Consider the following 72,089-nt stretch of genomic DNA (forward strand, 5'->3'; position numbering starts at 1 on the left):
ATAATCTTCTCACTTGGTATGATGGATTGATTTTCCAAAGGCGTTTTCTGATTCTCTGTGCCAATTCTGGATAAGGCATCCGCCTTTCCGTTTTGTGCTCCTGGTCGGAATGTAATTATAAAATCGTAGTCAGCAAAATACAGCGACCACCTCAACTGTCGAGGAGTCACGGTCCGAGCTGTCTTCAGAAATTTTAAATTGCGATGATCAGTGAAGACTGTCACTTGGTGTTGAGCCCCCATGAGGTGATGTCTCCACTCTTTAAAGGCATCCTTAATCGCCAACAACTCCTTTTCTGTGATGGTATAATTACACTCAGCTGGAGATAATTTCCTTGACCTGTATGCCACCGGGTGCAATTGTCCAGTCACCTTATTCCGCTGAGATAGGACTCGTCCTACTGCTTGGTCAGAAGCATCAGTCTCTACATAAAAAGGTTCATTGGGATCAGCATGCTGAAGAATTGGAGCCGTAGTGAAGTCCTGCTTCAAGGCATTAAAAGCTTTCTCAGCTTCTAGGGTCCAATTGAATTGAATGCCTTTTCTTAGCAACTTGGTAAGAGGCAAGATCTTGTGAGAAAATTCATTGATGAATCTGCGATAAAAGTTGGCGAATCCAATAAAACTTTGGACCTCTTTTACACTTTCTGGAGACTTCCACTTGACGACCGCTTCGATTTTTCGTTGGTCCATAAGTATTCCTGTTGGTGAAATAACAAAACCCAAAAATTCCACTTGAGTCACATTAAATGCGCATTTTTCTAGTTTTACAAACAATCTGTTTTCTTTTAATCTTCTCAAAACACCCTTGACCTGCTCTTTGTGTTTCTCTTGGTCTGCTGAATAGATCAAAATGTCGTCTATGTACACGATGGCGCATTGGTCTATGAATTCCTTCAGCACATCGTTAATGAAATGTTGAAATGCCGCCGGGGCATTACAAAGCCCATAGGGCATGACTTGATATTCAAACAGCCCGAAACGGGTCCGGAACGCTGTCTTCCACTCGTCGCCCTCTTTCATCCTGACCAGGTGGTAGGCTCCCCTCAGGTCGAGCTTCGTATATACTTGGGCTCCTTTCACTTGATCTAATAACTCCGATATTAGGGGTAGTGGATACCGGTTTTTCTTGGTGATCCTATTGATGGCCCTATAGTCAATACAGGTCCTCAAGTCCCCCTCCTTCTTCGGAACGAAGAATAAGGGCGAGGATACCGGAGATTGGGAAGGCCGAATGAATCCGTTAGCTAGATATTTGTCTAGATAATCCTTGAGGTGACGGTGTTCCTTCTCAGTCAAGGCATACACCCGACTACAGGGCAAGTTGGATCCGGGTTCAATTTCTATCTTGCAATCATATTCTCTTTGTGGAGGCAACTGTTCTGCTTCCACTTCGTTGAAAGCTTCCTGGAACTCTCTGTATTCTTCTGGTACTTCCGGAGTGCTGATTACACATATTGTTCCTTCCAATTGACATAGAGAGTGACTTGGGCTAACTTCGATTTCTAATCCTCCTTCTTTGTGTTCAAAACAGTTTTCCAAACAGTACTTCAAATTCATTTTGATCGTTCGGTTACTCCAATCAATTGTTGGATTGTGCTCCGTGAGCCAGGGAAGACCTAGGATCAATTCGAACTAGGGAGCATATATCAAATTGAACTGGATTCTTTCTTCATGACCACTATTGGAAACAAGATGGATGACTTCAGTGTGACTAATTATTGGACTGGATGATAAATTAGTTCTATCCACTGCTCTTACTGGTTCACTTTTATTCTTCATAATCGCCTGTATTCCCACCTTTCGTGCAAATCTCAAATCGCAAAAGTTCCCCGTGGCGCCTGAGTCGATCATTACCGACACTCCAGACAGGGTTATCTGTCTAAATGTTACCTCTACTAGCAGATTCAAATGAGGGGCTGCCGACTGTAGAGTATTGGCCACCTGGTGTTCCTCTGGAGTCTTCTCCTGAATCGCACCTACCTGTTCGACTCCTCTAACAGGTAGTGCATCTAGTTTTCCTTCGGCTTATAGTTTGTCTTGGGTTTCTTAGGGCAATTCCTGACAAAGTGGCCCCCTGCCCCGCAGTACATACACAAATTACCCGTCCTTCTTTTCTCCTTCTCTTCTTTAGACAGAGGTCCACGAATCGTTCCGATTTGCATTGGTTCGACCCCTGTGGAACTTTCGTTACTTCGACTGGTTTCTGATCGAGCCCGATCAAATCTGGGAACCGTTGGTCGAAACTCTCTTCTTCTTTCACCCTTTCGTTCTCCTTGCCGGAAGTCTATCTCTAGTACTAAATCCACCAATGCCGATATCTCGGTGGGTCTATTTGGGATTCCAGCCAAGGCGTCTTTGAGTTCGTCCCTCAAGCCACGGTAGAATACTGCTGCTCTTTTACTCTCCGGCCAGTTGGTCTCTACCACTAGCTTGTTGAATTGAGCCAAATAGCCCACCAGATCTCGGTTCCCTTGTTTCAAGTCGAGCAGCTCATTGTCGACGACTTGAGATATTCTTCTCCTGTCGAATATTCGCAAAAACTCATCCTTAAATTCCTCATAGTTTCTTAAAATTGGATCATTTCTGGTGATAAGTGGCATGGACCAGGCCGCTGCATCCCCGCTCAGATATGATAATGCAAAAGCGACTTTGGATTGTGCATCAGGGAAAATTGAAGGGCGGCACATGTAATGGAGAGAACATTGTGTTATAAATATTTGCGCCTTTTGTGGGTTTCCACTAAATCGCTCTGGGGCTGCCAAGGGTATTACTGGGGACAAGGAATGGATCACTTGGGTAGTCATTTTATTTGTACTGTCTGACAAGGGGTTCTGTGTCTCCGGTCCTGTACTAAGGGGGTGCCTAAGTCTATGTGCTAATTCTGCTGTTTCCTTTCTGTTATTTACTAAATCTAGTCTTAGGTTTTGGTTCTCCTCCCTAACTGCACTCAACTCCTTTTGGATTGTGTCTAGTATAACTCCTAAACCTTGCAGGTTTATTCCTTCTGCCATCTCTGTTCAGGTGCGGGGTGCAACTTGGGCACTTCACTCTGTCAGATCTTATAAAAGGATACTCTTGTAACAGCACGGGAACAGAGATGCTAGCTTCCGAATCCACCAAAGGCAACAACCCAGAGCTCAATATATAAATATACGAGACTCCAAACTCTTACCTCTGAGGGAAGGGGAAATTGGATAAAATAATAAACAAACAAGAAGAGATCCTCTTGGATGGCTCCGCTCGTCAGTCCGACCTGCAGACCTTCACTGGCTTGGAAAACCTGTAGGGAAATATTACAGTAAACTTAACTAAAAAATCTACACCTCTCTCTCTGCCTTTTTTCCCTATCTCTCTTTTCTAATTCACACCTACCATTTCAGCCAAGAGTTCTGCCCTCTCTTCTATCAGGTAAGGCTCCGGGTTTAGTTGACCTTTTCTCTTTTAATTTTCGTCCTGCAATTTACAATTACACTATATGTTAACCTGCTCTCATCTCCCTTCAGCCTTATCTATCTCTTTTTCCCACTACTCACTTATATCTGTACTCCTTCTTGCTTTCCCAGTGCCTGTTCCTGTCTTCTAATGATTTTTTGTAAAACTGTAACACGAAAATGTAAATGTTCTTTACTGTATTGTCACCCTTCAAATACTGCTCTATTTGTATTTTAAATGTGTATTTCCTGACTTACTTTTGTTTTCTCTTATTCTTTCCTTGTACCTTCTCCTGTCCTTTATAACTAATCCTGCTTAAATGTATTTCTCTTAGGGATTGCATCGAGGCTCCAATCTGTCTTACAAGCTGCTGTGCTTATTCTCGTTATCCACTGAAGTAAGGTAAGACTTGCTGCTTAATTTATCGTTTTTTAAACTACAGTTCAGAAACGCTATGGCACCTATCTCTGTCTTCTTTTCCTTCCATCAGGAACTCAGACGAGATGCTGCTCTCACGGGTGCCCGTCACTGATCTCCTCTTCAGAGTGCCGGGATGTGCTTTAACCTTTGACTTTTCCGTCATAAATTACTTTAACATTTTTATGACTCTTTTCGAGCATCCGCATTAACTTGAATCGAATCTACAGGGAAACGGACCTGAAAGATTTAAATTACTTCCGTTTCTATCAAAGAAAATACTGTCTCTTAAACTAAATTCCCTCAAGACCTTGAGCACGCTTCCTCTTTAGATTTTGCCGTTGGTGAAGTGCGCAGTTCGTAATCATCTCGCGCTTCACCTGGACTCGGCTACTAGAGGCGTCAAACACTGGAATGCTGACCGCGGCGAAAGCCAGCGGCCATCTTAAGGTTCCAAATCTTCCACCTTTCAGACCAGGAACTAGTCTCTGGCTCCAGCCTTGCCGAGTGATCCTTTGCGCAGCTCGTTGCCGCAGCTTGTAAATTAGATGTCCTGACACCTTACCTCAAGGCTTTCCCTTATGGCAGGAGCCATTTTAAAAATAATGACATTATACCATCCACTCTAAATAGGAAGAATATTGTAAAGCCTTTTCTCTGATGATCCCTAGTCCAGCAGAGGAAGCTTTATGTGGGTTGAGTCAATGGTTTCTCTATCAGTTGATCAATGGATAAACTTAAAATCTGCCCATCTCTAAGTAAGGCAGGTGAACCAAGGGTTTGGCAAACAGGCACCCTACCATGTGTTCGACGGAGAACCCTGTCGATCTAACTCTATATCAGACACTTCATTTTATTGGATTCTAAATCCAGTGACTTGTAATATTAGCTGGATGAGTAACAACTGAATTAGAGATATAATTATCATAATCACCATTACCCATGGACCTGCCAACGGACTCTTTGGCAGAATGTACTGTACGCATGCAAGCTGCTGACAAGGGATTTGTCCAGCTCCAGGCAACATTGATTTACACCGATCCAGCCCTCAGATGTCGATGCAAACGCTGCCATGGACAGAGCTGTGGAGCAGCAGAACAGGTTGTGGAGCAGGCAGTTGGAATTACCTGAGCCATTTGGTCAGCCATAGGGCATACGTTGGTAGGTAGAGCATATAGATGGTGTTAGGACCAAATATTTAAAAAATAACATCTTGATGCAAAAATAGCATGTCAAGAATATAGTGACATCAAAAATATTGTGTTCAAAGAAAGGATCGGAGCGACCCCAAGAGAAGGGGTACCACAGGTAAATAAAGAACAAATTTCTCCTGGGAAAAGTTACACCACACTAGAATCAGTGATATCAATTAGACTTGACCATGCAGCCTAATTATTTTATCCACGAACATCCACAACATCTATAGAATCACCAATCACGACCCGCCGGAATCCCAACAGTCAATTATGTGAAACAATACTCATAAGAAACTGATATGCAAAAAGAGAAAGATTATTTTTAATAAAATTACATTTGACTTACAAAAATAGTTAAAAACTCATGTGAGTAAATTCATAATGTGTACAAAGAATAAAAACCGCCAAATATGCTAGACAATAAATAAAAATAAAAATAAAAATAAAAACGAGAGAACCACAAAAAACAGTGTATAATCAAAAAAACATCCTAAATTTGTTACTCCACATAGAATTCATTATAGTATATTCAGGGTGTCCATCAATCATGTCGTCTATTCAACACCCAGTCAGATCTTTGGATGTAACACCATATAATACGTTAACACGTTTCGATGGCCCTTGTATTATTGTAAGCCACCTTCTTCAGGACAAACCTTCTGAACTACCCCAGTGATATCAAGAGGATACATTCGTGGTTTTTATTGTGGGAGAACGGTTTATATACGTTGTCCTGAAGAATGTGGAGTAACAAATTTAGGATGTTTTTATGATTATACACTGTTTATTGTGGTTCTCTCGTTTTTATTTTTATTTTTATTTTTCTTTATTGTCTAGCATATTTGTTTTTTTATTCTTTGTACACATTATGAATTCGCTCACATGAGTTTTTAACTATTTTTTTAAGTTAAAAGTAATTTTATTAAAAATAATCTGTCTATTTTTGCATATCAGTTTCTCATGAGTATTGTTTCACATAATTGACTGTTGGGATCCTGGCGGGTCGTGATTGGTGATTCTATAGATGTTGTGAATGTTCGTGGATGAAATAATTAGGCTGCATGGTCAAGTCTAATTGATATCACTGATTCTAGTGTGGTGTAACTTTTCACAGGAGAAATTTGTTCTTTAGTTATCAAAAATATTGTGGACAGGAATATCCAAGGTAAAAAGTATTGTTTTTAGTATTGTTTTTAATATTGTAAAAAATATAAATGTAGAATATATTGTTGTAAGTAATATCACTTGTAAGTGTTAATCAGTATGTAAAATATTCTATTTATTGGGATTTATAATGCACAGCTACTTACCCAAAAGGGTTTCTAGGTGCTCGCTGGAGGCTTTTTGGAACAGCCAGGTCTTGAGGGTCATTTGGAATTCCAGAAGTGAGGTAATGATCCAGAGGTGAGTGGGGGGCTATTCCAGGTCATTTCTGGGATGTGGGAGAAGGATCATCCTCCACTTCTGTTTCAGTAGATACGGGGAGTAAGGGCAAGTGAAAGGGAGGTGGAGCATTGTGGTCTTGATGGTTGATGGAAGTTCAGGAGGTGGATAATGTAGGTGGGTCTTTGTGTACAGCTTGGTTCGTGTGGGTCAGCAGCTTGAATTGACATCTGTTCTGTATGGAGAGCCAGTGGATTTTCCTGAGGTGGGCTGCTGCATTCTGTATGGTCTGAAGTCTCTGTAGAAGGTGTTTGGCAATTCCAGCATAGAGGGCATAGTCCAGTCAGCTGGTGATGAGGGCTTGTGTCAATGTGCATCTCGTGTGTAGGGGAAGCCACCTGAAGATCGTATGTAGCATGCGCAGGTGGAGGAGACATTGATATGTGATTTCATGGTGAGCTTGTTGTCAATGATGATTCCAAGGTTTCTGGCATGGTTGGAGGGAGTGGGTGCGGGTCCTAGGTCTGATGACCACCAGTAGTTGTTCCATGTGTAGCTGCTGTTGCCAAAGATCAGTACTTCTGTCTTGTCTGTGTTCAACTACAGGCAGTTGTTCTTCATTCAGTCGGAAACATTTGTCATGCATCTGTGGAAGTTGGTTCTGGTGGTAGTGGGGTTGTCGGCGAGTGAGAAGATGAGACGTGGTGGGATCTGACAAATTTGGCCAGCTAGGTTATATATTTGTTGAAGAGCATGAGGCTGAGGGATGAGCCCTGGGGGACACCGCAGGATATCTCCTTGGGTTCAGGGGTGAAAGGGGGAGGTGGATCCCCTCATTTCTTCCAGTTAGGAAAGAGGTGATCCATCTGAGTTTGGCCCTTGGATGCTGATGTGGTGGAGTCTTTTCCTTAGTGTGTGGTGGGATATGGTGTTGAAGGCTGCTGAGAGGTTGAAGAGGATAAAAGCTGCTGTAAAGAGAGCCAACACCACAGCTGCTGACTTTTGGATCCTAAGTGTGTTGGTTCAAAACCTAGCACTTAAAAAAAAAACATGTGAGCTTGTGCAAATCACGTAATATTCTTTTGTCTAAAAATATAAATATGTGAAATGTGATTACAACATGCAAAATCTAAATGTACTTGTGTAATTCAAAGGTGCAAATACCTTTTGATGCTGAGCTTTTAAATCTTCCAAAACCCACATAATGCATAGAGCTCTGTTGCTCATCACCTAGGTTCATTCTGTATAAATATTAATTTATATATAGATGAAATACAAAGATGCATGGAAAATAATTTCTACAAGAACTATGTACACAGAGCTGTGCACGTTTTGTAACCTGGCTTCCAGGGCATTTGGTACCACCACTCTTGTCTGAAAGATTTTTGTGATGAATGATTCAAGGTGAAGGTTCCCAGGACCCAATGGTGGGTAGATCTTGTTCAGACTTGGCTTGACTAAGACCAGCTAAGGACTTACTTTTTAATAAAACTTTTATTGAACAATCTCTCACTTCTATAGAATTCAGAGAACTATTATCCCTTAAATATTATTGGTGAACTTAAGCCAATTTCAATTTTGAATGGGCTGCTGTTTCTTTGTGCCCTTTTAGTATTGTAGATATAACTAAGTATATATAACTAAGTAACACTTTAATCCAAATTTTATACAATTTTGAAGTGTACATTCATCAGCACAGATCACATAAAGAAATCTGGTAAAGTGCTATTTTTAGTATGAGTGTGTGCCATGTTTTTGTGCTGGTTCAGCTCATTTCGTTTTGTAAAGCTTCAGGACCAGTGTTTTACTGTCTTGGGTAGCGGTAAATGTTTGTTTTCGCTGCAGCTCACAAGAATCGCTTTGCAAAGACTTTTGATGCCAGCACACAACATGAATATTTAATGAGAAATATAAGACAAGGTTGAGGGCCCTATTCACATGGGTAAATCCACCTGCCTAGATCTCTGGACGCATAGATCTCCTTCCAGTTGGTATTTGCCATTTCCAGGTGGAAATATCCATCTAGTAGTAGGCCTTAGATGAGTGAAATTACAACTGTCAAGTTAGTACTCGAAGGTTTGCTGCTAGAGTTCAGGTGTATGTCTTTAGGTGGAGTTGTCCGCAACTGAGGTGAAGATCTCCGCCAACGCAATCATAGAGAACACAGAAATAGTATTCACTTACTTGACCTAAATCACACAGACACCTAACAAACATTGGCCCTAAATATACAGAAATATAGAACACATTTACATCTCTGCTATCTACCTATTGGACTGTGTGACCATTCTGACAGCACTCTATAGCACTCACCACCAGGATGCAGCTCCTGCCTCTCAAGAGGAAGATGAATGTCACTGAGGAAGAGAAATACATTGTAGCAATCTTTGTTACACCTCACCACAGTGAACTACATTGTCTTCCTCCATATACTATCAGTGGAGCAAAGGAGGTTGGCCATGTGGCATGATCTGACATACTCTGTCATTGCACTGGGAGTGGAGCATACACCATTGGGAACCTAAAAATGTGTCAGAACGAGTCGAACAAGATAGAAGAGATTTCTTTCCAGCTACAGGTGGCAAAGGCTCATCCTGGATCAGTTTCATGTCCCTCTCACACCCCTTCCATCTCTACCATGTACCCTGATCTACTATATAGCAGTGGGTTCCAGGAAATCCAACTGTCAGGCCAGCTAAGAACCTAAACCCCTCTATCTTTCTACTGCATTACAGCACCCTGCTTATGTTACATATTTCAATATACATATCCCACGTCACTCACTCATTTTTACCCCCCACATGTAAATTGATTATACTACTCGTCATGCCCTCTAACTTTCTTTTCAACAATTCCCATATGACATGCATTGTTAGCAACAGCTGGAGCAAGCATAGCCAATTCAGTGGCAGGGTGACAACCAGGCCCAGTGTCTAAATGTAAACCTGCCACCCATAGAAGTGTGCTAGGTATGCAGAATTGTTATCAATATCACAAGACTCTTGAAAACTGTGCATCTTTGTCAAATTCCAACATAGCTATTAATGTATCTTCTTTATGTTTGTTGAGACAAAGTAATGGAATTTAGCAGCCTCAGTTATGCCCAGCTATATTATGTCATCTTTTAATTTGAATGTCCATTGTTTTCAGCCCCTATTCCACTCTGCCAGCACCTCTATTTCTGCTTAAAATCAGTGTACCAACAGTAGACTGCCACAGACATGAGACAGGTGGAGAAGTGTGGCTCACCGATTAGAGTGGCAGACCCTGAGGCAGAGGTCTGGCCCGGGACCAGGGTTCAATTCCCGACGTGGCAGGGTCTTGGGCTCAATGTCCACAGACTCGATAATTCTCACCTAGGTGCCTACTCTAATCATGGGTCCCACTCTGCAACTCTGTGCAATAGCTTGCTTAATCTCCACAACGGCCCGGAAAGTGCTAGAATGCCTGGCCTCACCTTGGAGGTTGCCAGTAAGGGGCATCTCACAGGGAAAGCCAGGAAGGGTTCCAAAGCGGTATACAGCGCCAAGATGGCTGTCAGGTGATAGTGCGCTTTACAAGTATACACATTACATTTTTTTTTTTACGGGTGACAGAGCCTGGTAAGTCTGTAGGCTTCTAAACTGATGTTTGTCTAACCATTTCTCTCTATGCATAAGCATCAGGATATTTCAATTATAATTCAATACCGTAATCAGGACTCTATGATCAAACTCTCTCCTGTTGGTTAAACGTATATGTCTGATAATTGTGTTTCTGTGTCTCACAACATTCACCCTTCCATTTTTCTACTTCATTGGAAAGTGTTGGTGTGTGTCTATTGTCACCCTCTCAATCCACCCATGTCCTCTTCACAGCCAATCATTTTGATATATATCCTTTTTCACAGTACCTAACACTCTCTCATGTCACATCCATGTCTCCCTAAAAATTTAATTTTTATCTCAGCAGATATCACCCAAGAGAGATCTCAGTAAACGTTTCTAGATTGCGTAAAATTAAGGAGTTACCAATCTATAAAGAAAAACCAAGCGGATGCAGTCTGTTGCTACACTCTTGGAATTATTAGTATGTACTGAGACCCCACCATACACACTGTTGCCAACAATGATGTATTTTCAGATGTTGCAGTGATGTTATCAATAATGTCATAGAAGATATCATGAGCGATGTAATATGGGAGTTGTAGGAAGTTGGGTTTTTGATTCAGGGGTTAAGGCAATTATCAAACAACCACAATCCCTGTTAGTATGAACCACAAAAATCACTAAATTAATATGTGTTTAATCCTCTAGTAACTTGGCACCAAATCAGTCAAGCTTAACTTAGAGTCACTATGTTAAACATGTATGCAGCACACCAACAGTAGCAAAGTGAGAACACAACAGAAGAAAACTCCCAAATCAATTAGAAAAGTTAAGTACATTTTAATTAATATTATGATACCACAACAAATTACATGTAATCAGTACAACTGGAGTTATGAATTTCTTAATTTTAAGTGAAAAATAGACCTAAAATGTCAAACTGCCAACCGTGGATATCTGGTTGCACGAGACAGTGGCAAAGTAAAAAAGGTTGATTGGGCCTGATCCTGGCTTACTTTCACACAGAAGAATTTTCAAGAAAAAATCTCTGAGAAGCTAAAGTTCAAGTTGAGGATGAGACATTGCCATTGGAGAACCACTGGACCAAGTCTCTGTGGAGATTTCTACATTCAAAGTTCATCCTTTTTTTGTTACTTTTTTGAAGTAAAAAATATCCAGCAGGACAAACCTGGCTTTAGTCAACAAGAACGCCTTCTACAAGGAGCTGCTGAACGGGATTTACTGCTGCGGAGAAAAAAGTAGTAAGAGCTAATGCGAATTCAGGCCGACGAGTCCTTAGATGGATGAGTGAGAAAGAAGGTCCCTCTCAGTTCTCCTGGTCTCCTCTTGGTTCTCAAAGCAGTTTGTGGTAGAAAATGCACAGGGTTTGAATTTAAGCTGTTTGGGTGCCTTTAACACCACTTCCAAGGGCTCAGGAATGGATCACTTGCAGGGTCAGGACTGAGGCGGGGTTCAGGTGCAGGTTCCTGATGGTTAGAATCTTTTTATTCCGATGAGGCTCTGACAAGAAGGCGAGCCAACTGGCTCGTGGAGTTACTTTGGAATTCTGGGTTCAAGCAGAAATCAGGTCTCAAGCAGCAGGGCTGTCCTCTGAGGGCACAAGGGTGGCTTCAAGTAGCTGGGCTGTCCTCTTGGTGCAGCCGGGCAGTCCTCTGAGACACAGAGCAGAACTCAAGCAGCAAGGCAATCCTCTGGGGTACAACAAAGTCCTTTTGAGCATGCTCTGCAGGTCCAGGAGTGAACTGAAGAGTTGGTCTGAGGGTCAAATATGTATACCTGGTACAAGCCTTTGAAGTGGGATGAGCTTCTAGTTCACCCGCCAAATCTGGTTCTGGCAACTTCCTTCCTTCCCCAGCCCAGGATCCAACCGGTCTAGGGTGACAAAAGCCTGGTGCCAAGTTCCTTTGTGAGTGTGCTGGAGGCAACCCTTTGAAATGTAAGTGGGGCAGGGAACAACTCTACCCCACCCATCTTGGCCGGATTGCATATCCTGCCAACACCTAGTCTCAATTTGTCTCACTGTCTGTGATAAATACACAAAGGCTAACTGCCAGCTAATCACAGTCGTGTGACCCAGGATACATGCTGCAGGCTCCAAATGGTTAGGACACAAAAATGCCAACTTTCTAAAAGTGACATTGATAGAATTCTGACTTCAAATTCGACTTTACAACTAAAGAGGAATTTGAATTACAATTCTAGTGAGACCAAACATGATATTTCTACCTGTTCCCAATCAAGTGTTAGCACTTAATAAATGTAATAAGGTAACACAATGTAATCCTATAGGGGCCGTAGGGTTCACAGCAGTGAAAGATGAATGTGGGACTTTTTCAGTACAGGACATATAAAACTTAAAAGTACATATCCAACCTTTTAAGTTCAGTGCACACTGCTCTATGGGATACCCAGGGCATAAAAAGGTCTCTATACTTTTAATAGTGGTCCTGAGAGATGGTGTCTACAGGGCCTACCAAGGCCTGTGGAAAGGGGCCAGGCAGTCCTCCTCCCTGTTCATAAAAAGGACCTGGGAGATGTGGCCCACACAGCCTGATTGGGCTTGGCAAGGGGGGTCACATGGTCTCCCTCCCCTTCAATAAAAATAATCACAGGGGGATGGGGTGCCCAGGGCATAATACGGCTCTGTGAGACAGGTCCTCACCTTTCATTAAATAAAGGCCTTGAAAGATGGGTTCTCCAGGGCCTAAAAAGTCTTGGGTAGGGGAGCCACTTGGTTCACTCCCATTTCAAAAAACATTAGGCCTGAGGCCAACCCTCAGCTGCACACAGCCGTTTGTGGGGGGTTGGCTTTATGTATGGTAATAAAATATGTTATGTAAAAAAAAACTAAAAATCACTGAAAAATACAAAGGTTAAAGTAAAGTTATAGTTAGGTGTGATAAAAAGATCTATTTTTTTAAATTTAATAATTAACAAAAAAAGTTAAAGAACTTTATATTAAGGTGCCTTTGTCAGTGACAACATTAACATTTTGACCTAAAATAACACAGACCAGTAGCTCCCATTCACTATGTAAACTGTGAAACAAACTAACACACAGTCATTGGATGAGATCATCAGTGATGTTATAAATGATGCCATAGAATATATCATGAGTGATGTAATATGTGAGGTCGCGTAAGCTGTACATGGGACATTGTGGCCACCCTCCCAACAAATTCTGGGGTCTGGGGGACCCCATCCCAGAGGCTGTAAATATTTTTAAAAGGGGAGAGAGAAAGAGAGATGAAACATGGGAGATACCCTGCTGGTGGAGGGCAGGCTTGTCTCAAGCCACAAATAAAAGTTTTGGGCTTTGGTGTTGATATGAAATGATCTGGCTTTTGTGGTGTGTTGTGCTCCAGTCCGACTTTTGGGAAGATGTATTAAATGACTGTTAAATGCTTACTCACCTGCCCTCAGCTGTTGGGGGGATCTGTATATTGTTTGTTTTTTGCCTGCAAAAATAGAATAAAGAGCTATTTTTGATAATGTGGGAGGGGCCGTGCAGCTTTTCTCCCCAAACCTTCTCAGGCCCTGAGGACACCATGTCCCGGGGCTGTCCATTTTTTAAAAGAGGAGGGGAACCACATGACCCTACTCCAGAGGCTTGTAATGCACCTAGAAACCCCCCTCCTCTTGAGCCAAGTAATTAATAAATGGTTGGGGCACACAGCTCCCTCCCTGAGCCTAATTAGGCACTGCAACTCAATCTCTGGGGCTGGAAATTGAATAAAAGGGAAGAGGTGCCTCAAAACACCCCTCCTGAATCCTCATTAGGCCCTGGGAGCCCATTCCCCAGGGCTGTTTTTATTTTAAAGGGGAGTGGTACCACAACGCCATCTTCTCTAAGCCTCATTATACCCCGGGAACCTGATCTACACAGGGCTGTATTTATTTTAAAAGGGAGGGGGCTGTCCTGCCCCTTCCTGAGCTTAATATGGCCCCAGGGACCCAATACCCCGGAGCCTGATTTTAATATAGGTGGGTGCCCCAGTGTCCAACAGGAAGACCCACAAACAACACATTGAGGGCCCAAAAAAATGCCTCAGGGCTCCTACAGCCCCAGACAGCTCCCCACATGGTATGGGAGCCGGTTCACTAATAGAATATCAATGATAAACGCATCAATGGTAAAAACATCGAACAAATTATATAGATTTTTAAAAATATCGACTCCCTATACTTAAACAGGTAAGTTAAAAATATAGATGTAAAAAATATTGATTTAAAAATATAAATAAAATGAAATATTATATATTAAATATATAAAAGATTCATATTACCTTTAACAAAATAAATTACATTTAATACACATTTTAACTAAATATAAAAATTAAAGTTAATTTTAAAAAATATAAACACGCAAAAATAATTTATACATATACATATATTTACTTTAAAATATGTATTAACTATTATCTTTATTTCATTTTTAAACTTTTAAATTATATAAAAATTAAATATATACATATATCAATATTCTAAAAGGAAAAAAAACATTCTATAAATAATTAGAACATTAAACTATTAAAACACAATTAAAAGGCACATTTCGCAATACAATAAATACAGTAGTAGGGAAAATGTTGGATAGAGAAAGAATAAAATTTACTATTCCAAATGAGTGCAACAGTAGGAAAAATTTTGGATATGGGAGGAGTAAAAATTACTATTCCCACTCCAGTGAGTGCAGCAGTAGGGAAAGTGTTAGATAGCGAAAGGGTAAAAATTACTATTCCCACTCCAGTGAGTACAACACTAGGGAAAGTGCTGGATAGTGGAGGGGTAAAACTTACTATTCCCACTTCAGTGAGTGCAACAGTAGGGTAAGTGCTGTATAGCGGAAGGGTAAAAATTACTATTCCCACTCCAGTGAGTGCCACAGTAGGAGAAGTATTGGACATCTAAGGGGTAACAATTACTACTCCTACTCCAATGAGTGCAACAGTGGGGAAAGTTTTGGATAGCGGAGGGGTAAAAATTACTATTCCCACTTCAGTGAGTGCAACAGTAGGGAGAGCAGTGGATAGCGGAGGAGTAAAAATTACTGTTCCCACTCCTGTGAGTGCAACAGTACAGAAAGTGTTGTATAGCAGAGAAACAAAAATTACTAATAATATTTAAACAATTAAAAAAAGATTATCTTGAAAATAAATAAATAATATTTAACAAATATACAATTAAATATATTAAACATATAAAGAGAACACAATTTATAATGTTAATTACAAATAACAAAAAGGTACAAATAAATTATAAAACAAATAAATAAACAATATTTATTTAAAAGGAGCAAATATTAACAAACAAATGATTTAAAACATAAACGTAATTATTTAATTTCCTACCCTATAACACCACACAAATAAAAAAAGACATCCATATTTGTATTTAAATATATTTTCATAATTAACATAATTAATAATACATTTAAAATATATGATTAATAAAAAAAGATACTAAACATTCATTGAGTACACATTCTTTCACACTATAATATCCACAACCCACACTTAAAATAACTTACATAATTAAATACAAATTAATTATTTAAAATAATTACCACTTAACTAATAATTCATCTTAAGCATGTTAAAGAAAAATGATTTCCCACCATTTGTAAAATATAAATACCACAACACACACCTAAAATGAATTACACAATTACCGCAATTAATGACTAATTAATCAATATAATATATACTAAAATACATAACTTTTATAAAAATAGATATTTTAAACAACTATGGGGGTCATTACGATGGTGGACTTAAGTCCGCTGACCATTGTTGCGGTGACTGGGACTACCCGCTGTAAGGCGTCGGTCCCGCATGTAGAATTACGATGCGCCCGCCACCATGGCGGTCGCATACAGGCCATTTAACATTGTAGCTGGTGCTGCTGGTTGCAGCACCCGCCACAATAATAAAAAGCCATGTCGAGCATTTCCCTGCACTATGTGGCAGGCACTACGCGGTGCCTGCCACTTAGTGCAGAGAAATGTAGGTGGGTACCCACCACCCCCAAAGACAAGGGGGGCCCTCAACTGGCCCCTGAATCCTATCCCCACCAGTCTTTCCATGACGGTTTTCCCCGACATGGAACGGCTGGCTGCAGCCAGCATTGTAATTTGGTGGTCGGTGCCTGCTAGGCACCGCCTCCATTCTACCCATGCTGACCACTCTGCCAGGCAATCACCTGTGGCAGAACCGTGGCGGGCGGTCTTTGCGACTGCCACGGAACTAGGACGATTTCCACAGCCATTGTCATTTGGTGGGGGTAAATTGCTGTCCGAGGGTGGAGGGCTAGCCAATGCATGGCTAGTCGTGGTGGACCCTCCATCATCATAATCGCCTCCTACATTTTTACAAACAATATTAAACACTTCGATATTTTTAAAATCGATATTACTTACCTAAAATCGATATTCTTGACCACTAGAATTTTCTGTCGATATTCCTGACCCTGATATTTTTACCACGATATTTATGCAATTCGATATTCTTTCTCTGCACCAGAGGAGACAGCATTGCTCCCACGCTGTTTAGAGCAGCTATTTATGCTGCTCCCTCTGGGCATGAGCAATATATTGTTTTGTTTTCCTGCCTGCTTTAGTGTGGGCAGGGAAACAATATAAGTCTGCTCCCAGCTGGTGGGATCATTTTAAAGCTTCTTCCTGCTGAGTTTTATAAATGCTCAGAGAGGGGGGCCCCCTCCATTTAATCAATACATTGGGCACCAAGGAATGGGATCCAAGGGCTGAATATAGCTCCGGGAGGGGGGCTTAACACCTCCCTCTCCATAATAGTTCAATTAGGCCATGTGGGGTTGGGTCTCAAGGTCCGAAATTGGCTCAGCTCAGAGAGTTTTTTCCCCAGGTGAGCTGGAGTCAGATCACCAATATTACAGACAGCATCCTCCCCATCAAGAGCAACACCCAGAGAAAATCCTCTAAAAAGGCATCTGGTACACCCAAGAATTGAGAACAGTGAAACGAGACAGTAAACAGTTGGAGAGGAGCTGGCACACCAGCAAGGACACCTCCAATAGACATATTTCAAAACCTCCCTCAAACTCTTCCTCTGCCTCCTGACAGCAACAAAGAATGCAGTCATTGGCGCATGCATTGAAACCATCATCAACAACACCAAGGAACTTTTCAACATCGTTAAAGAATTCTCTAGCCCTGCTGCCAGCAAAAACAACACTCCTTGACAGGAGCTGTGCTACAAACTCACCCACTTCTTCCATGACAAGATCGCAACCAAATAAAGAAACGCTGAACCCCAACCCATACCTATGGACTTCCTTGACAGATACACCGCCACTGTAACCAAGATGAACCACACACTGACCACCTGGATCATACTCTGCACCCAGGACGCTACTTCCACCATGAAATTCAGCAATTCGAGAGCTCCCACAGACCAATGCCCTAACCATATCTTCAACATCGGAATCTAAAGGATCGGCCAGGAACTCACCACCATACTCAACGCCACTTCCACCACCGCAACATTTCCAGACACCTGGAAGCACACCAAAGTCAGGCCAATATTCAAAAAATCCTCTGTCAACCCCTGCAAACTAAAAAACTACCAGCCAATCTCCCTGCTCCCATTCCCAGTGAAGGTACAGAAAAAATTATCAACAGTCAACTCATGACACACCTGGAGCTGAAGTAAAAAAGGGGGGTGGGACCGGGAGCCGTTACCTAGATAGGTCCTGCATACAGGGCTCCTAGTAAACTGTGCTACAAGGGGTATGCAGTTCCTCAAGGGGACAGGGAAGACAGGTCTTTCTTCGTGATGCCCTCACACACCCCAAAGGATGTCATGCTTTATCATAGGGCTTTGCTCCTCGTTCGGCTGGCGCTGCAATGCCCGACGGGCTCACCGTAAACGGGGCTCTTTTACGGATGTCTTTTTGAAGAAGCTGTTGGGTGCTTGTGGTTGGGAGGGCAAGGATAGTGTAGTGCACTGGTAGTAGGTATTAAAATAAGTCTGGAGCATTCCTATTCAAAAACAGTTTTAATGGTACAGGTAGTTCCAGCTTAGTTAAAAGGTGGATGCCCTATGTGGATGCAATGTTCCTAAAGGGCAATCGCTGTGTAATGGGTCTACATGTTTGACGCCCTTATCGCGACTAAAGATGCGCCTGGCACTTCATCAGGACCTAAGTGAATGAGTGGTCTACGGCCTGACGGGGGAAAAACAGAGCATCGGGGCCCAGAGCGAGGGTAGGATTACAGCTAGTTGTTGTCCACCCAGCACATCCGAGCAACTACGTGCTCTGTTTTTCCCCCATCAGGCTTTACACCACTATACTTGGGGTCTTCCACTGCCCAGTATAGGTCTACTAGGGCGTCACTCTATGGTGTCTGGTTACCACCTAACAATTGAAGGAACCAGACCTCTAGTAGTGCACCACTAATCAAGAGATTACCTGAGGACGTCGCTAGTGATGGGGGATCAGAATTTTGTATACTATCTACTAGCATTTCCCAGGCCCTAACCATACCTAATGAGCTACGTCCTCATCTGACTTCCAGGAGCAGCACTTCACTCTCATAACACGCCCATCCCTCATGCTCTCTATACCATGCTTCTACTCTGCCCCTCCCGGCAGCCTTCTAATTCCTGCAAATTTCCCTCTTTGCTATGATAAAGTCCAAGTCTTGAGACCTAATTGTGGCTTTGGTTTTAGGAAGTATGTGAGAAACAGCGCAGTAGCCAGTGCCCCAGCATACAGGGTACCTCTTTTGAAATAATGTTTGCAACCACGTCTATGACCCTCACCCAGTACTCCATGAGCAGCGGGCTATTCCACATGATATGTAGGAACTCCACTCCCTCTCACCACTGACATCTTTGGACATGTTGCTACCATTGTGTGAAAGTGTCTATTGATTCTACCGGGGATAAGGTATGCCCAATTACGGTGCTATAGGAAACCGTTCTTACGGAGTCGTAATTGGCTGTTCAGATTCCGTTCCTACCCACCCATTTTGATGCAGTGATGGAGCTCCCAATGACTTGGCCGACATAAATGGGATTCCCGAATGGCCCCTGACAGGCTCATAGAGCCCGTCAGCCATTTGGAAAGCCTTCAGTAATCCCACAGTTGGCTCTTTCCACCCGAGGGATTACGATGGCAGATTTCCACAGGCTTTCTGTGATGACGTTTTAACTACTCCAACTCGGTGATGCAGCGAGCGCAAGTTAAATAGTTTTATTTATTTAATTATTCACTTTACTTCTGTCCGTGGTATGTCCAAAGCCACTACCCGCCTACCCTGCCCCACCGCCCTACTGCACATTCTCTGCGTCCCTCAAGGTGCCTGCCAGAGGGTGCTGGTATGAACTGCACCTCGGCTCTTTACAATGAGAGCATGCATTCTGGTCAGAATGTATGCTCCCATTGTAAAGAATAGGAATATGACTGAACAGTGTTCAGTCGCATCCTAATTGCTGGGTTGGGACCGCCGACAAGAGGTGGTTCGGTCCTAGTTCCCAAACGATGTCGGACGGACTCAAGTCTGTCCGGCATTGTAATCGGGGCCTTAGTAGTTAATTACCTGAATCAGGCATTTCTTGACACTTTGGGGATCCCCTCCAGTTTAGCCACCCAGTCACCAGCAGGTATAGGGATCCCCAAGTCTTCTTCCGAGCAAGCCCCATAGATGTTAAGGGACATCAGGTGACCACCTTGCAGATGCACGTTGCCATTACTATGTATTGACAACCCTTATGTTGGGGTGGTTCAGTGAGACCGGCATTCCAGCACCTGCACATCATGGCTGTCACCACCCCATATAGTAAGAAGTGGCAAGGAGGCAGATCAAATGTCAATTCAAACTCCTCAAATAGAAGAGCACCTCCTCTCGGAACACATCACCCAACCTTGAGACCCCGCTGTCATCTAGTCCTAAGTGCCATGCCTGTCTCCCCATCTGGAACTGCCTCAAGCAAAGTCAAAGGAATGTCAGGTGAGTATGGTCTTTCATCTTAGTTTTCTGCAAACATCTAATTCGACTGCACTGAAGCACTAGAAATTCAGTGGTATCATTCTCGTGGGAACATCTCAAAATCAGCAGCACTCTGGTCAGTTGGGGGAGATCAGTTATAGAGTTTATCATTGCTCGCCCGGTGTTTGTCTGTTGGTTACACCTTGCATCAGCCACTGAAGCTGCAAAGAAATAAGATTCAAAATCAGGGATGGCTAATCCGTCCTCATCTGTAGGTCTCTGTAACATGGTGAGGGCTACATGTCTTCTACTTGACCCCCAGAGAAAAGCAATTAGGAGTAAGTTGAGTTCTTTCGAAGTGCTTGGGGGATACACAGAAAAGTATGTAGGTGGGGAAGTGCTATCATTTTTAGCAATGCCACCTGCCCTACCATTGAGAGGGGGGATATTTTCCAGAAGTCAACACTTGCTCTCTGAGCACGCTAATTGCCTCCCCCACATTCCCGCCTAATAAGTCAGCCAGTGTGTGGTAGATGGGTTTTTCCCAGGTAATGTAGACATCTAGGTTCCCATTGAAGTAGTCCTAGTACACCTGGGGGACCTTGGAATGCCTCTGCTGGGAACAGTCTCTATGTATGTCTTTGACCTGTAGCCCAGAGACAGAGACACATTATTTGAGTAACACCAAGCCCCTCTCAGATCCACATTGGTATCTCTTAAGAATATTAAAAGGTCCTCTGTGTACAAGACAATATAATGGATTTGTCTCAAGGCCTCTATTCCTCAATATCAGTCTCCGTCCTGGCCCAAGCAGCCAGTGGCTCCATTGGCAGGGCAAATAGCAAAAGGGAGGAGGGGGAATACCTGTCGAGTCCCATGACCCACCTTATAGTTCTCTGACATATATCTTCATGTTCTGACTCTGGTCATGGGGTCTTTGTACAGTAATCATGTACATGCTATAAAGCCATGTCCCAAGTGGAAGAGCTCCATTACACAATAGAGAAGAGAAAGCTCCACTCCAAACTGTCAAAACACTTCTCTATGTCTATGGCAATGATCGCTGCTTCAGAACAATCATAAGTACCTGCCTCCATGAGCATTAGGAGCCATTCAATATTGAGAGCAGTGTTGTGCTGGACCGGAGCTCCTGGAGTGAGTTCCGGGTTGGGGATAACCAAAACGGTCGATATCCCTGTCTAATCCCGCCACTCTTCACCCAGCTCATCACCCAGCTCATCGCCCTGCTGCCCACTAATCACCCAAAAACAACACCCGGGAACCCGCAGTCCTCACTCACCGTATCTCGGACCTTCGGACTGCAGAGTGCCGGACACAGGTGGTAAGGGATGCCTGGTGAGAACATCGGGTGCCAAGATACCTGCTGACCAACTGCACAGAGCCACCAAAAGCCACTGATCTACATGGGAATTTGTCCGGAGCAAAGGTAATGAAGATGAAGTTGATGGCCGTGCCCTGCTGACAATTAACTGAAGAGAGCCCCCACTAGCCACGGAGTGTGCGGTATCAGCTCCGGCGGGAAAAGCTGATGCATGGCAGTCAAATCCACAGGATCCAAGAGCCAGGTAAGTCATTGCCTAATAAATACCTTGCCCTGTGTTAGCGCACCCATCACGGTGGGCGCCAGCTGTATCTAATGAGAAGAGCCCTCCCCTCCCCCATCCCGGGAGCACCAACACGCCGCCGCGCACTTCTCCACCTGGGTCTGCCTTGAAGCGTCCTGGGGCCTCTTGCCGGGGTTATGGAGGAAAAGTCCTCATTAAGGTCTCGGATTAGCTGAGATAACCCATTTCTCCTGACTGCAGGGGTGAGGGGGGTCATCGGTGTCCGGGGATCCAGTCCTCCATTTTGGGTTCCCTTTCGCATCGAGGACACTCAGCTCCACAAGGGGGGATCCCTCTGTAATGGGCATGAAAAGAGGACTGAAGATAGATAGAAAGAAAAAGAGGACTGAACAAGTAAAGGAAAAAATCGGTGGCCATCTTGGAACAGTGTTGATCAAAAATCAACAATAAAAAAATGAAAATAAAAAAGGCATTGCCCAGACTAGAGATGCCACGTAAGACGCAGCGTAGATTAAACATAAACTAGGCATAAAGAGAAGGTAAAGTGTATCCCTAAGGCATATGGGCCTATTGAAGAAGGTCCAACACACAGGACCCAACCTCATTGAGAAGGCTGCGGCCTTCTCGGAATCGCCTTAACTTCCATCAATGCCTCCACCAGACAGAGAACAGACTTAAGCCCCCAACTAAAAGTTGAAAGCAGGGAGGAGTGAAGGTGACTCCAAGAACTAAGGTAAAAAATAAATATGGACAAAAGTGGTAGGGTAAAGAAAAAAAGAGAGAGAGAAAGAAGGAAAAAAGTGAGAAGAAGAAGAGAGGAAAAGAGAATAAAAAAAAGGAAATAAGCTTACAGCCATCAGGTATCCATGCCTTCACCATCTCCTACCCCCTCCATCTATCTAAACATGCAGCCAAGAAGCATAAACACAGAATACTGAAAACTCACCAGGAGACATTGATATCAGACCCTTATTTTTGCACCAACAAGGGCATTATATCGAATGACCTCATCTTCCACAACAAAAACGTGCACAGTGGAGGAACATCCTCTACTCCTTGCTTCGAATCTCCAATACCAAAAAAAACCCTCATGCCCTCAAACTGGCGGTTACAGCTTCAGACTTCTGAAAGGCGTATGCCACCATATCCATATACAATAATGATAATATCCTCATAAAAGCTTCTGATAGCAATCTAGCACTCATAGACAAGATCTTTCCTACTCTTAAAAGAGCAGCGAACAGCAAGAAATATTCTCTCTCTGACACGACTACTCCAGTTTTTCCGGAAGACACACAACCTCAGCGACTTCATCCATTAACGATTCCAAGGGACCCCATATCTCACCAAACCCCCAACGACCCCTACACTTCCCTCTCAACTGAATCAACCACACCAGGGTCCACGGGTCCAGCTCGGACAGCCATAAGCACAGATAAATAGCACCACACCCCCAATGATCCCTACACATCCCTCACAACTGGCTCAATCACACTAGGGCCCCTGGGTCCAGATTGGACAGTCACAAGCATAGATAACGTGCACCACACCCCCAATGATCCCTACACGTCCCTCACAACTGACTCAACCACACCAGGGCCCACGGGTCCAACTCGGACGGTCATAAGCTTTGATAACGACCATCCCAATGCAGGCACACACCTGATACACTGGCTGACCAACGGAGATTGCAACAACCGAAACTACACCCCTGACATTCCAATCGCCCAACTAGAAGGTGAGCTTTCTGACAAATCTCTTCTTGATCCGACACTTACATTGATCCCTGGTCAACCCCTAACGCCTTTGATGCCTTACCCACTCATCCAAACTCTACACGCAGTGACCATTCCTACTTCACATGCAGCACCCCCTCTCATGTTAGCACCTCTTAAGACCATCCCTCACATCTACTCTGTCCCACCTACTACCCTCCTCACTCAACTAACCCCATCAAAAACGAATAATGATATCCCCACTCAATTTGATATCGAGATCTCAACACAATCAGGCCTTAATGGAGGAACTACCACTATAAGGGAATACACTCCCACACACCTAACTAAGTATCCTAACCTTGACTGGACCACTCGATTCAACGAGTTAACCATAGGTCTAGCCCATCTCAATGATGAAATGCAAAATCTACCATCAATCACCAATGAACTCCTAAACTTTAACAAAGCCACTAGCGCCACCATGAACCGAATTAGTCAGCAAATCAGCAGGTACCTCACCACGAATCCACACCCAGACTACACAACACAGAGTAAAATACCCTCCCCCAACGACCTGGATCGTCCTACGAGGGCAACGGATGGTCTATCTGACAATCACTTACAAGACCTTCTCATTTCATACACAAGCCATAATGACAGGAGCTAGTCTATAGATAGCACTATCCAATCCATTCGACCCAACCCCTACAGGGAACCCACTCACAACTACAGATGCATAATTAGGGAAAACCTCACAAAGGTAAACATAATGCAATCTACACTCACTCACTCAACTTCCAAATTAAAGTGTGTGCTAATTAATTGCAGATCACCTAACAAACATGCTACAATCATTTATGATCTCATTCTCTCAAATGATCAGGACATCATCATCCTCACCGAAACATGGCTAAAGAGTTTCTCTGCTCCCATCCTTGACCAACTGGTCCCCCCTAGTCATGATATATTTTGCATGTATATAACTGAGAAACCCGGAGGGGGGTTAGCCTGCATCTATCGAAACACTATCACAGTTCATCAAGCAGACTCCATCTCCTTATCCTCCTGTGAATATCTCTGCACCAACATCTCGGATGACAAGTGCATCAACTGCCAACTTCACATAATATACCACCCCCCAGGTGACAGTCTGAAGTTCATTGATGAGCTAATGGAAGTCATTACAGCCAACGCCAACTCACAAGTGCCGCAGATCTTTCCGGGAGACTTCAATCTCCATTGGAACAATACTGGCGATCAAGATGTAAGCAGTCTCAAATCCTTTCTGGCAGACCAGGATCTGTCCCAATTCTGTGACGGTCCAACCCACAACAAGGAGGAGACATTAGACCTCATCATTGCAAAAACATACACTATATCACTAGAATCCATCTCCCCATGTGACTGGACTGATCATTACAGCTTCTTCTTCTTTATCAACAGTGAGATAACTCCAAAAGGAAGCCAACCTACAAAAACAAAACAATGGAAAAGGATTATCCAAAATATCAATCCCAACACCTTGATATCCCAATGCAATTTTTCCCTGATACCATCAACAGACATGGCTGAGGTCCATGATCTCACAGACTTTTACAATGTCACTATGCATGAAATCCTTGATACCACAGTGCCCCTCCAAGAAAAAAATGCCTCCACCAGAATCTCTAAACCATGGTTCAATGAGAATCTAAACTCAGACCGACGCAAGTTAAGACTAGCTGAGCGAGCATGGAAATCACCACCCTCCACTGATCACCTATACCAACTTAGGGCATTGAGAAACACTTACAACAGAAAAATCTTAAAAGCTAAAGCAGACTTCTTCACAACACAACTGAACCAAGCTATTAACCCTCCCCAAAAACTATTCGAAATCGTAAAACAACAATCGCGTAACTCTCCAAACGTAGTGGAGCTAAGCAACCCAGCTATCCCCTAACTGTGACAAACTTGCCAAATTCTTCCTAGAAAAGACTAGCACAATTGAAAATAACATTCAATTCAAGAAAGAACCCCAACAAACTACTGACCAAGAGTCTACTCTTTACTCACAGATCATGGACATTTTTAGCTTTCCGATCGAAGTTCCAAAAAACAATGCCAACTGGCACTCCTTCTCACCCATCCCTGAACATGAAATCTATAGCATCATGTTAGCAATCAACCCTGCCAATCATTTCTCCGATCCCCTACCCCCATCTGTATTCAAAATGATAAAGACCTCTATTCTACCACTATGGGCAAAAATTGTTAACGCCTCTCTGAGGCAAGGTTCCATACCTGACTGCCTTTAAGTAGGACAGGTCACACCTACACTAAAGAAAGCCAACTCCCTCTCCACAGACCTCAACAACTATCGCCCTATATCCAGCATCCCCACTCTGGCGAAGTTATTGGAAAAATGTGTTCAAATTCAACTTTGCAAAAACATCGAGAACTTCAACCTCCTAGATAAACACCAATCCGGCTTCCGTCAAGGTCACAGTACTGAATCAGCACTCACCCATATAATGGATGACATTTTAAAAATGTTAGATCATAACAAATCATGCCTATTGATACTTCTTGACCTATCTTCCGCTTTCGACATGGTTAAGCATGGCAATCTACTGTCCCTACTTGAACTAAGGATGGGCCTAATCAGTCCAGTGTTACAATTGTTCACCTCCTTCCTAAGCAACAGAACCCAAAGAATCAAGATGAAGCAATCATTCTCTCAACCTTCCATGGTCACACTAGGAGTTCCACAGGGATCAGCACTATTACCAATTCTTGTTAATCTAGTCATGGAACCCCTTGCTAATGCCGTGAATACTGCAAACATTCTATATCACGACACTCAACTACATATGAAAATCTCCTCACCAGATGACTTCATCTCCCTCAACGCCATTCTTCATAATAATGTAAAAAATGTAAATGTACAGGAATTTATATAGCGCAAATCACCAAGCGGTTTCTAAGCGCTTGCTTAGGGAACCCGTCCTGGTATTCCCCTGTGAGATAACCCTGGCAGGGTATCCGCAAGGTGAAAGCCAGGCATCCCGCCGCGAGGGGCCGTTGTGGAGATTAAGCAAGCTATTGCCCAGAGTCGCAGAGTGTGAGCCCGTGAATCAAGTAGGCACCGGAGCGAGAATTGTCGAGTCCATGGACATTTTAGGACTCAAGACCCCGCCGAGCCGGGAATTGAACCCTGGTCCCGGGCTGACCTCTGCTTCCAGGTCTGCCTCCTCTAACCAGTGAGCCACACTTCTCCACAAATACCCAAAGTTGGCTCAATGGCAACAACCTCATGCTCAATACCAAGAAAACTGAGTTCCTCCTCATCTCCCCTCCCAATCACACACCCAAGATAGACTTATGGCTGAAGCATCTAACTTTCTTTGATTGCGCCCCACACATCATTGACTCTGCAAAATCCCTGGGAGTCACCCTGGACAAACATCTAAATATGCAGGCAGCCAACTTTCAGCTGAGTACCTTTAGGAAACTAACCGCTATATGTATCAACAAACCATTTTGCATTTCCTAAATAGCGAATTTTAAGGAATCGCTATTTAGGAAATGCAAAACGGTATGTATGTACAAAATCGCTTTCCAATAGCGATTCCTTAGCATTCCTTAATTTGAGATTAGCAAATTGTCAATCGCAAATTACCCCTTCATTTCCATGGGCCAGGAGGCCCATAGGAATGAAAGTGCAATTTGCAATTAGCAATTTGCTGATCGCAAATTAGGGATGTTTCCAAGGGTGCAGGGGTGTCTCAAGAACACCCTGCTGCACCCCTGAAAAAGACATTTGGGGGCATATGGCGCACATACATGCCCTAAGGGCATGTATGGGCGTCATATGGCACCTTTGGTTTTTATCAAAAAAGATTTTTGATAAGAATTCGCAAATTACCACCAACTAGAAGTTGGTGGTAATTTGCTAATCCTTAATGGCATTTTTTGCATTTTATTTGTTTGATACATTGCATTTAAGGAATCGCAAAATTTGCAATTCCTTAAGTGCAATCGCAAAATAAGGATTAGCAAATTTTGCTATTCCTTATTTTGCATCAAACTAGTTTGATACATTCCATTTGTCTAATTAGCATTCGCAAAGGCCGAAATTCGCAGAATTTCGGCCTTTGCGAATGCTAAATAGCTTGATACATATAGCGGTTAAACCCTTCCTCCCACAGACTGATCTAAAAATGGCAGTTCAAGCTCTAGTACTACCAAGACCAGACTATGGAAGCACCACTCTACGCGTTTTTTCAAAATACAAGCTAGCACTGATCAGGGAATCTCTTAACGCTGCAGCCAGGCTGGTCTCAGGAATAAAAAGAAATACCCACATCACCCCAGCCCTGAAGGCTCTGAACTGGCTACCCTACGAGTCGAGAATACAACTAAAGATCACCTGCATGACACATAAAGCCCTATACAGCAACACCCCCAGAAATTTAGCACAAAAGCTAGAGCGGTCGGGAGGTTGTAGACATTCTCAAAGCACGAGCTCACTACTACTAAAACCTCAATCCTTTCACAAAAAGAGAACTGGAGAACTGGGTGCAGAGCTTTCTCAGGTATCGCACTGAAGATTTGGAACAACCTTCCCCCAGGCATACTCAGAATCTCCTCTTTTACCGCCTTCAAAAAAGAAGCAAAAAGGTTTCTAATGAACAAATTAACATCCTAAATCTTTAATTCTCTGATACCTATTTGCCACCGATTATATCCAAACACCAATGTCTACCTCTTTTGTATTATATGCGATTTCTGATTGTATGTATAATATGTGATAAATATATACTGTAAAGCGCTCTGATACCCCCGTGGGTCATGTTTGCGCTATATAAAACTTTATATATAAATTAAATAAATAAATAAACCCAGCCTGATCAGGATGGACCAGTTTTGTCTTATGTGGGAGGAGCCTTGTGGCTAGGATCTGACTGAGGATTTTATAGTCAACGTTGAACATCAAGTGCGGGTGATAAGCTTTCATATCATGTGCTGATCATCCTGGTTTCAGCAATGGTACTACTAGCACCTCCCAGGTGGAGGTCAGCAAAAGGCCAATATCTTATCTGTTTTGTACAACTTTACCAATTTTTGAGCCAACTCATCTACGTATGTGCCATATTCCTCAACCAGGTGCCCATCCTTTTCCAGCATTTTGCGTTGTGATAATATCTTAATAGCCACTCAGACGTCTCGTAATGTGATATTCCCTCCAATCTTCTCTGTATCTTCAGGCATAAGTGCTGGGAAAGGCAAAGGTGCCAAGAATCCCCAGATGTCATGGTCTGCTTGCTCAGAGGCACTGATGTGCACTTCAGAATCACACTATTGTCAGTTAATTTCAGCCTGTGTATATAACCTTCTACCCTGGACTGTTTCAAGTTCCACTATAACTGATCCCCACTTCGCAGGGTCGGGGAGCCATGCTAACAATGAGCCACTGTGGTCCTGCGTCACATGAGCTCGGGTCATTTGCGTCCGGTAGATGAAGTATTGTAAGTTCTCATTGCACTTCACTACTGTTTCCTTAGTGTCTAACAAGGGTTGTTGTAATTGTGGTCAGCCTTGTTGTCTTCTAGCACCCTCGGCTTGTCCTCTGCCTTCATGATATCATGCAACAGAGTACATCTTACTCCCAGCGATTCTTCTATGCACTTCCCTTAAGCACAGTTTTAAACGTGTCTCATTCCAACATGGGGGACAACGCCGTAGCAGAATTATTTTCGAAGTGCTGACGGATGGACTCCCATATAGAGTCACGGAAGAGCAGGTCCTCCATAGACTGGGGTTTTAGTCTTCATGTTGGAATACAGGGCTTTAGGCATTCCCAACTTAAGTAAAGAAGTATTGCATTATGGTCTGATACAGTATTATTGAGGTATTCAACCTCATGATCCCTGCCATGTATATCCTGGGGGCAACGAAACATGTCTAGATGTACATGGAGGTCATGCAGACCACAAAAAAAGGAATAGTCTCTCATTATCTGATGGGTCCGACTCCAAGTATCAATAAGTCCCCACTGTGATTGCCAGTCTGAAAACACCTAAACCCTTCTGATAGCCCGGGAGTCCTGCAGTGGGGGGTGGGAGCGGTCTAAGGTTGGACCCACCACACAGTTGTAGTTCGCACCCATAATAACCAAGTGCACCAGGAAGGGAGCTAATGACCTTGAAAATTCTGCAAAGAATGCTCCCTGGTCTATATTCGGGGCGTATGTATTAATTGGAGCAATATTGCGCACCGCAAGTCTGCCTGTTACCACTACATATCTGCTGCTGGGTCTATGAGATCCCTCGTATGTTAAATTGCAACCCCTGCTCATATTCATATCAATGACCCCCTAGCAAAACCTGAATAGGTGGTATAATAAGAGTGTCCTGTCCATCTCCTTTGAAGTGTCGCCCCTTCATTAGCCATTGTTTGACCTGGCACCTTGGCGTGAGTCTCCCTTCCACTTTTTGCTGATATGCCTCAGATGTTTTGCTGGTGTTCGCTGCTCATGGCACTGCGCCACGACCAATCCGTGCCGCAGTGCAAGTGCTCCCAATATAAAGTGTACCTATAATTGATTTCCATGATTGGCTCATTGGATTTACTGTCAGTCCCCAGTAAGGTACACCAGGAGTGCCAGGGCTTGTAAATGCCAATACTGCTAGTGGGCCTGCAGCGCTGGTTGCGCCACCCACAGAAACAGCAATTTAAAATGTGTCTAAGGTCTGCCATTGCAGAACCTGCCTGCAGTCTTGTACTGTCAAGCTGGCTGGGCAACTGCACCCACTTGCCAGCCTCTAAGCCTTCCCTTTACTTCATGTGAGTCACCCCTCTGGTAGGCCCTAGGGCAGGGTGCATTGTAAGCATAAGGTGGGACAAGCCCTGATGTGTGTGGCATGTCCTAATAGTGAATTACAGCCATTTTCGTTTTTCACTGTTGTAAGGCTACCTGTTCTCATAGGCCAGAATGGGCTGTTGGAATTATTACACTCTATAATCCCAGCAGGCTCAGGGAACATGGTAGAAGGTCACGTTTATTATGCCTGAACTCAGAATAATAAAATACTTCTTTTAGTAAAGTTTATTTTAATATCCTGTGTTTGCAAATGCTACTTTTAGAAAGTTAGCATTTGCTCGTCTGACCATTTCAGCCCGCCTCTGCCAGGATGTGTATCTGCTGTCTGGGTTGTGTGAGTGACAGGGCTGGGGATGACAGGTGGTGAATGGAGGGATTGAACCAAGGTGGGTGGTGGGAGTGCCCCTTGACTCTGAATAGGGCTGTGCTCTGCCACCATAAATCTGGCTCCACCTCCTGGGGAGCGACTGATGACTCTGCCCGACACCTAGCCCAGGAAGAGGGAAGACTGTCAACAAAGTGCTCCTGGCTGTACTTGTCATCTCAATGCTGGCTCCACCTCCTGCGTCTGCTGACCCTGCCCCACACACTGAAAGGAGAAGTCAGAGTCTGCACAACAAAGTGGTCCAGTGCTGAAAAGGACTATGCAAAGGCCCCCCCCCTGGCCTGAAAAGACAAAAGAAACTGACTGTAAATGTAGGAGCCCTGCTCCTAACAAATCAGATCCAGTTTTCCCACAACGAACCTCTGCCCAACTAGAAGGACCAAGAAGAAACTGAAGGACTGGCCTACAGGGTGCCTTGCTGAAGAAGGAGAGGAGAAGACCGAAAGGACTTTGTTTTGCTGTTCTGAAAATCATCTCCAAGGGCTTGTTTGAGCTTGCCCCGAATAGAACCCCAGGACCAGTGGGTTCCTCGTGCATTCGCTCGTGTTGTGAATCAAGCCATGTGTTCCTCCCGCCGGAGCTGAGACTGCGCCCCCTCGCCCCCTTCTAGGGCCGTTGCACTCGGGAGCTGGCCTGCCTTTCTGCCCGTTGAGACCCCCGCTCGTGTAGAGCCGCTCTCTGCCCCTCGGGTCAGGCCGCCTGCTCCTCTGCCACCCCGCCCGCTATTGGAGTGCGCCAGAGTGCTACCTCGCCCCTCCCGCTGGAATTTCACTTGTGAGTGCGATCTGCGCCTGGACGGCCGCCCGTAAGCCTGGACGAACCCGGCCGCCCCGCTTTGTCTCCGAGTCATAGTACAGGCTGCGCCGCCCCTCTGAAGTGACCCCCAGTACAGCCCATACCGGAGGTCGTGGGCCGCGCCTGCTTGTTGGAACCCGCCCGCTGAATCAACAGAGACCCGGAGATACGGTAGCGCTACGAAGCGCACTTCAATATACTGTCTGTGCAAAGCTTGTCGCAACGGGCTCGGGCCTGCAACGTTCTTATTTCCCTGTCAACTGTGCACCCGTTCCTGTTCTGTTTCGTTCCTACCTGCTAGCTCTGCCCACGGAGTGTGCGAGGTGAGTACCTGCATAGGAGCCCTCAAATCTGTCTGGGAGTATGGGGCGATCAAGCATCATACGACGCGTACCATGCTGCAAAGTCAACCGCACCATACGCGGTGTACCGCGAGGTGCATGGGCAATAGTAGGGCCTGTTCCGTCCGCCCCGAACGAGGCACACAGCCTGGTCGAACCTCGCACCGGAGCCCTAAAAGATCGCTCTGGGTGCGTAGACCAGTCCTGAAGGATAGTTGAACAATCAGGAAGCGAGCTAAGCTATTGTGACACTAAAGAGAACACTTGCCATTGCTCTTACCCCTTGTGGCCTCATTTTTAGCAACGTTATAAAAGGTCTTGTGATCATTTTTACATAAAGTCTACGCATTTTTATAGAAATACCGCCCGGTGTCCATTTGTGGGGAGAATCAGTGAATTTACTGTGTATGACTACAAATGCCTAACTGACTTATCACTTCTGAGTTTGGCCTTGACTGCTCGCGCCACGCAACCTAAAGGGTGAGCAGGGGTTATTCTTAAGGGGTAGTGCTCTTGCCATGACTGGAGGAGAGGGTCCCTATTCGTCACAAGTGCATACCTGTGCCAACCAGAGACCCCCAATTCTAACATTGGATGCAGCGGAAGGGATTTTCGAATTTGCATTTGTGATTTATATATAGGGCTCCCTGTTTTCCATTTTTACAGATTTTTACAGATAAATACAGACAGAAAACCATTTATTTGGATGTATGACGTTACAACGCATACTATTACAACGCATGCTTTTACAACACAACTTTTACAAAGCAAGTACCTTTACAACGCATGTTTTTACAACGCATACCATTACAACGCGAAATAGTAAAAGTAATAGAAAAGTACCATTACAACGAAAACCGATATAACGCATACCGTTACAACACATAAAAAAAAGATTTCTTTTTTAATTTGTCAAATAAAATCTGGCATGGGATGCAGGGAAAATAGGGGTTTTGGGTGGGGAAGTGTATTAAAATGTAGTAATAAACTGAACGTAAATTGAACGAAAATCAAATAATTTTTAAATAATTAATAGGCGAGTATTAATATTAATACTCGAGTATTAAACGAAAAAAACGAACATTTTATTTAAAAATTTGTAAAATAAATCCTGGCACGGGATGCAGGAAAAATAGGGGTTTTGGGAGGGGAAGTGTATTAAAATGTGACATTATACTAAATGTAAATAATGCGATAAAGTCAGTCATTATTGATAAATTAATACACGAGTATTCAAATTAATACTCGGGTATTTAAAAAAATACTCACATATTCTAGAAATTAATTTTCTCAATAAAAGAAGCACGAATTTTAATAAAAATGATAAAAAACAATGGATAATTAAAATAAGCTATTCCAAATAACAAACACATACCAAACAGATAGCAGCCATTTTAAGTACTGAAGTTATTAAAATAGTCCTTCCACTATTTTCATGAACGAACCACCACAACAATGAAAATGAAATGGATGCCAAAACGGACTTACAAACGTAAACAAACACTTTTTAATTCGTAATTTTAAATTGCATGTTTCCACAGTAAAGAAATGAGTTTTAAACACTTTTTAAAATGCACCTTTTCTCAAAAATTATGAACACACTGCCACAAACCTAAAAATACAAACCAGACACCATTTTGAAACCAGTTGATTATTAACTCGCAGAGTAATGTAATTTAAAATAAATGTATAAAGCGCATAAATCACCCGAAGGTCTCAGAGCGCTGGCAGATACCTCAGAGCAGATAGACAGAGCAGGTCTATGGGCTAGTAGCCTGAAAGAGCCAGGTTTTTAAGTGGTTATGGAACCTTAGATGGTTAGGTTCAGTCCTAATCTGGAGGGGAAGGGAATTCCAGGCTACGGGGGCAGTTTTACTGAAGGCCCTATCGCCATTTCTGACTGTGCGTACCCTGGGGATTGTCAGCAGAGACTTGCCAGTGGATCTGAGGGTTCTTAACGGAGATGGGGTGCGCAGGGGGAGATTTAACACCAGTCTAGCCGCAGTGTTTTGGAGAACCTGCAGGCGGGCCAAGAGGGTTGAGTTGACTGAGGACCGTAGCGAGTTCCCATAGTCTATCCGATTGATAATGAGTACCTGGACAGCGGGCATGCGAGATGGGAGAGGGATCCATTTGAAAATCTTCCTCAAGCTGCGCATAAGGCCGAAACTGGTCTGAACTACTTTGTTGACGTGTTCAGTCATTGATAACTTATTATCAATGATCACCTCAAGATTTCTGACTGAAGATTTGGGAGCGGGGCAGGGACCGAGGGAAACTGGCCACCAGTCATCGGACCAGGTCTTATTGGCCTTTCCACATAGCACAATCTCCGTTTTGCTGGCGTTCAGCATCAGGAAGTTCTTTGTCATCCAGTTTTGAACGTCAACCATGCACTTTTTAAATCTCTGTTTGGTCTCATCTGGATCATGGTTAATGGTTAATTGTGATCAGTATTTGGGTGTCATCTGCGTAGGACACGGTTTCAAAGCCGCGTGCTTGAATAACCTTTGCCAAGGGGGAGACATAAAGGTTAAAAAGGGTGGTGCTCAAAATTGACCCCTGTGGGACACCCTTGTCGTTAGCATGATAGCAGGAGGAGTGGGAGCCAACTTGGACCTGTGACTGTCTGTTGGTAAGGTAGCTTTCTAAAAGAATGTGATGCGAGATGGTGTCGAAGGCTGCGGACAGGTCAAGTAGGACGAGTATGGCCGACTGTTTAGAATCCAGGGTCATTCTAATATTGTCAATGATCTCAAGCAGGGCAGTTTCGGTACTGTGGGATGCCCTGAAACCCGACTGTGATGGGTCCAGAAGTCTGTTAGACTCAAGGTGGGTGATGAGCTGCCTATTTATTAGAGATTCCATGATTTTGCCAAATAAAGGCAAGAGGGAAATGGGTCGATAGTTGAGAGTAATTTAGGGTCGGCTGTGTATTTTTTTAGGATTGGCCTAATTATTGCCTCCTTCCAGTGAGTGGGGACGGAGGAGTGCAGAAGGGACTGATTGAGGACTTTGGTTAAGGCGGATTTGAGGGAAGGCGGGGTCTCCCGGGGCTCCTGTCTTCATTTTATGCAGGATTGCCTCCACCTCTGTTTCAGAACAAGTTGAGAATTCCCTTAGGCTGTTGATGTGGGTTATTGGATCCCTGGAGTAGTTGGTGGGTGGCAGAGTAGTCTGAGGCAGGGGGGTGTATTGAGGAAAGAGTTTGTGTATGTCATAGATTTTTTCATGAAAATACAGGGCTACGGTGTCAACCCACTCTTTAGATTCATTGGGTGTTTGCTGGCAGGCAGATGGATTGGTGAACTCTTTTACAATCTTATATTGCTCTCTCTGAGAGTTGGCTGCTTGGGAGATCCTGTTTTCGAGATATACTTTTTTGGCCGTGGCAATTTCACTCATATAGGACCTGTGAGCTGCCTTATAGTGTAGCCTGTCATTAATGTCTTTGGTTTGGCGCCATTTTCTTTCTGCAACCCTGACCAAGTGTTTGGTTATTTTCAGGTCCGGAGTGAACCATGGTGAGATCTTAGAGGGAGGCCTGGAGGCTCGTGCCGGGGCTGTAGAATCTAGTGCCAGGGAGATGGCAGAATTCAGGTTGATCGCTGCAGTATTGGGATTGGTATTATCTGTGATAGGGGGCGGGGAAAAATGGGTGGCAAAAGCAGTCTGGGTAATTTTGTTCAGTGATCTGCTCAGCTTTTCTTGGGTGATTTTGTGAGGTTCAGGGTGGAGACTTGTGATAGAGAATGTTATTACAGAGTGGTCAGTCCAGAGCACAGGGGAGATCTGATTGATTTCTACTTTGGCCGAGCTGGTACAGATAAGATCTAGTGTGTGGCCAGCGTTGTACGTTGGGCCGGTCGGTATTGGGTAGAGTCCAAGAGAGGTCAAGTTGTTAACTAGTTCTACAGAATGAGGGTCACAGGTTAGCTCCAAGTGATAGTTAAAATCCCCTAATAGCAGGAAATTCCCTGTGGCCAGGGAGAAGGGAGCAATAGCTTCAATCAGCTTATTTACAAAGTGGGTTTTAACTCCGGGGGGTATGTAAATAAGGGCCACTTTCCATGCCTCTTTATTCCCGAGGGTCAGGGTGACAATGCCCAGTTCGCCCCAGGGCTCTAAGTAGGAGTCATGGGGATGGAGTTTAATGGAGGATTTGTATATGATGGCGATACCTCCTCCCTTTTTGCTGCGCTGATCGAGGCTGTGTAATTTGTAGTCATGGGGCAGGGCAATAGCGATGTCTGGGGTAGAGGACTCTTGAAGCCAGGTCTCTGTGATAAATAATATATCGGGTTTGTCGGAGTCCAGAGGCGACCAAACTTCTAGGGCGTTTTTGGGCAGTGATCTCGCGTTGCAATACATGCACATTAGGTTTGTCGGGGAGTCAAAGTTCGGTATGCTATTATGAGTTTGCACTGTTTTAACCAGGTTTGTACCATTTCCTTTGCAGTGGCTAAGTGGTTTGGGAGTTTTATTACTACTGCCGGTTGTATTTAGGGAGTTGAGCTCCTTGTTTGTATATCGTATGATACCCATATAGGAGTCTGGGCCCGAAGGGCAGTAAGGAAACTAATATAGAGAATGAAAAGGACAGGGTACTTGGCATCTGGTATCGTCCGGGAGCGTACGGGCGCAGACGGGCTCACCTTTGGCGCGCCTTCGGCACGCCGCTGCGTGCGTCAGCTCGGCGCACTGGTTAATGTAGTACCAGTGGGCGGGACCGCAGCAGTGTGGGCTGAAACTAGAGCGCTACCCCGAGTGTGACCAGGAAGTGAGGGTGCCTAGAAAGATGGTGTTGACCTCTCCGCTCAAACAGCACAAGCCGCGGCGGACCAGGGGGACACCGAACACAGGTGAAGAACAGATCAGTTTTTAAAAACACAAATCCGTTTCTTAAAAACAATAGCAGCGTGCAAATTTACAATATTTTAAAAAGACTGGCAAGAGCAGCCTGAGCCTGCTGTGTCGCCTGATCTGGGGGTTTCTCCTGCGCGCGTCCGCTCGGCGCACTGGTTAATGTAGTACCAGTGGGCGGGACCACTTGGCCCAAAAGCGGAATGAGTGAGCAGACGCCAAAACCTGACCCTCTGACCTTTTGAACAAACAACGACCACGACTTATTCCAAGAAATATTTCTCAGAATATACAAGTAAGTTTATAAATAAAACAAAGTATAAAGTAATTTAACGAAATAAATAAAGTATTAGAACTAAGTCAAATGTTTATACAAAAATTACAGAATATCGAAAATTTGCTGTTTTTCCAAGCACGTTTTCATTTACAAAGCGAATAATCACAGCTATGTAAGTACTTATTTTCCAAAATGCATAGCGTAGAAAATAGATAAAATAACAACATAACTCTGTTTTTTTAAATGTGTTAACAAATTAAATAAACTTATTAAGAGTCAAAGTTTCCGTAGTATAATTTAAAAAAATGAGTTTCAAAATTGCCTATAGTTACAACGCTAGAAATTTTTTCAATGTTCACCAATAAGTAAAAGTCATGTTTTTTTGTCAAAATTAAAAATAACATATGTTAAGCGATGTTCAAATATTTAGAAATAAACAAATATCCTATTTAAATTTTTCCAGACAAATAATTAATTTTTAAGAATGCTTCATAAAGCTACCACTAATCATATTGAGAAGGAGACTAATTAATAATTCAAACTATTTTAAATGTTACTTTTTATCTTTATTTCAAACTACTTAAAAGCAAGTAATGGGTAAAAAATATTTCCTAAATCAAAAACATTTTTATTTATTTTCAAACAGATAAATAATAACGGAATAAACCGAACACTGCCTTATAGAAAAAAAGCCAAGGACAACTTTTCCAAAGGTAACATTTTCAATAAAAGTACTGAGAAAGCATTTACTAATGTAACACCAAAAAGGTATAGCAATCGATAAAGTGTGGAATAAGACAGCTTTAGCAATAACTATGAAAAGACCTGCAAGATGCAACAATAACTAAAGTGATAAGTACTCTTGAGGTAACATTTAATATTCTAACCACAGAAAGATGTAATAGTAGGAAAAGTGAGGGATAGCGATGGCCTGAAAATGTCCTATTCTAACCCTAGTATATTATAGCAAATAGCAAAATGATACATAGTGCACAGAAATGCAGTCTTTTACAATTTCATGATAGTAGTAAAACATGCTTTAACATATCATTTCGTAATTATTTCTTTCAGAATCTCATCAAGTAAACCTCAACAAATAAAGCCAAACAACACCTAAAAGTCAGTCAACCAAGAAAGGAAAAAAACACCAAACTAAAAAGGTAAATCTAATCAAAATGCATAAATAATCAAATAAACAAAGCTCGATTTTTTTTATAAATGTTAAAACTTTAACAGTAGAGAAAGTGAGGGATAGTAATAGGGTTTAATATACTAATGTAACACCAGGAAGGTATAGCAGTAGGGAAAGAGAGGGATAGTGTAAGGGTGTAATGTACTAATCTAACTCGAGAAAGGTGTAGAAGTAGTGAAAGTGTGGGATAGTGCAAAAGTATCATTTTCTGTCCAATCTCCTAGAAGGTGCAGCAATTGGGTAAGTGAGGTATACTGTTGGGGTGTCATATGCTATAATACCTCCAAGAAGATGTAGCAGAAGGGAAAGTTTAGGATAGTGAAGAGATACCATTTACAGTTCAAACTCAAGGAAGGTGTAACAGTAGGGAAAGTTTAGAATAGTGAAGAGGTACCATTTACTGTTCAAACTCCAGGAAGGTGTAACAGTTGGGTAAGTGAGGGATACTGTTGTGGTATCATTTACTATTATAACTCCAAGAAGGTATAGCAATAGGGATAGTGTAGAGGTAGCATTCGCTGTTATAACTCCAAGAAGATTCAACAGTTGGGTAAGTGTGGGATACTGTTGTGGTGTTATTTTCTATTCTATCTCCAAGAAAATCTAGCAGTAGGGAAAGTGTTGGATAGTGTAAGAGGTGTATTTCCCTATTCTAAGCCTATAACATTACAGCAAGAAGCAAAAGATTCGAAAGAGCACGGAAATGCAGTATTTGCCAAATATGTTTTATTTTGTAAAAAAGGTTGATAATATATATTCGTATTTCTTTTTTCAAGAATCACAACAAAACCCAAAAAGAGAAAAAAAGCAACACCAGATCGACTATCAACAAAATAAGGAAGAAAACAGCAAACTAAAAAGGTAAAACCAAACAAAATGCATCTTTAAGAAAGTACAAATAGAGAAATAATTTTGATTTATTCACTCCAGAAAGGTGTAGCAGTAAGGGAAGTGAGGGATAGTGTTAGAGTATAATTTACTATTCTAACTCCAGGAAGGTGTAACAGTAGGGAAAGTGTGAGATAGTCATGGAGTGTATTTTACTATTCTAACTTGAGAATATAACAGCAGTAAGCAAAAAGATAAAAAGTTAACAAAAATGCCTTCTGAGCATTATTTTATTTTTCAAAAAATAGTTTAACATATCATTTTGTATTTTTTTTCAGAATCTAAAGAACAGAACACAAAAAAAGTTAAACCAAAGCAACACCAAACCGACAGCCAACTAAAAAAGGAAAAAAAAAGCAGACTAAAAAGGTAAATCAAATTAAAATGCATCAATAAGAATATAAACAGAGAACAAAATTGTTATTAATAACTCTCAAAAGGTTTAGTATTAGGGAAAGTGAGGGATAGTGTTAGTGTGTAATTTACTATTATAACTCCTGGAAGGTGTAGCAGTAGTGAAAGTGATGGATAGTGTAAGGATATTACTTACTATTTTAATACCAGGAAGGTGCATCAGTAGGGAAAGTGATGGATAGTGTAGGGGTATGAATTACTATTCTAACACCAGGAAGATGCATCAGTAGGGAAAGTGATGGATACTGTAGGGGTATGATTTACTATTCTAACTCCAGGAAGGTGCATCAGTAGGGAAAGTGATGGATAGTGAAGGAGTATCATTTACTATTCTAACTCCAGGAAGGTGTATCAGTAGAGAAAGTGATGGATAGTGTAGGGGCATTAATTTCTATTCTAACTCCAGGAAGGTGCATAAGTTGGGAACGTGATGGATAGTGAAAGGGGTATTAATTACTATTCTAACTCCAGGAAGGTGTATCAGTAGGGAAAGTGATGGATAGCGTAGGGGTATTAATTACTATTCTAACTCCTGAACGGTGTATCAGTAGGGAAAGTGATGGATACTTTAGGGGTATGATTTACTATTCTAACTCCAGGAAGGTGCATCAGTAGGGAAAGTGATGGATAGTATAGGGATATTAATTACTATTCTAACTCCTGGAAGATTTACTAGTAGGGAAAGTGATGGATAGTGTAGAAGTATAATTTACTATTCTAACTCCAGGATGGTGCATCAGTAGGGAAAGTGATGAATAGTGTAGGGGTATGAATTACTATTCTAACTCCAGAATGGTGCATCAGTAGAGAAAGTGATGGATAGTGTAGGGGTATGATTTACTATTCTAACTCAAGGAAGGTGCATCAGTTAGGAAAGTGATGGGTAGTGTAGGGGTATTAATTACTATTCTAACTCCAGGAAGGTGTATCAGTAGGGAAAGTGATAGGTAGTGTAGGGGTATTCATTACTATTCTAACTCTTGAAAGGTGTATCAGTAGGGAAAGTGATGGATACTATAGGGGTATGATTTACTATTCTAACTCCAGGAAGGTGCATCAGTAGGGAAAGTGATGGATAGTGAAGGGGTATAATTTACTATTCTAACTCCAGGAAGGTGTATCAGTAGGGAAAGTGATGGATAGTGTAAGGGTATGAATTACTATTCTAACTCCAGGAAGGTGTATCAGTAGGGAAAGTGATGGATAGTGTAAGGGTATGAATTAATATTCTAACTCCAGGAAGGTGTATTAGTAGGGAAAGTGATGGATAGTGTAGGTTGTATGATTTACTATTCTAACTCCAGGATGGTGCACCAGTAGGGAAAGTGATGGATAGTGTAGGGGTATGAATTACTATTCTAACTCCAGGATGGTGCATCAGTAGAGAAAGTGATGGTTAGTGTAGGGGTATGATTTACTATTCTAACTCCAGGAAGGTGCATCAGTTGGGAAAGTGATGGATAGTATAGGGATATTAATTACTATTCTAACTCCAGGAAGGTGTATCAGTAGGGAAACAGATGGATATTGTAGGGGTATTAATTACTATTCTAACTCCTGAAAGGTGTATCAGTAGGGAAAGTGATGGATAGTGTAGGGGTATAAATTACTATTTTAACTCCTGAAAGGTGTATCAGTAGGGAAAGTGATGGATAGTGTAGGTGTATAAATTACTATTCTAACTCCAGAAAGGTATATCAGTAGGGAAAGTGATGGATAGTGTTGGGGTATGATTTACTATTCTAAATCAAGAAAGGTGCATCATTAGGGAAACTGATGGATAGTGTAGTGGTATGATTTAAGTTTAACATGTAAATAAACACATAATAAAATAATTCTACTTTTTTTTAACAGAAAATGTCAAGCCTTCCAACTGCAGAATATATCAAATCCCAAAAAGGAAACAGATTATTAAAACATGCTGGATATATATATTGTAAAGAAAGGATAAGTGAACCACGTAGACATTAGAGGTGTGTGCAATATTACTCAACCCATTGCAGCGGCAGAGCGGTTACCCTGGGAGATAACATCATTAAAACCACAGACCATAAGCACTCTGCCTCTGCAATGGAGATTGAAGTTAGAGAAACTATTAACGTAATGAAAGATATTGCATCCACCTCAAATGACACTACTGGTTCGATTTTAAGAGAGGTTGCACAGCATGTCCCCAGTCATGTTGCTAGTAGTATGCCTATTATTCCCAATTTGGGAAGAATTATCCAAAGACAAAAGCAAGCAAGTAACACTCACACTGAAACTCCTCATACCTTTTCTGACATTCATATTCCTCATGAACTATCTATTTCTTTTTCTAATGAACCTTTCCTACTGCATGACAACCAAAACCCTCAAAAACGTATTCTAATCTTTAGTACACCCCGCCACCTTGTTAAGTTGGAGAATAGTGAAATTTGGATGATGGATGGGACGTTTAAAAGTACACCCCATCCTTTCACCCAAATTTACACTATTCATGCACAGATTAACCATAATGTAATTCCCTTAGTATATAGTTTACTACCTGATAAGCAATCTGCAACCTACACTGAGCTTTCATCAGTGATTAAAAGCAAAACATCAGATAAAAGTCCTAGGAAAATAATTGTTGATTTTGAATTGAGTATGATTAATGTGATCACTAAAACGTACACGGATGCCCAAATTCAGGGATTTTTTTTCATTTTTCCCAGGCTTTTTGGCGTAAACTTCAAAAAACATCCCTGGTTGCAGATTACTCTACGAATAGCAAACTACCATTTGAATTTAAAAAAAAACTAACTGCTCTTTGCTTTGCTCCTCCTGAAAGTGTAGACGAGTACTACACTGCAATTTCTGAATCTGAATATTTTGTCGAAAATGAAGATAAATTGGCACCCTTACTAAATTAATTTGAGGACACATGGATTGGGCATCTAAGCAGATCGGGTCACAGGAGGAAGCCACGTTTCCATGTGGAGTGGTGGAACTGCTACACTAGCTGTTTAGAAGGAGGAGCAAAAACAAACAATGCCATAGAGGGATGGCATAACTCCTTCAACCATACAATTGGCAAACCACACCCCAAATTCTACTCATTTTTGGAAACTTTGAAGAAGGAGCAGAGTTTTCAAGAAATGAGAATTTCTCAAACAATAACTTGTAGCCTAAACCTACGAATTTCCCAAAAATCAAAGGAGAGGTCTGAGAGACTATTGGCTATACTACAACAGTTTTCGTTGTGTGTGGCTTTAGGCTACCTTGATAATATTGCTAACATTCTCCATTTTTAAATATAATTAACACCTTACTTTCCTGCTTTTACATAAATTATAATAACTTTTCAATTAAATTGGCTTAAACATTTTTCAAAATTTTTTTCAAAATTAACGTCGGGTTAGCTTACCTGTAGTTGTCTTCTTTTTTTTTCTTCATCTTTTTTCAATATTAAAATCCTTTATCTTGCAAAATCCAATAACCCAAGCAATCCAAGGATGTTTCCATCTTTTCCAATTTTTTTCGCAATTAGATACCCTTTTTTATATTCCGTTTTCAAAAAGGATTATTTATAATTTAAAAAATGCATGTTGAAACTTTTAAAAATATCTTCTTGAATCGAATGCAAGTTAATCCTTAAAAATGGTTTTTTGGTGATTCCGATCAAATCTCAACTGGTTTCAAAGTTATAAATGTAAACCATTTGTAACGCAATTCCTTCTTTTTCTTTTAAAGAACTCTCAATCTCTCATCCATTTTTCGATCGGCAAAGTTTCCAAAGTCCATGTTCATCTTCTTACTGTTTCAAAGTAAAATTTTTCATTTTACTTTCAAAGTTGATCCCAAAAATAGTCCAAAATCCACGAAATCCAAGGTCTTTCCATGTCCATCTATAAAACAAGTCAAGTCCCACGAAATCCTTGTTTTTCCAAATCCATTTTTTAAGGTTTCCAAAGTCCATAACCATCCTGAAAATTATCCAAACCTGTGGTAATCCACGTTTTGTCAAATTCGATCTGCAAAGCTTTCCAAATTCCATGTCCATCCTGATAATAATCCAAACACAACGAAATCCAAACTCTTTCCAAAATAACATGGAAAGATTTCCAAATTCAAAGTGCATCCTGAAAATAAAACATCGTGCACAAAATACAAAAACTTTATAACTGCAAAAATCTCGCTAGTTTTCTCAATATACCAAAATTCCCTAATGTTCAAAACTTTTAAACGCCAGAAATACCAAAACTTTCCTAAAACAAAGTCTCAAAACAAGTCGATCACCTAAATAATCCAAATCAATGAAACCAGCTATTTTTCATTCTCAATCACCAATTAATATTCTAAAATATGTATTCGATATACTTTCAGATTTTTTTTTTCAAAGCATTTCAAATTATAACTTTCCTTAAAGCAAAGAGTATTTAAACATCCTAAATATAGATTTCTATCTATCATTTTTTTCCAAAATACATACTTTATTAACTTATCCTATTATTTATAGCGACCCGACAAAGGCATACTCTACTAACATGATCGGCGACATCCTGAAATTATTGCATTAACATAACATTTTACATATGCAACTTCTCCTTATCCTTTCTAAATATTACTTACCTGAATGCTTATTCAATTTCCATCCAAATCAACACTTTTCTTCCTTTTTAGCAGCATGCAAAGTTGTTCCGCGTGTTTCAATGCTTGAACTGTAAAAATAAATGAAGGACAATTCACTCCATTGAAATCAATGGAAAAGTGTGGGAAAATATCATTATGTCATGCAAATATATATGTAACAAAACTCAAAACAATTAAATTATTTTTTAAATTACTTATTCATGTTCTTTAAATATTTATTATATTAATAATAATTCCTAATATTTTTTCTAAAAAAAGTTTTCTTTTTTTATTAAAAAAGGTACTTGAGTATTAAAATATTATTACTTGCTTTTAATTTATAATCTTATTTTTTTATGTTTGAGTATTTTTTTACAAAAAAAATACTTGAGTATTAATTATAATAAACTTTTTATCAAAAAAGAATCCTAAAAATAATATTTTTCTAAGATTAATAGCTTGATTTTTTTTAAAAATGGTTACTTGAGTACTAAATATATATTTTGAGTACTAGAGTACTAAATCAATATATTATATTATTATTAATTAATTAATATTTAATTTAAAATAATAATCTTAAAAGTTTTATAAATAAAAAATATGCATGAGTATTTTTTGGGGGGAAAAGTACTTGAGTATTAATTATATAAAAATGTTTGGAAAAAATAAACCTTAAATTATAAACTTTTTAAAAATATAGCTTGAGTATTTTTTAATTAAAAGATACTTGTTTACTAAATAAATATTACTTTAAAAATATATATATACATAAAAACTTTATAAAAATAAATTTTTATTTTAAAACAAAAATTTTAAAAAAGATTATACTTACGTTGTAAAGACTTGCGTTGTAATGACATCTGCGTTGTAATGGCATGCGTTGTAAAAGCATGCGTTGTAAAAGCACTTGCGTTGTAATAGTTGCGTTGTAATGGTAGTGTGTTGTAAAAGTTGCGTTGTAAAGGATGTTTCCCATTTATTTTGTTGTCTGTATATATTTTTAAATGTGGATAAAAACGGAAATTGGGTGCTTTTTGAGTTATGCTAAGTACACTTTGCCATGACTGCCAGGACAATAACTGTGTGGATTGATAGGTAAGGGGCTTAAAAAGAAAGAATTTTAGTAAAAAGTCTTAAACAGCAGTAAATATGCACAAGGCTGATATTGAAATGTGCATATTTCCATATAAGTGCATTGATTTATCTTCTGCGGGTGTTCATAATACTTAAACCTGGCAGGCATTTAAGCATGACCGCATATTTATTGGTTAAATAAATCTGGAAATATACCAGATTCAACTTTCTTTTTTCACAAAAACCATAATATATATGGATAAATACAGATAAAGTTGGCAAAAATAAATATGGATAAATACAGACGGAAATGTCAGACAAATAAATACCAGAAAACCGGGAGCCCTATTTATATACAGTAAATTATTGATCACCACATAGTGAGAGCAGACCTATAACGCAGCCACAGATTTCTGTTTTTTTTTAATTTTGTTGAGAGATCTCCCATTTTTGAAGCCATACCTGGCTCACTCTCTGCTGGAAGGGTACCCTCCATAGTCTCTGGGATTGATGAGGTAGATTGGGAACACCGGGGACTGGAGGGCTACACAGTAGGGCAGTTGAGAGGCTACTGTCAGAAGTTCAGAGTTGCCCAACCAGGATGCAAAAAGAAAGACCAATACATCAAGGCCCTGAGAGCCTGGAAGGAGTCAAGGGAGCCACAGAATGCGGTGGTAGTGGAACCACCAGAAGGCATTTTGGATTTTGGCAGAGGCCTGTCGCCAGAGGAGCTGGCAGACAGGGCAGCAAACAGGGCACATGAAGGGGAGATGGCAAAATTAAATGGACAAATGGAAATGGAGAAACAAAGATTGGCAATGGAGGAGAAAAAGCTCCAAATGGATCATGACATGAGAGTAAAGGAGTTGGAGCTGAAAGCAAACAAGTTTGGAAACATCTCCTCCTGGTGGCAGCCCAAAGCCGATGCAGGTAGAGTCAAGGGTGTACATGCCTAAGAATGTGGTAAAGGAATATTTTAAGGGGGATGACATAGGGCAGTGGTTCAGGGCCTATGAGGTAGCCATGTCCTCCCACCGGGTCCCTGAGAGAGATTGGGGAGCGGGGTTGTGGGGGCGGTTCCTCACTGAGGGGCGGGACACACTGCTAGATCTACCCTCTGAAGTTACCAATTTTTATCCCCACATGAAAGAAACCTTAATGACCAGGTTCGGGTTAACTCCTGAAATGTATAGACAGAGGTTCAGGGGTTGTACTAAGATTCCTGGGAGTACGTATGTGGAGTATGTAACCTTTTTCTGCAGAGCACTGGATGGTTGGGTGAAGGGTAGCAAAGTGGATGATTTTCAAGGGCTTCTTGATTTAATGGCATGGGAGCACTTGTCCAGTAATTGTTTTCCTGAGCTACGCCAGCATCTAATTGATAGCAAGCTGTCCAACCCGAGGAAGCTTGCTGAGGAGGCGGACCGCTGGCTCAGCACCAGGGTCCACAAGGGTGCAGTGGGAGACTCAGCCAAGGGTGGGCAGGGTCCCCAGCAGAAGAGTGGGGGGGGACAGGGGTAAACAGAAAGGGTTCCAGAAAGGCCCCCAAAGTAATCCCCGGGGAACCAGCAGATATGTTCTCAGCCTCCCCCACCCCAGAAGCAGACCGGGGCCCCAACAAGTAAGCCTGTTCAGAGAGTGCCCATCACCTGTTACAGGTGTGGTGACCAGGGTCACATTGCCACTGATCCTAAGTGTCGCCTGTTTGGAAACCCCGCACCCACTGGTGCGCCCCCCAGGCAAATAGCTAGTGTTAATTTTGGGGAGGAAGTAGCCATCCAAGGGGGTGGGGATCCTGTTCAGATGACCCTAGTCTCTTTAGGAGACAGTGAGATGGTCCCAGAAAACTACTTACTCTCTAACACTAAGAAATATGGGCAAGTAGTGACCGTCAATGGAAAGAAAGTAAAGTCTCTTAGAGATACAGTGTGACTGCAGTGAGGCAGCACCTGGTGTCTCAAGAGCAGGTGTACCCCATGCCTACTGTAGGGTTGTCAATGCTGACAACTCAGAGAGTCAATGTCCAATGGCTCAGGTTCCCTTTGAGTGGGGAGGTGGTCTCTGGTACTCTGCAGGTTTTTGTGGGAACTGCCATGCCTGTAGACTGTTTGCTAGGGAATGAGCTGGAGAAATCCCCTTAGGAAAAGGTGGAGAAAGCAACTCACCTGCGGATGGTGGGTTTACCTGACTGGGCATGTGTGACCACCAGGTCAATGGCAGCCAGTAGGGGTGTTGAAGAGGTCCTGGAGCCTGAGGGAGAGGCCCAGGAACTGGCCTTAGAGGGAGAGTGCAGGGGGCGCGGGAAACCGGCCCCTGAAATTCACACAGCCCAGGAGGAAGCAGACCTTAAAGGGGATGCCCTGAAGCCTACCGGGGAACAGATAGCCAAACTGGGGGACCTGCCTGAGCTGACCCATTGGCAGCAAGAAGGAGCCCCTCCAGGGAGGAATTCTGCAAGGAGCAGAGAGAATGCCCCTCTCTCGTGGGTATGCAGCAGCAGGCTGCAGACCAGGCCAATGGTAGTCAGTCCGGTACACACTTCATTTACTGGGAGAATGACCTCCTGTTTTCAGAGCCTAAGGTTGCTGAACCTGGGTCAGCCCGTGCACTGGTGGTACCCCAGAAGTTCAGAGCGTTCCTACTGGGGCTGGCTCACGGTGTTCCCTTAGCAGGACATTTGGGGCAGAACAAGACCTTTGAAAGGCTTGTCACCCACTTATATTGGCCCCAAATGCGCAAGAGCTCAGATGTTCATTGCAGTACTTGTCAGACTTGCCATCCAAGTGGGAAGAGTGGCAGGAAGCATAAGGCTCCCCTCCAACCCTTCCCTGTGGTCAGTACCCCATTCCAGTGAGTGGGGATTGACATTGTTGGGCCTCTGGACCCCAGGACAGCCATGGGCAACAGGTTTATCCTGGTTCTGGTGAATCATGCCACCCGGTACCCTGAAGCCATCCCTCTGAGGACAGTGACGGCCCCCGTGGTGGGACGAGCACTGATGGGAATTTTCTCCCGAGTGCGATTCCCTCTAGAGGTGGTTGGTGTCTGACAGGGGCACCAATTTCATATCCAAGTATATGAAATCCCTTTGGCAAGAGTCTGCTGTAACCAACAAATCACCACACATTACTACCCCCAAGGAAATGGGTTGGTTGAGAGATTCAACCGAACTCTGAAGGGCATGATCATGGGTCTGGAAGAACCTATGAGGCGTAAGTGGGACGTCCTCTTGCCATGCCTTCTCTTTGCATACCGTGAGGTGCCACAGAAGTCTCTAGGTTTCAGCCCCTTTGAACTTCTGTATGGTCACCCAGTGAGAGGACCTCTGAGTTTGGTTAAGGAAGGCTGGGAGCAATCTCCCAGGAAACCTCCTCAGAATGTTACAGTTACATGCTGACCGTCAGGACCCAGACCAGGCGATTCAGGCAACTTGCTGAGGCAAATATGGAAGCCAGGCAGGAAGAGATGAAGCGGTGGTATGACCAGAATGCCACTCTGGTAGAGCTTCAGCCTGGACAAAAGGTGTGGGTCTTGGCCCCAGTGGAGCCTTGTGCACTTCAGGATAAGTGGACAGGTCCATTTGAGGTTGTGGAGCGCAAGAGTACTGTCATTTACTTGGTGGACTTGCAGTCTCCCTGGAACCGTTTGAGGGTCCTACATGTTAACCGCCTTAAGCCCCATTTGGAGAGGTCCGCAGTGGGCATGCTCTTGGCAACTCATGATGGGATGGAGGAGGAGACTGAGCCTCTTCCTGACCTCTTGGTAGCCTCTGAGAAAGATGGGTCAGTGGATGGAGTTAACCTCTCACCCACCCTGACTCCTGAACAACAGAGTGACTGCCGCCAACTACTGGGGCAGTTTCCTGATCTGTTCTTCCTTGTTCCTGGTGTCACAGATTGGTGCGTCCGTGATGTGGACACAGGAGACAGCTTGCCTGTAAAGCACAAAGCTTACAGAGTAACTGACAGGGTCAGAGCCTGCATCAAAGAGGAGGTCTCAAAGATGCTTGCTCTTGGAGTGGTTGAGTCCTCCAGCAGTCCTTGGGCCAGCCCAGTTGTCTTGGTCCCAAAGGCCGCAGCGCTGTGAGCCACACCTGAACTCCGGTTCTGTGTGGACTACAGAGGACTCAATTCAGTCACCAAGACTGATGCGCACCCCATCCCCAGAGCTGATGAGCTCATTGATCGGTTAGGGGCTGCCCGGTACCTCAGTACGTTTGATTTAACGTCTGGGTACTGGCAGATTGCCCTGACTGCTGGGGCCAAAGAGAGGTCAGCATTCTCCACACCAGATGGGCATTTCCAGTTCATGGTTATGCAATTTGGGATGAAGAATGCCCCTGCCACCTTCCAGAGATTGGTCAATCAGGTGTTGGCTGGACTGGCTTAGTTCAGCGCCGCCTACCTGGATGACATTGCAGTGTTCAACAGCATATGGGAAGAACACTTGCAACACCTCTGGGAAGTGTTGATGGCACTGCGCAAGGTAGGCCTCACGATCAAGGTAAGCAAGAGTCAGATCGGGCAGGGTTCAGTGGTGTACTTGGGACACCAAGTGGGGAGCGGCAAGGTGGCGCCCCTACAACCCAAGATTGCAACCATCCTGGCTTGGGAGCCCCCGAAGAACCAAACTGCTGTGATAGCTTTCTTGGTTCTCACAGGGTACTACAGGAGGTTCGTCAAGGGGTATGGCAGCATTGTTGCACCCTTGATAGAGCTGACTTCTAAGAGGCAGCCCAAGAAAGTGATCTGGACTGACACCTGTCAGAAAAGTTTTGACACCCTGAAGACTGCCATGTGCACGGCGCCCGTGCTCCTGGCCCCTGATTTCTTCAAGGAATTTCTAGTGCAAACAGATGCTTCAGAGCATGGTGTAGGGGCTGTTCTCTCACAGATGACTGAGGAGGGCTGGGACCAACCTGTAGCCTTCATCAGTAGGAGGTTACTTCCCCCGGAACAGAGGTGGAGTGCAATTGAGCGAGAAGCTTTTGCTGTGGTCTGGGCATTGAAGAAGCTTAGACCCTACTTGTTTGGGTCTCACTTCCGGGTTCAGATAGACCACAGGCCCCTTAGATGGTTGATGCAAATGAGGAGTGAGAACCCAAAACTGTTGAGGTGGTCCATTTCCCTACAGGGTATGGACTTCACGGTGGAACATCGCCCTGGCACAGATTAAGCCAATGCTTACGGTCTGTCCAAGTTTTTCCACTTTAGTGATGAGGAACTCCCTGGGGTAGGCTAGTTCTCCCCACATTTCAGCTGGAGGGGACACGTGTTAGACCTGGCACCTTGGCCTGAGTCTCCCTTCCACTTTTTTCTGATGTGCCTCAGATGTTTTGCTGGTGTTCGCTGCTCAGGGCACTGCGCCATGGCCAATCCGTGCTGCAGTGCAAGTGCTCCCAATGTAAAGTGTGCCTGTAATTGATTTCCATGATTGGCTCATTGGATTTACTGTCAGTCCCCAGTAAGGTGCACCAGGAGTGCCAGGGCTTGTAAATGCCAATATTGCTAGTGGGCCTGCAGTGCTGGTTGCGCCACCCACAGAAGCAGCCTTTTAAAATGTGTCTAAGGTCTGCCATTGCAGAACCTGCGTGCAGTCTAGTACTGTCATGCTGGCTGGGCAACTGCACCCACTTGCCAGCCTCTAAGCCTTCCCTTTACTTCATGTGAGTCACCCCTCTGGTAGGCCCTAGGGCAGGGTGCATTGTAAGCATAAGGTGGGACAAGCCTTGATGTGTGTGGCATGTCCTAATAGTGAATTACAGCCATTTTCGTTTTTCACTATTGTAAGGCTACCTGTTCTCATAGGCCAGAATGGGCTGTTGGAATTATTACACTCTATAATCCCAGCAGGCTTAGGGAACATGGTAGAAGGTCACGTTTAGTATGCCTGAACTCAGAATAATAAAATACTTCTTTTAGTAAAGTTTATTTTAATATCCTGTGTTTGCAAATGCTACTTTTAGAAAGTTAGCATTTGCTTGCCTGACTATTTCAGCCCGCCTCTGCCAGGATGTTTATCTGCTGTCTGGGTTGTGTGAGTGACAGGACTGGGGATGACAGGTGGTGGATGGAGGGATTACACCAAGGTGGGTGGTGGGAGTGCCCCTTTAGTCTGAATAGGGCTGTGCTCTGCCACCACAATTCTGGCTCCACCTCCTGGGGAGCGACTGATGACTCTGCCCGACACCTAGCACAGGAAGAGGGAAGACTGTCAACAAAGTGCTCCTGGCTGTACTTGTCATCTCAATGCTGGCTCCACCTCCTGCGGAGCGTCTGCTGTCCCTGCCCCACACACTGAAAGGAGAAGACAGAGTCTGCACAACAAAGTGCTCCAGTGCTTTTAAGGACTATGCAAAGGCCCCCCCTGGCCTGAAAAGACAAAAGAAACTGACTATAAATGTAGGAGCCCTGCTCCTAACAAATCAGATCCAGTTTTCCCGAAACAAACCTCTGCCCAACTAGAAGGACCAAGTAGAAACTGAAGGACTGGCCTACAGGGTGCCTTGCTGAGAAAGGAGAGGAGAAGACCAAAAAGGACTTTGTTTTGCTGTGCTGAAAATCATCTCCAAGGGCTTGTTTGAGCTTGCCCCTGAACGGAACCCCAGGACCAGCGGGTTCCTTTTTGTCTTCGCTCGTCTTGTGAATCGAGCTGTGTGTTCCTCCCATCGGAGCTGAGACTGCGCCCCCTCGCCCCCTCCTAGGGCTGTGGCACTCAGGACCTGGCCTGCCTTTCTGCCCGTTGAGAGCCCCGCTCGTGTAGAGCCGCTCTCTGCCCCTCGGGTCAGGCCGCCTGCTCCTCTGCCACCCTGCCCGCTATTGGAGTGCGCCAGAGTGCTACCTCCCCCTCCCGCTGGAATTTCACTCATGAGTGCGATCTACGCCTGGACGGCCGCCCGTATACCTGGACGTACCCGGCCGCCCCGCTTTGCCTCCGAGTCATAGTACAGGCCGCGCCGCCCCTCTGAAGTGACCCCCAGTACAGCCCATACCGGAGGTCGTGGGCCGCGCCTGCTTGTTGGAACCCGCCCGCTGAATCAACAGCGACCCGGTGATACGCTAGTGCTACGAAGCGCACTTCAAGGTACTGTCCGTGCAAAGCTTGTCGCAACGGGCTTGGGGTCCGCAACGTTCTTATTTCCCCGTCAACTGTGCGCCCATCCTGTTCTGTTGCATTCCTACCTGCTAGCCCTGCCCACAGAGTGTGTGAGGCGCGTACCTGCATAGTGCCCTCAAATCTGTCTCGGAGTATGGGGCGCCCAAGCATCGTACGACGCGTACCCCGCTGCAAAGTCAACCGCACCGTACGCGGAGTACCGCACGGTGCGTGGGCAATAGTAGGGCCTGTTTCGTCCCCCCCGAACGAGGCACACAGCCTGGTCGAACCTCGCACCGGAGCCCTAAAAGGTCGCTCTGGGTGCGTAGACCAGTCCTGAAGGATAGTTGAACAATCAGGAAGCGAGCTAAGCTATTGTTTCACTAAAGAGAACACTTGCCATTGCTCTTACCCCTTGTGGCCTCATTTTTAGCAACGTTATAAAAGGTCTTGTGATAATTTGCCTGCATATATATAATTTTTACAAAAAGTCTATGTATTTTTATAGAAATACCGCCTGGTGTCCATTTGCGGGGGGAATCAGTGGATTTACTGTGTATGACTACAAATGCTTAACTGACTTATCACTCCTGAGTTTGGCCTTGACTGCTCGCGCCACGCAACCTAAAGGGTGAGCAAGGGTTATTCTTAAGGGGTCGTTCCCTTGCCCTGACTGGAGGAGAGGGTCCCTGTTTGTCACAAGTGCATACCTGTGCCAACCAGAGACCCCCAATTCTAACAGCCATCAGGTGTGTTTCCTTAGAAATGCTATTTGAATCACACGTCTATTGAGGAGTAAAAAAAATAGTACCTTTGGTTTGTTGCGTGCATCCCCTTAATTCCAGGAGACAATTCAATATACAGAGAGGGATGCCATTGTCTTGATGTACAGATGTATAATTGTAACCTCCACTGGAAGTCAACCACAATAAGTTCTGCACTCATCCAATGCTGGGAAAGAGCACAAATCCCCAATAGGACATGATTTACAAGAGGCAACCCAACTCCCATTCCTCAGGTTAAGAAGGCAACTACCCCCTATCCAAACTTGCACTAACAAACAAAGCCGCTAAGACTCCCGGGAGAGTCAACTCAAACTATAAACAGTGAATATGTGGTGATTCAGGGCATCCCAACAAATCCCCCCTCCATTAATATGCAAATATAAAGGACTCTATGCATTGGGGATCACTGCATCAACACTGTGATCCCCCCGGTCTCTATATGCCATTACTCTCAAAATTAAGTTCAGTTCATACTGTATTACATTGATGTCATATGATTTTGTCTTCGGTTCAAGGAGCACTTTGGGAAGTTCAGCATTGGAGGCTCCAGAGGAAATGGATCAGTTGTCAGAGTTCAATTCCAGAGCACAGTTATCCTCCTTCGAGAATATAGGGTTTGTTTTGCTGCTGCTCAGAGTGGCTAAAACTGCCACTGCTCTTTGTTGTTTTTGCTGCACTTCTTCCATAGATAGGTACCCCTATGTCTTGATCTATGGCTCTTCATTTTTCTATGTAGAAACCGCAAGCCAGAGTCCGAATGTGGATGTGAACCAATCCATTCCCATACCTCCTGTGGAGTTTGGAAAAAGTATGTCCCATCTGGGGTCACCACTCAGAGCCAGGCAGGAAACATCATGTGTCAAAACTATTTGACAGAGACATCACATTGCTTCCAGGAACTTGGAGCACTGCTTTTGCACATCCCTGGTGAATTCCGGGAAAATCGTTACTTTATTGTTCTCCACTCTGATATCCCCTCGCTGCCTGGCTTAAATCAGGATGTGGTCCCAGTCTTTATAGTGCAATGGTTTGGTGATCACTGGTCTCGGGGCATTCCTGGTAATGGGGGCCTCGCTGGGACTCTATTCTCCCTCTCCAGGGCATAGAAAGGGAAAAGACCGTCTGGTGCTACTACATCTCGCAGCAATCACTCAAGGTAGTCGAACATGTTATTCCCCTCTACTCTTGCTGGCAGCCCTATCACTTGCACGTTGTCATGTTGTGACATGTGTTCTGAATCCTCCACCCTGGGTTCCAGTGTACGAACTTTGGACTCCAGCTCCGCTAGAAGCTCTTTCATGGTCAGCAGATCTGGGGGGGAGGTCTGGCAATTACCTCTCTGCTCGGCAGTGGGAGTACCTGCAGGGCGGTGATGTGGGGAGGGGGAGGGGCAGGGTGGGGGGTAGTAATGTATGGATTATGAGCTTCCCAGGTAAGTAAACATTTAAGTGAATACAACGAATTTCGTTGCATGCACTGCATCCCCAAATGCGATGCAGTGCGCACAACGAAATTCGTTTTATTTATTTAAATGTTTGCTTACCTGTAAAACTCTGTGATCCATACATTACTACCCCCCACCCTGCCCCTCCCCCACCCCACATCACCGCCCTACAGATACTCCCACTGCTGGCCGTGGCTGCTCTGCTGTTGTGACTAGCTCTGCCAGTCGACGATGGTCATCTTTCATGATCCCATGTCTGCCATTATAGTGTCTATCTTTGACTCCAGAACCTCTCTAGATGTGGTTATAGCCTGGAAAATGTCCTGGAGAGTAGGGCCTCCTGGTGGACCTAACTTCAGGGTCAGGGCGCACTTCTCTGGTGTTCGGTCATTAACATCTCTGCCGGCGTGCACCCCTTGTAAAGGTCCTTATTGCGAGTCACCTTCCCCATGGTGCGGTTTCCACAGCACAGGTCCAGAGGCATGTCCTTCGCAGGGGCATAACACAGGCCTCTGCAGCCCCCGTGGTGCGGGGGGCCCTCACCCTCCAGGGGGCCCCATCAGCACCGCACTTCTGCTGGGGAGCTCTAGATTGAGTCCGGAGGGGGCCCCTTCACATACCCTGCAGGAGGGCCCCCTCAAGGTTTGTTACGCCACTGGTCCTTCGCTTAAGAGAGCACGAAAAACATGCTGGTCCCAGGGGCCGGCCTCTCAGAGGTCCAGCAAAGGAGCCCCTAGATGTGCAGTTGGTGCTGGTTACAGTAGGTTCAGCGCTCAAAGAAGTTCAAGATGCCCTCCAATGGGGTTTATCCCAGCACTCATTTCAAGTCACAAATTTGGGACCAGTAGGGTGCGTCCACTGGTAGCAGGCCTCCCAAGGACTCCGTAAGCCGCTCAGAAGAGCAATGAGACACTACACTACAGCAATGCCCAGTTGGCAGAGTATCGCAAGCCCTTCGTCAATGCAGAGGACTCCTAAATATTATCCACTTTAGGGAAGGGGCCACTGGGATGAGCACTTTCGAGGGGGTAGTCATTTCCAACACATTCAGGCACTGTAATGTGCTGAGTGCCATTTCAATGGGTTGACAGCCCTAGGGTAATCGATTAGATTTGCAAGTATTTCATGTGTGGAGAGCATCCCTAAGTGTGGTAACCTCTCTCTCAGGATCTGTCTCTTATTTCAGAGAAGGCCCATATGAAGGCCATTGAGTAGGCAGTGGGCAGTTCACAGGCCTTTACTCATTAGACTGCAATCTCAAAGCGGCTGTTGGATGAACTTAGTATTGTTGCCCCCCAGCAGCCCACCTCTTTATATGAGCCACTATAGGCCCCACATAAGTGGGAAAGGGCAATTTCAATGTGGTGGGGAGCCGCCCAGGGCTCTGCCGACTAGGGGGCACTTCGAGCTCATGGTCGGATCGGGGAGGTGGTGGCTCGGGTCTCCACTATCATATCACTTGTCTCCTGGGTGTGGGAGGGTCAACACGGCCCGTGCACTTCCCCCTGACCCTGATGAAGAGGAGCCGTTACTGCTGCGCCAATCCGGGCTGCTCCTTTTGTGGTGCTCTATCCCGCCGTCCCGTGAGGGGGCAGCCTGGGCCAAATTAGCAATGTCACTGACCTCTCTTGTTGTCTGATCACACATGCTGCTCCAGAGGCAGGATAGTCTGGCCTCACAGAGGAGCTAGGTCCGGCAGCTCCACACCAGGACCCCGGACACTGCAGGCCCAAGTGCCAGATCGCCGGGTCCTCCAAGCCACCATACAGCCGTCCACGCTCGCACGTTCAGGGCCGCTTGGGTGCTGCGGTCCGTCTGGGATCGCAGTCACGTTCTTTGGTCCCCAGGTGCCCCGCCCAGCGGATAGAACAGAGCTCGGGCGGTCTAGACTCCATCCTCCACTCAGCAGTCAGGCTCAGCCCTCATCCACCAATTTGAGGGCTGCACACACGATCAGGTACAGAAAGTCTCTGTGGGGCACAGGGAGCCTCCTGTGGCTTAGCACTCGATGCAGAGTGTGCTGCGGGGGCTTATATCTGTCTATTACTGCCCTCGGGCACTCTAATTTAAACAGTGTAGCATTGGACGGGGTTTCTCATGCGAGAGCTCCGCTGTGTGCACCCTATCCCATGGACACTTGGCATTGCTGCCTTCATTACACAGGAACAGGAAATGTATTTATACAATCCTCTGAAGCATTTTTAAATATATCTTAATTGATGTGCATCACTACTTTTGTAACGTGTTCTTTTTAGGTGAAGGTTTAGATAGAACAGCTATTAATCAGATCTATTGCTTATCATTTTCATAGAGTGGGCTTTGGATAAGCCCCTTCGCTTTCATCAGTCATTGACTGGAGACTTTGTCAATCATGTCTTGGCATAGCCTAATGGAGTATTACTCTTTCACCTAATGCTATGAGCTGTTTGGGTGTATCCTTCCACATCTGCTCTAGCATCGAACTTCATAAGGGACAACTGTACAACTTTAACCCACACAGTCCACTCCTTATGGCTTCTTCCCATAAATATAATTCTAATGTGCTAACACTATATGGTTTGCCACAGTAAACACAGACTTACTGATTTTGCAGTTCTTGTGTGCGTGTTGTAGCATTAAACCCATTTTAACTTTAGCTTCCATTGTAACATTTGTTATTTTCATTACCAAATATAATAACTTGAGTTTACTTTAGAGTTATAGCACATTTTCCGGTTTTGTAGCACTGTAAACAAGCGCTAATTTCGTCAACACATTTAATCAATATCAGAAAGAGGCAATGCAGAAATATCCCTCCTGGGTTTCAAAACATGGTCCAAATGTTAGACATGGATCGCTGCAATTAAGTAAAAGGAGCCATTTAATGCTCTTAATTGAAATCAATATAAGGATGCCACATTTATTTTAGTACAACATATGTTTAATTCTATTTTCATATAGTACCATAAGATATAAGTTATCTCAAAACAAGAAGGGAATAAAACAAATGCATTACCAATACGTGGTTCTAATTGCATTAACTTTTTTATTTACTTTTTTGCTTCAAGGGAAAAACATATTTTTTCAGGTTTTTTCTACTATTTCACTGTCTTTGGTTCTTAATTAGCTTTTGATATGGCTTGCATGTTTTCTTTAGTGATAGTGGGAGTGTAGCATGACACCCTGCTGTTTGTTTGTTGCTGGGAAACATCAGCTTCTATCCTAGTACATCTAAGATACTTTAAATAGCTCAAGTCATTGCTTGTTATCTTCCAATAGAATTAATTAGGAAGAGAGCCAGGCCACATGAACAATTGAGAAACAGAGGTTTTTCTCATTGTGGAACAGCTGTCCCTTGGGAGATAGGAGGTCTGGCCCACCTGCTCCCCATCCCTTTCCCCCAGAGCAGAGCCTGAATCTGTGCTGTAAAGAGAGCCATCACCACAGCTGCTGACTTTGGATCCTACGTTTGTTGGTTCAAAACCTGGCATTTGACCAAAAATCATGTGAGCTTGTGCATATTACTTAATCTTCCTTTGTCTAAAACTCTAAATATGTGAAATGTTATCAAATCATGTAAAATCTAATGTCCTTGTGTAATTCAACGATGTAAATACCTTTGGTTGCTGATCTTGTTAATCTTCCAAAACCAAAATAATGCCTAGAGCTCTGTTGCTCACCAGCTAGGTTCACGCTATATAAATAGCCTGGCTCCCAGGACATTTGGTACAACAATCTTGTCTGAACGCCTTTTACGATAAATGATTCAGGGTGAAGGTTCCCAGCACCCAATCCTGGGTAGATCTTGTTCAGACTTGGCTTGGTTAAGACCAGCTAAGGACTTCCGTTTTAATACAACTTTCCTTGATCAATCTCTCACTTCCATAGAATTCAGAGATCCATTGTCCCTTAAGTATTATTAGTGACTCAGGACAATTTTAATTTTGCATGGGCTGCTGTTTCTGTGGGCCCTTTTAGTATTGTAGACATAATTAAGTAATGCATTTGTCCTAATTTTATACATATTTCAAATGTACATTCATCAGCGCAGATTACATAAAACAATCTGGTAAAGTGCTATTTTTGGGCTTGTTACGCTCATTTCATTTTGTAAAGCAGAAGAAGGAGTGTTTTATTGCTTTTGGGAGTGGTAAATGCTTGTTTTTGCTGCAGATCACAAAAATCGCTTTGCAAAGATCTTTGGTGCAACGCAAACAACATGAATATTAAATAAGATATATAAGAAAAATGTAAGGGTCCTATTCACATAGGGAAATCTGTTTGCAGAGATCTCTCGGCAGATATATCTCCTCCGAGTTGGTATTCACCATTTCCAGGTGGAAATATACATGCAGTAGTAGGCCTTTAGATGCATACATTAAAAACTGTAGTTGAACACACGTAAGTTTGCTGCTAGAGTTCAGGGGTATGTCATTAGGTGTAGTTCTTTGCAAATTAAGTGAAGACTTCCGGCAACACACTGGAATACTCTGAATGGTATAGAATAAGGAAATAGTATCCACTGGACCTAAATCACATAGACACCTGGCAAACATTGGCCATGAATGTACATAAATATAGACCACATGCAAGACCCTATTATTTGGATGGGGGATTTTAACATTGTACTCAACCACAAACTAGATAAATCCACCAGTTCTAGAGCCTGCATGTCTTCTAAATTAAGGCAAATCCTTGTGGGAATTATGACACAGCTGGGTTTGGCCCATCTATGGAGAGAAAGGGTGGGCAATCTTTTAGGGGTTTCCTTCAGGAACCTCAAATACAGACATAAATCAAGAATCGATTATGCATTTTTTAGCTATTGCCTTAAGAACTCCCTATTAGGAATAAACTATCTCCCGCTCCACCTGTCTGACCACAGCGTCTGACTTTGGATCCTACGTTTGTTGGTTCAAAACCTGGCATTTGACCAAAAATCATGTGAGCTTGTGCATATTACTTAATCTTCCTTTGTCTAAAAATCTAAATATGTGAAATGTTATCAAATCATGTAAAATCTAATGTCCTTGTGTAATTCAACGATGCAAATACCTTTGGTTGCTGATCTTGTTAATCTTCCAAAACCAACATAATGCCTAGAGCTCTGTTGCTCACCAGCTAGGTTCACGCTATATAAATACTAATTTATAGACACATGAAATATATAGATGTATGGAAAATATTTATTCAAGAACTATGAGCACAGAGCTGTATACGTTTTTTAGCCTGGCTCCCAGGACATTTGGTACAACAATCTTGTCTGAACGCTTTTTACGATAAATGATTCAGGGTGAAGGTTCCCAGCACCCAATCCTGGGTAGATCTTGTTCAGACTTGGCTTGGTTAAGACCAGCTAAGAACTTCCGTTTTAATACAACTTTCCTTGATCAATCTCTCACTTCCATAGAATTCAGAGATCCATTGTCCCTTAAGTATTATTGGTGACTCAGGACAATTTTAATTTTGCATGGGCTGCTGTTTCTGTGGGCCCTTTTAGTATTGTAGACATAATTAAGTAATGCATTTGTCCTAATTTTATACATATTTCAAATGTACATTCATCAGCGCAGATTACATAAAACAATCTGGTAAAGTGCTATTTTTGGGCTTGTTACGCTCATTTCATTTTGTAAAGCAGAAGGAGTGTTTTATTGCTTTTGGGAGTGGTAAATGCTTGTTTTTGGAATAAACTATCTCCCGCTCCACCTGTCTGACCACTCTGCTCTGTTATTTACTCTTAAACTAGAAGCCCATATTAAATACCCATCCTGGTCGTTTGATCGTACTTTATTATTGGATGATGATGAAGTCAATTTCCTGGTAACTGAGACCACCTCATTTCTTGATATCAATCTTGAATCTGCGACTCTGGTTACGGTCTGGGAAACATTAAAAGCCTTCCTGAGGGGCTGTATCACAAACAGAGCCTCGCATAGGCTTAAAATATACCAGGAAAAGATAAAAAGCCTAGAGCAGGAAATGGAATCGATCGAGCAGGGGCAAGGTCCCTCGTTAGGGTCACCAAATGAGCAAGAGAAACTAGGCGAGTTGAAAAATCAATTAGAGAGCATTTTACAGGAAATAGTGATTAAAAGATGGGAGGCCAGCAAGATTTCCCATTTTGAGTTTGGAGAAGCAGCGGGCAAGGTACTGGCATGGAAGGTTAAGGCTGATCAAGCCCAAAACTATATTAGAGAAATTATGGTTGAGGGGGAGAGTGTAGCCAGGACATCAAATCGGGAGATAGGCACAGCCTTTAGGGAGTTCTTTGAGGAGATTTACAGGGAAGATACACCCAAAGACCAACCGTCTAGGGATTCATGGTTGGATCAAGTGCTACTACCAACCCTAACAATGGCACAGAGTAATTGCCTGGAAATGGAAATCTCAGAGGCTGAAGTGAGTAAAGTGATCAAGCAACTTAAGCATGGGAAGGCAGCAGGTCCTGATGGGCTGCCAGCTGAGTTATACCAAGCCCTGGGTGCCACTATTGTCCCCAAACTTACCGCCCTTTTTAATGATATTCTTAGGAAGGGGGAAGCCCCCCCAAATCTTGGGGAAAGGCGACCATAGTCCTGATCCCCAAGCCAGGGAAGGACTCCACGGAGTGTGGGTCTTACAGACCGATTTCACTGTTAAACAGCGATTATAAGATCTTCGCTTCCATCATGTCAGCAAGATTGGGTTCAGTTATAGGTTAAATCGTACATCAAGATCAGAGGGGTTTCATTTAGGGGCGACAATTATCTGATTTAACATACGACCTGGTGGAGGCAATAGATATAGCTTCAGCTTTTTCTCTTCCTTTGGCCACACTCACCTTAGATGCGACCAAAGCTTTTGATAGGGTCAATTGGCCCTATTTAGAAGCGGTCTTGAAGAAATTTAATTTTGGTTTGAATTTTTGTCGTGCCATTACTCTTATGTATAACTCACCAGAGGCAAAGCTGCTAATAAAAGGGGCCTTCACAGATTCGTTTAAAATCATGAGGGGAACGAGGCAGGGCTGCCCGCTCCCTCCCCTTCTCTTTAATCTGTATATTGAACCAGTTGCCCAGCTTTTGCGGGGAGACGTGAATATTCCATCTTTCAGGTTTTGGGAATGGGAGAGGCGGGTAGCGCTATACGCAGACGATATCCTTATCCTAACACCGGATCCCGAGGCAGCATTCCCTGTGGTTTTTAAGAGGGCGGAGGAATTTGGTCGCATATCAGGATATGAGATAAATGCTAGTAAATCCGACATCCTGGCATGGAACATCCCTAATTTATATCTGGAGGTGACCAACTCCATGCGCTATCTAGGGATACGAGTGACCCAGGGAATTGGGGATATCGCACAAGTTAATTTAGAGAGAGTGTATAAGGAAAGCAAGAAGCTCTTAAAATCCTGGGCTAATCTTCTGCTTAATATATTTGGTAGGGTGAGTTTGATAAAATTGACTATTCTCCCCAAATTCATATTCATTTTCAACACTATCCCTCTGGCCTTTGACCTTAAAACCTTAGATAAGTGCCAGAGAGAGATAAACTCTTTCATTTGGAAATATAAGTCATCCAGATTGGCATGGAAAAAATTGAGGAGGAGGAGGGAGAAGGGGGGGCTGGCCTTGCCCGATCTTTTGTACTATGCATGGGCTTTTCAGCTGTCACATTCTAGAATGCTCTTAAAAACTCCATCGAGTACATCATTTGGGACAATGTTTAAAGCCATGCTGGTCGGAGGAGCACTGCCAAGCGAGGGTTGCCTGTTCAAAATCGGGGACCAACATTTTAAAAAAAAAGTCAAATTAAAGATTCTTCAATCCCTGGCGGAAGCCTGGGTACAGATCAGGAAAAGACTAGGTCTACCTTATTTCTCGAACTTTGCCCCAGTGTGGGATTCCCCAGGCCTGCCAGTTTGTTTAACCCCTTCAGTGCTAATGACAAGGGTAACTCGTCATGGAGTTTCCATTGATTTCAATGGAAATTACATGGACCTACTCGCACACCCCTTAGCATCCAAGTGGCTAAAGGATAGGCTCTCGATCCCGGTGAGGGAAGGAGGTATAACAAAGTGGGGAGAGCTGTTGGCTGGAGGATTCTTGAGGACATGGGAGGAATTACGGGCAATGCTTGGTCCTGATTTCTCAAGATTCAAATATATACAACTAGATAGCTGGGCCAAGGCATTGTCTCGGAAGGGGATCTCATTGGGGAAGGTAAGCAATATGGAACAGCAATTGGTGGAAAGACAAGGGGGCAGTAAGGAGGTGTCCCAGTGGTACTGGAGCCTAGTGGAGGAGTTGGACGGAGAGTTTACTCTTCCCGACGAGCTGTGGGTTGAAGAGGTAGGTGTTCAGTGCGAAGAGATTTGGTTAAGATCTTTTACCCTCCTCCGCATGGCTGAGGCGCAATCATTTGTTTACGGTACATCGCGCCTATCTTTCACCCCATAGATTGTCTAAATTCCTTCCAGACAAGAAATGCAACAAGTGCAATTATATTGCGGCCTCGGATGTTCACATGTTCAAGGACTGCCCCTATATCGCCCGGTTTTGGGAGGAAGTGAAAAGCACCTTGGATTCCATTTTAAATACTTCTCTGTCTATCACCCTACCATTAATTATCTTTGGCCTGGATGCTGGTATCACCGGCCAAGCTAGATCCTTCCTGTTCTATGCAGTACTTTTGGCCAGAAGACAAATTTGTAAGGTATGGGTGGAAAATACAGCCCCATCACATTCAAGCTGGCTGACTTCCATGTATGAAACTTCTAAGGTGCACTTGGCTAGAACATGTAGTAAACGTAATTTGGCTTTTTGGGACCCGTTGATCCAGTGGAAATAACGTCCGGGTTTTTTTTTCCCCCGGTCCTATAATTATGCCTATTGTACTCCAAGGACCAGGGTCCCTCGATACACTATCTGTCCTGCAGGTTAACATATACCAAGATGGAGTAAGTGCAGGCCCGACCCTACTAGCTCCCAATATCTCTCAGGTTTCCACCTCCCACCAATCTCTATAAATCGTGTCATTGAGCTGATCCACACAAACCTCAAGCATATCGGTTTGGGACACACCAGGTGGTTGAGGGTTACTAGAGAGGAGGGCAAGGCAAATGAGAAAAAAATAAAAAGTCTCTACCTCTTGGACTGTGTGACTTTCTGACAACACAACACAGCCCCAGTCACGAAGCTGTAGCTCCTGCCTCTCAAGAGGAAGATGAACGTAAGCCAAAGGATTAGTATCTATCTATCTGCTACTGCTCAAAAAGCCAGGTCTTGAGGAGTTTTATGAAGGTCAGCAGGTCTTGGGTCTGCCGTAGGTGGAAGGGGAGGGTGTTCCAGGTCTTGGCGGGGAGGTAGGAGAACGATCTGCCGCAAGAGGTCGCTCTTCTGAAGCGGGGGACTGTGGCGAGGGCGAAGTCAGTGGAGCGGAGCTGGCGGGTTGGGATGTAGAAGCTGATTCGTCTGTTGAGGTACGTTGGTCCGGTGTTGTGGAGTGCCTTGTGTGCGTGGGTGAGGAGCTTGAAGGTTATCCTCTTGTTAACCGGGAGCCAGTGCAGGTCTCTCAAGTGGGGTGTGATGTGGCTGCAGTGAGGGATGTCGAGGATCAGGTGTGCAGAGGCATTTTGGATGCGCTGGAGCCGTCTCAGGAGTTTGGCCGAGGCACCTGTGATGAGGGCATTTCCCTAGCCCAACCTGCTGCTGACGAGAGCCTGGGTGACCATTCTTCTCGTTTCAGTGGAGATCTACTTGTAGATCCTGCAGAGCATGCTGAGGGTGTTGAAGCAGGAGGAGGAGACGACGTTGACATGTTTAGTCTTTGAGAGGGTGGAGTCGAGGATGACCCCTAGGTTGCGTGCGTGGTCGGTGGGTGTTGGAGCGTTTCCCAGTGTGGTCGGCCACCAGGAGTCGTCCCAGGCCGAAGGGGTGGCTCCGAGGATGAGGACCTCCGTCTTGTCCAAGTTCAGCTTCAGTCGGCTGTTCCTCATCCATTCAGCGACGGCCTTCATTCCTTCATGAAGGTTGGTTTTGGCGGTGAGGGAGAGGATCAGCTGGGTGTCATCGGCGTAGGAAATGATGTTGAGGTCGTGCCGACGGGCGACGTGGGCGAGCAGTGCCATGTAGATGTTAAACAGAGTTGGGCTGAGGGATGAGCCCTGGGTACGCCGCAGATGATCTCTGTGGCTTTCGGAGCGGAAGGAGGAAGGAGGACACTCTGTGTTCTGCCAGAGAGGAAGGAGGTGGTCCAGTACAGGGCCTTCTCTTGGATCCCGGCATTGTGGAGGCATGTTCGTCGTGTGTGGTGGCAGACCGTGTCAAAGGCGGCTGACAGGTCCAGGAGGATGAGGGCCTCTGTTTCTCCGTTGCCCAGCAGGGACTTGATGTCATCGGTGGCGGTGATGAGGGCAGTCTCGGTGCTGTGTTGCTGCGGAACCCGGACTAGTAAGGGTCCAGGATGTTGTTCTCTTCGAGGTAGCGGGTCAGTTGTTTGTTGATGGTCTTCTCGATGACCTTTGCCTGGAACATGAGCAGGGAGATGGGCCGGAAGTTCATGAGGTCCTTAGGGTCCGCCTTAGGTTTCTTGAGTAAGGCGTTAATCTCGGCTTGCTTCCAGCTCTCCAGGAAGGTTGCTGTCTCGAAGATGGTGTTGAGGACTTTCCGGAGATGGGGTGCAATGGATGTGCTGGCTTTGCTGAAGATGTGGTGTGGGCATGGGTCTACCGGAGATTCAGAGTGAATGGTGTTCTTGATCTTGATGGTGTCGTCATCGATGATGTTGGTCCAGGAGAGCAGGCAGTTGGTGCGGATGGTGGTCGTGGGGGCGGAGATCTCAGTGGGTGTCGGGGTGGTCGTGGTGTTGAAGCTGTCATGGATGTCTGCGATCTTGCGATGGAAGAAGATGGCCTGCGAGTCGCACACGTCTTGCGAGGGTGGGACGTCATTGGTGTTGGAGCTGGGGTTGGAGAGTTCCTTCACGATGTTGAAGAGCTCTTTGCTGTTGTGTGTGTTGTTGTCTAGGCGGTGTTTTAAGGAGGCCCTTTTTGGCGGATTTGATAGGGTGACGGTGTCTGCGGGTGGCATACTTGTGGGCTGCGTGGCTGTCTGGTGTTCGTTCACTGAGCCAGATCTTCTCCAGCTTTCGTCAGGTTTGATTGGAGGCCCGGAGGTCTTCAGTGAACCAGCTGGCTTTCTTGTTGGTGTGACAGTTGGAGGGTTTCTTGATCGGGGTGAGGGTGTTGGCGCAGTCGTTGATCCACTGTCTGAGGTTGCGGGTGGTGGTCTTGGTGGGGTTGGCGGTTGGGCTCTGGGCGAGGGTGGTGGTTAGCTGGTCTTCAGTGACTTTGCTCCAGCAGCGGCGAGGCATCTGTTGGGTGCGGTGGTGCGTGGTGGGTTTCTTGAAGGTGAAGTGGATGCAGCGATGGTCGGGCCAGTGCAGTTGGGCAGTGTGATTGAAGGAGATGTGGGGGTTTGCGGAGAATATGGGGTCAAGCCTGTGACCGGCAGAGTGGGTGGGTGTTGTGACGAGTTGTCTGAGTCCGAGGTTGGCTAGGTTGTTGATCAGAATGGTGGAGTTGGTGTTGTTGTTCTCGAGGTGGAAGTTCAGATCCCCGAGGAGGATGTAGTCCATGGAGGCGAGGTCGTGTGTACTGAGGAAGTCGGCGATGAAGTCGCTGAACTGTGGTCGGGGGCTGGGGGGTCTGTAGATGAGGGTTCCTCTGAGGGTGGTGTTGGGGTCGGTGTGGGTCTGGAATTGCAGGTGTTCAGTGTTGCTGAGGGTGTCGTCGGTGTTGGTCCTGTGGATGATGTGGACGATGCCGATTCCTCCTCCTGCTGCATTGGTGCGGTCCCTGCGGGTGAACTCGTAGCCTTCCGGGACGGCTATGGCTATGTCGGGTGCTGAGGCGGGGTTCAGCCAGGTCTCTGTCAGGAAGGCGACGTCTGGGGAGGTTGAGTCGAGTAGGTCCCAGAGTTCAACGGCGTGTTTGCCGGCGGAGCGGGTGTTGAGAAGTATGCATCTGAAGTGGTTGAGTTCTTTCCTGGTCGGCAGCATGGTGAGACGGATGCTTGTGAAGCTGCAGTTTCGGCAGGTGAAAGCTCCGTGGGGGGCGCTTCGGGGCGGCCAGGAAGCAGGTGTGTGATTGTCTGGTGTTGAGTGCGTGGAAGGTTCTGGCATCGTAGCGATGTCGGGCATCGTGGCATTCGCGGAGTCCAGGGGTCCAGGCTCAGGCCGCGGTCCAGGCACAGACAGACGCAGACGGGCTTGCCTTAGGTGCGTCTTCAGTGCGCCCGCTGCACGCACCCGCTGAGCGGCCTCCATATGAGGGGATGTGGGAGGGAGGAGCAGCTGGGAGGCGGGAGCAGGGCGGCAAATGGGATTGCAGGGGGGCAGGGCAGCAGGGACGCAGTGGCGGGAAAGACAGGCGGGGGCCGCAGGAGAACTGGGCACAGGAAGGAAAAACAAGTTTAGGCAAGAAAACAAGTACAGGAATAAAAGCAAGTCTGGGCAAGAAAGCAAGTACAGGCACAGGGGAATAAAAACAAGTCTGGACAAGAAAGCAAATACAGGCACAGGAGAATAAAAACAAGTCTGGGCAAGAAAGCAAGTCAGGCACAGGGGAAAAAACAAGTCTGGGCAAGAAAGCAAGTACAGGCACAGGGGAACAAAACAAGTCTGGGCAAGAAAGCAACTACAGGCACGGGGAAAAAAATCAATTCTGGGCAAGAAAGCAAGTTAGGCACAGGGGAAAAATACAAGATTAGGCAAAAACAATGCAGGCAGAGCCGTGCAGCAGCGTGGGGAATGGCCTGCCTGAGAGCCGAGTTCATAATAATTAGAAAGAGTCCACACAGTTTTTCTTCACAGAAGTCTTCTTTGATCTTTGTTTATTTCAAGTTTGGCTCACAAGTAGTTACTTCTGGCCACCAGCATACTGGTATATAACCAATGGCTCTGGTCAACAGCAAAAGAACTCCTTGCCAACACGTGTTTAGTCTCTGTGGATATATCCACTGACCTCTTCAGGGCTAGAATTAAACAAGAAAGCCCACATTATAACCACTATGGCCACAGCAACAGTCATCTCTATATATTCAATAGTTTCAGAGAGAGCAGGAGCAAATCGCAGATAGGATATAAGACATGTGTCTTATATCCATTGTACGAGAGAGAAAAATAGAGTCACGGATCAGAAAAGATCATCTAGAGACACCACCAGGAGAAATCACAGAGAAGAACTTCATAAGGAGATAACCCATAGGAGATAGGAATAATAGTGAACGTGCTCACTATCAGGAGAACAAATTGACCCAACCAACCCGTGCACACACCTAACAAACTATCTAGAATTATCACACTCTCAACCAACTCACCAAATATTGTATATAGTCCGGCAAAACAAGTATAAGCTTGGGCGCTTATGTTCAATACTTAGGCCCCCATTAGGATGGCGGGCAGACTTTGCCCACCATCCTCCCGGTACAAGGGGCCACCCACCATAAGGGTGGGGTCCTGTGGGAGAAATTAGGATGCGCCCGCCACAGTGGCGGGCCTGTCTTGTATTTTTACCATTGCGGCTGGCGGTGCCTAAATCACCGCCCACCGCAATGGTAAAAATACATGTTGTGCATTTCAAAGCACAACGTGACAGGCACCGCGCGGTGCCTGCCACAGTGTACTTTAAAATGCAGGGGGTACCATAGGTACCCCCCATGTGCAACCCCACGCCCCCCGGAGTCCCTGGGGCCTGCAACAGCCCCCCAGAGCAGACTCCGCATGCCTTTCTGTGGTGGCATTGCCGCCACGGAAAGGCATTGGTAAATGTCCATTGTAATATGGCTGGCGGTGTCTGATAGACACCGCCGCAATATGAAGCCTATTCCGCCCCGGTCACAAGGCGACCGGGACGGAAAAGCAGTGGATGGTCTTTCCGTCCGCTGCAGACCCCCGAGCCATGCTAATATGGCGGGGGGTCATTCCGGCACGGATGGCGGGCGGATCGCCCCCACCAAGCCGTCGGTGGCTACTGCTGGCCTGGCGGGGGCGATTTGCCCGCCATCCTAATGGGCCCCTTAATGTCTTAACAGAACATCCACGCGAAAACCTGCAATGTAATGCATATAACCATAAGTTCTAAGAATATGTAATTACCATAATTTTATGGATTAATTAAACATTACTAATTACGGCAATAGTTCATAATAAAAACAAAGATAATATAGTCTACAATTCCATAAATCAGGCATAATAAGTTCAGAGCCTATCTTAAAGGTCATATGTCAAACTGTGGGTGAGTATATTTACGAAAACAAGGCACCTAAACAAACAATTAAATAAAGGTTCCTGTGTAACTACCAAAATCAGCGAACCATAAATAAAACAACATCCCAAGCCCTAATTCCAAAGGAGAGTGCTCCTCAAACAATGTGACCTCTCTCAAAGGCACCATCTTAGTGTCTTTAAATATCCACATTTTGAAAGTAAAAGCAAAAGAAGTACTGATCACGGAGTACAACAACAGTGTAAGCTAAAGAGAAATAGGACAGACTAGACTCGTAATAGGACGCCAAGAGAGCCATCTTTAGAGGACTCCATGATGCATTTTAATACGTAAATTCTAAGCCAGCAAGTTCAGTAGGTAGGTTCTAACAATTTTAAGACTAATTTTAAATGTTCATTAAAGTAGAAATCGAAGAAAGTGAAGGACTGATCGTAATATATCAATGAGAAACGAGAATGCATATGTCTAAAGGACGTCGTGAGCGCCATCTTTAGATGACTCCGAATTAGATGAAATTATGTAAAAGATCAACCTGCAGGCTACGATAAATATAAGTGTTCAATAGTATAAACAAAAGTTCAAGTAAAAGTCACCAAGAGTCTCCCAAATAGTCCCCAAATCCATTCTACTATTTGGGAGACCATGGTGACTCTTAATAGAATTTTTGTTTGCACTATTGGATACTTATATTTATCGTAGCCTGTGGGTTGATTTTCTACGTCATTTGACTCAATTCGGAGTCATCTAAAGACGGTGCTCACAATGTCCTTTAGACGTAAGTATTCTCGTTTCTCATTAATATATTATGATCAGTCCTTCCCTTTCCTCCATTTCTATTTTAATTAATATTTAAAGATATAGTCTTAGAAATGTTAGAACCTACCTACTCAGCTTTCTGGCTTAGAATTTACATCTTCAAATGCATTACAGAGTCATTTTAAGATGGCGATCACGTCGTCCAATGATGAACAGTAGTCTGTCCTTTTTCTCTTTAGCTGAAACATTGTTGACTCTCGTTTGGACCAGTGCCGTATCAAGATAATTGTTACTCAAGATAGGTTGCCTCCTTACGGTAATATTAATTTGGGCTTTGCATGTTGTTTTATTTATGGTTCGCTGATTTTTGTAGTTACACAGGAACCTTTATTTAATTGTTTATTTAGGTGGCTTGTTTTTGTAAATATACTCGCACATAGTTTGACGTATGACCTTTATGATAGGCTCTGAATTTATTACGCCTGATTTACAGAATTGTGGACCATATTATCTTTGTTTTTATTAATAACTATTGTGAAATTAGTGATGTTTAATTAATTCCTAGACTTACGGTTATTACATATTCTTAGAAATTATGGTTGTATGCATTACATTACAGGATTTCGCCTGGATGTTTTCTGCCTCCAACAGCCCCACAGAGCAGACTCCGCATGCCTTTCTGTGGTGGCATTGCCGCCACGGAAAGGCATTGGTAAATGTCCATTGTAATATGGCTGGCGATGTCTGATAGACACCGCCGCAATATGAAGCCTATTCCGCCCTGGTCACAAGGCGACCGGGACGGAAAAACGGTGGATGGTCTTTCCGTCCGCTGCAGACCCCCGAGCCATGCTAATATGGCGGGGGGTCATTCCGGCACGGATGGCGGGCGGATCACCCCCACCAAGCCGTCGGTGGCTACTGCTGGCCTGGCGGGGGCGATTCGCCCGCCATCCTAATGGGCCCCTTAATGTCTTAACAGAACATCCACGCGAAATCCTGCAATGTAATGCATATAACCATAAGTTCTAAGAATATGTAATTACCAATATTTTATGGATTAATTAATCATTACTAATTACGGCAATAGTTCATAATAAAAACAAAGATAATATAGTCTACAATTCCGTAAATCAGGCATAATAAGTTCAGAGCCTATCTTAAAGGTCATATGTCAAACTGTGGGTGAGTATATTTACCAAAACAAGGCACCTAAACAAACAATTAAATAAAGGTTCCTGTGTAACTACCAAAGTCAGCGAACCATAAATAAAACAACATCCCAAGCCCTAATTCCAAAGGAGAGTGCTCCTCAAACAATGTGACCTCTCTCAAAGGCACCATCTTAGTGCCTTTAAATATCCATATTTTGAAAGTAAAAGCAAAAGAAGTACTGATCACGGAGTACAACAACAGTGTAAGCTAAAGAGAAATAGGACAGATAGACTCGTAATAGGACGCCAAGAGAGCCATCTTTAGAGGACTCCATGATGCATTTTAATACGTAAATTCTAAGCCAGCAAGTTCAGTAGGTAGGTTCTAACAATTTTAAGACTAATTTTAAATGTTCATTAAAATAGAAATCGGAGAAAGTGAAGGACTGATCGTAATATATCAATGAGAAACGAGAATGCATATGTCTAAAGGACGTCGTGAGCGCCATCTTTAGATGACTCCGAATTAGGTGAAATTATGTAAAAGATCAACCTGCAGGCTACGATAAATATAAGTGTTCAATAGTATAAACAAAAGTTCAAGTAAAAGTCACCAAGAGTCTCCCAAATAGTCCCCAAATCCATTCTACTATTTGGGAGACCATGGTGACTCTTAATAGAATTTTTGTTTGCACTATTGGATACTTATATTTATCGTAGCCTGTGGGTTGATTTTCTACGTCATTTGACTCAATTCGGAGTCATCTAAAGATGGTGCTCACAATATCCTTTAGACGTAAGCATTCTCGTTTCTCATTAATATATTATGATCAGTCCTTCCCTTTCCTCCATTTCTATTTTAATTAATATTTAAAGATATAGTCTTAGAAATGTTAGAACCTGCCTAGTCAGCTTTCTGGCTTAGAATTTACATCTTCAAATGTATTACAGAGTCATTTTAAGATGGCGATCACGTCGTCCAATGATGAACAGTAGTCTGTCCTTTTTCTCTTTAGCTGAAACATTGTTGACTCTCGTTTGGACCAGTGCCGTATCAAGATAATTGTTACTCAAGATAGGTTGCCTCCTCACGGTAATATTAATTTGGGCTTTGCATGTTGTTTTATTTATGGTTCGCTGATTTTTGTAGTTACACAGGAACCTTTATTTAATTGTTTATTTAGGTGGCTTGTTTTTGTAAATATACTCGCACATAGTTTGACGTATGACCTTTATGATAGGCTCTGAATTTATTACGCCTGATTTACAGAATTGTGGACCATATTATCTTTGTTTTTATTAATAACTATTGTGAAATTAGTGATGTTTAATTAATTCCTAGACTTACGGTTATTACATATTCTTAGAAATTATGGTTGTATGCATTACATTACAGGATTTCGCCTGGATGTTTTCTGCCTGCAACAGCCCCCCAGAGCAGACTCCGCATGCCTTTCTGTGGTGGCATTGCCGCCACGGAAAGGCATTGGTAAATGTCCATTGTAATATGGCTGGTGGTGTCTGATAGACACCGCCGCAATATGAAGCCTATTCCTCCCTGGTCACAAGGCGACCGGGACGGAAAAACGGTGGATGGTCTTTCCGTCC

Source organism: Lissotriton helveticus, chromosome 1_2, assembly GCF_964261635.1.
Source record: "Lissotriton helveticus chromosome 1_2, aLisHel1.1, whole genome shotgun sequence".
In the NCBI taxonomy this organism is placed as follows: Eukaryota; Metazoa; Chordata; class Amphibia; order Caudata; family Salamandridae; genus Lissotriton; species Lissotriton helveticus.